This window comes from Aythya ferina (assembly GCF_964211825.1).
Source record: "Aythya ferina genome assembly, chromosome: 2".
Classification (NCBI taxonomy): Eukaryota; Metazoa; Chordata; class Aves; order Anseriformes; family Anatidae; genus Aythya; species Aythya ferina.
In genome coordinates this window covers 17,432,131-17,492,567 of record NC_140297.1, presented here as the reverse complement: position 1 = coordinate 17,492,567, position 60,437 = coordinate 17,432,131, and the positions used below count along the sequence as shown (strand labels likewise).

The 60,437-nt window shown below is 42.0% G+C and overlaps 2 protein-coding genes and 1 long non-coding RNA gene across 8 annotated transcripts; 2 read left to right on the top strand and 1 right to left on the bottom strand.

The window, feature by feature from the left end:
- The first annotated feature begins 2,228 nt into the window (after positions 1-2,228).
- On the top strand, positions 2,229-16,308 carry LOC311431184 (uncharacterized protein). 3 transcript variants are annotated; one of them, XM_084508480.1, is made up of 8 exons: positions 2,240-2,254; positions 3,102-3,130; positions 3,991-4,059; positions 6,296-6,449; positions 8,105-8,265; positions 9,338-9,541; positions 9,963-10,144; positions 10,407-16,308. In XM_084508480.1, exons 3-8 carry the CDS (start codon positions 3,999-4,001, stop codon positions 15,960-15,962), a joined length of 6,318 nt encoding a protein of 2,105 aa, XP_084364606.1. In that variant the 5' UTR covers positions 2,240-2,254; positions 3,102-3,130; positions 3,991-3,998; the 3' UTR covers positions 15,963-16,308. The 3 variants fall into 3 exon arrangements, with proteins under 3 accessions (XP_084364605.1, XP_084364606.1, XP_084364607.1); XM_084508479.1 differs by lacking the exon at positions 3,102-3,130 and having other exon boundaries at positions 2,229-2,254; XM_084508481.1 differs by lacking the exons at positions 2,240-2,254; positions 3,102-3,130 and adding an exon at positions 3,867-3,885.
- Positions 16,309-19,642: 3,334 nt separating this feature from the next.
- On the bottom strand, positions 19,643-26,401 carry LOC311431399. The gene is made up of 2 exons (XR_014689394.1): positions 24,865-26,401; positions 19,643-21,015 (listed from the first exon to the last, which is right to left on the bottom strand). It is a non-coding gene; the product is annotated as an uncharacterized lncRNA (long non-coding RNA).
- A 12,123-nt stretch (positions 26,402-38,524) lies between these two features.
- Positions 38,525-52,104, top strand: LOC311432901 (uncharacterized protein). 4 transcript variants are annotated; one of them, XM_084511492.1, is made up of 8 exons: positions 38,550-38,603; positions 39,451-39,479; positions 40,338-40,406; positions 42,043-42,196; positions 43,761-43,921; positions 44,994-45,197; positions 45,619-45,800; positions 46,063-52,104. In XM_084511492.1, exons 3-8 carry the CDS (start codon positions 40,346-40,348, stop codon positions 51,616-51,618), a joined length of 6,318 nt encoding a protein of 2,105 aa, XP_084367618.1. In that variant the 5' UTR covers positions 38,550-38,603; positions 39,451-39,479; positions 40,338-40,345; the 3' UTR covers positions 51,619-52,104. The 4 variants fall into 4 exon arrangements, with proteins under 4 accessions (XP_084367620.1, XP_084367618.1, XP_084367619.1 ...); XM_084511493.1 differs by having other exon boundaries at positions 38,579-38,603; positions 39,176-39,479; XM_084511494.1 differs by lacking the exon at positions 39,451-39,479 and having other exon boundaries at positions 38,525-38,603.
- The last annotated feature ends 8,333 nt before the right edge of the window (positions 52,105-60,437 follow it).

Sequence of the window (60,437 nt, the reverse complement as noted above, 5' to 3'; positions counted from 1 at the left end):
GGCACAACCACCTCCCTCCCCTGCTGGCCATCCCTCTGTTGATGCAGCCCAGGATGTAGTTGCCCTTCTGGGCTGCAAGCACGCACTGCTGACTCATGTCGTGCTTTTTGTTCACCAGAACCCCGAGTGCTTCTCTGCAGGGCTACTTTCCATGAGTTCTTCTCCCAATTTGTCCTCATGCATGGGATTTCCCTGGCACAGGTGCAGCGTATGTTCAAGAGAAATTTGTCAGAAGTATGACAATGCATTTCAGTGTGATGACAGCGTCACTCCTTCTTCAGAGAGCATGTTTGCCAGCCTCTTGAGCTTCTGTTCCTTGTCAATATACAGTCCTCCCTGCTAAAGAAGAAGAATGCAATGCTTTGTTGGTCTTCTGTTTGTTGATTTCTTATCTTTGCCAATTCACAGTAATGCAAGAGACATTAAAGGAATTCAACACAGTTCCTGGCAATTTGGTTCTTCCGGAAAGTTTGCTTCCGTAATCTTAGAAAAAGCCAGAAGAATTTGGACAGCCTAACATTTGCTTTAATCTCAGACCTATCCTTTGTAAGAAATTTTCTTTGTAAACAGACATTATGGAAACGGTAGACAGGCAGGTGGATTGTGACGATAGGAGTCAACAATAGATTTAAATACTAAATGTAGCACTCATAAAATTAAGCGTCTTTACCTAGAATTGCCCACCCCCTCTAGATGATGGTAGTGTAGGCATTTACTAGCATGGGAGATGAGCATCTAAGTGCCCTTTACGGTCAATGGACATTTGGTCAACAAAGTTAGCAGAGTGTTGCAGAGAGCTGGTGTTTTGACCAATGCAGGTAAGCGTCCATTCTTTGTCAGCTTACTCAGATAAAGATAAAAATTTAAGATAAAACTTAGACACAAAACGTAAAGACAAAACTTAAAGATAAAATGACACCTCAGTCATCTAAAGTTAGGTGACATTAACGTCACCAATCCCGTTCCAAGTGGAGTCATTGAGCACTTGAGGAATTGTCTGGAAAAAGGAGGAAAAGGGTTCTCAGTAAAAGGACAATTCTTATCCAAGACAAGGAAATGGCAAGTAGGAATGCCAGGATTAGGTTTTTGTTTTAAACTTAGGAATTTCAGAAGATTCCTAACCTAACAGGATTGATTTCCTTGAACAATATTTCAGTAGGTGGCCAGTGAGGAAAAACAAAAGAAAAACAGGCAAACTAGGAGACAAGAGAGCTCTCTTTTTACTACAAAAGCTCATTTACTCTTGCATTTCTGAGCATGCCCACCAGCATCCAGGTTCAATCCCCTGATATCTAACTCCCATCTAAATTCCTTTCAAGTACAGCAACGAGGCAAAGGATGTACTCAAAGCTACCAATGGCTAACAGACAAGGTGCTGGGCAACTGACTCTAGGTGTCCCTGCTTGAGCAGGGAGTTTGGACCAGATGGACCCATACGTCCCTTCTGACTTCAACCCTCATGTTCCTTTGTGATCACCATTCCCAGTGTTTTAAAATTTCTGTAGTTTTTCAAACTTTAATAAAAATGGGGAATTAGTGCTGATCCTTTTTTTTTTTTTTTTTTTTTTTTTTGTGTGTGTGTGTGTGTGTGTGTGTGTGAGAGAATCATCACAGGCTTGCTGATACAAATACTTTGCAGATAGTAGGTATAGGTAAAAACAGCCATTAGCTTTACTAATGGAGTCAACGGTCCTCAAATATTTTGTAACTATTTGTCTTTTGACAAGGTTTTTTATACTTGCATATTTAAACACTATTGCTCTGCAACAGTAGCATCATACATGACACACAACTTTTAATAGTTTATGCTTAGTTTTCACAGTTGGTGCCTCCAGGAAACAAACAGGGCTTCAAATAGTTGTTCAGATTTGTTGAAATAAATAACAAACCAACTTGACATGTTATGTTAAAGACAGAGTCTTTTAAAACATGTTCTTACAACCCCTTTGGGCAATCTCATGGCAAGGGTAGTATCTGCAATTATGTAAGTATCAGTAATTATGTAAGATAAGACAGACTTTCCTTTTATCCTAGTATAAAACCTGATTTCATCAAGAATGTACTACCCCAAAGGTAAGAGTTTTGAACTTTAGTCTGAGCTACTGATTAATGATAATGACTCTTTTTTTTTCCTTTAAAAGGCAGTCACATTTCCACATTTTAGCATGGATTTGAATATGAAACCTCCCAGAACCCTATATAAAGGACTTCCAAGGACTCACCCGGTTAGTACACCCTACTGGGATGATATAAGGTAAGAATTAAATATCTCACTGGATAATTCTATAGATGCCAAAGACATATTTTGTCTTAAAATCAGAATGCCCTTATTTTTCTATTATATTCTATTTAGGTGCTAACTTAAAAAATGCTTCAAAGCACCTTCGTGGTAAGAGTATCTATGCTGAGTTTTGCAGATTCAGGTTGGCAGTGAAATTAAAATATGAAATAGAAATAACGTAGAAGTCAATAGATCACAAGTAGAAATTAAACGGATTTTAATTACAAATTAAATAAACATTAAAGTATGAAATAGCAATGGAATAGAAATTGAAATACAAAATAGAAATTAAAGAAGAAATTGATAGAAATAGAAACTAAAATCTGAGTCTAGTGTGGGAAAAAAGATCCTAAGTCACAAATATGTTTACGTGTTTGTATGATCGTATTTCTTTCTGACTTCTTGGAATGGATCTCCATTCTTCTAGATGAAGATGAATTTGAAAGAGCCAGAAGAAAACAACTTTCATGGCATTCAGGAATTATTGTTGTTAAAATAGAACTTACACCTATAAAACCATATCCTAGTCTTTTTATTTTTACTAGGTGGCCCTCTAACTCTGTCTCGGCAATGTGAATTAAATTTTTCAAAGTATGATTCTGAACAGTGGTTTTTAATTTCACATTTCAAGACTAACCCTCTAGAAATCATAGCTATGGATGATCTCTAGGGCTGTAAATCAGCCTCATCCCTGCTTCACTGCAGTCAGTAACGCCGAAGGGCCCTTTAGGACCTACCGTGGTATCACTGAGATAAGATTCTTATAATTCCCAAACATTGCTAAAAATCCTTTTCAATGTTTCCCTTCTTCCCTTTGTAGGATGAATTAAGTCCAGCAAGAGCTTTAAGGTAGGCATCTTAGTGAGTTCTAATTAATTACATCGTTCTGATTTTTATCTCCCAACTTCATTTACCAGAATTAAACAAAAAAAAAAAACACCAACAGCTTTAAAGTCTATGCTGAAATATTTCTTTTGATGTGTAATGTCCTTTTCTTTGCCATTGAATTTGTTGAAAAATATCACGTTTTCATTTTGTATTTCTTCCCAACAATAAGCTTTCTCTTTGAAGCCAGAAATGAGATGAAAGGGAAGTTATTGTGTGGCAGTAGTGGTGCTACTTGGAGACTGCTCATTATTGTCAAAACAGCAATCTCATAGCTGTTGGTGGCTTTGAGCGTGGTCTGTGGGGGTTAACCTCTGAAAACAGAGAAGGGTGATTTAGACACCTGTTGCCTGTTTAGCTTGTCTGATTTTAACCAATAACTTGCAGAGTCTGCTTGGGGACTCTATTTTCTGAAAAGGATGGAGATGATAGAGCTGAAAGTGTGCCTTGGTCAATGCGTATTTCCCTACTGTTCCCAAAGTATGAAGCAGGGCTGATCAGAGAAAAGGCTCAAGAGCAGATTATCTGGTGATGGGAATAGCAGAGGTTAAACAGTAAAAAGGGAGTGTCTGTGAATAAGGAAGTCTGGGGAATTGGTCTGGGATTTTCCTCTAAATGTGACAGAAACATACCCTGCAGGTCTGGTCACCTTTGGAGAGTGTCCTTTCTCATCACAGCCAAAGGCAGATCACTCAAGATTAATCTACCTTTGAACAAGTGTATGTGCTTGTGGGAAATTCACCCTTTAAACTAATATTTATCTAATGAGAAATGTATAATGTGTAATGATTGATCTCATTGACGTTTATACCTGTATTGTGCAGCCCAGAGAATGGAGATGGAGACTGGAGGCGAAATTGCTATTGTGGGAATAGCATGCAACTTTCCTGGAGGTAAGTTTTGGGTAAATACAAAGCAGGATGCTGAATGAACATTGAAAAGCACCGTCACTTATTAAAGTTGAGGAATTCATGTAAAAGAACATGTGTATGTAAAAGAATATATGTCTCCCTTACTTTTGTAGAATTCATTGCTTTGCTACTTGTAGGATCTTTTTAAAAGGTCACGCTGTGGTGAGAATCAGTTGGTTTGAATTTGTCCACTGAGGGCGAGACCTGCAGTTCTGGCTGTGGGCAGGGCATTGAGCTACGTATGTGAAACTCATGCAGACAGACTGGGTGTGTCAAGGGTGATTTGAGGTTTCTGCATTCTGAGATTAGATGGTTGGAGATATTTAGATAGCTGTGAGAGCTCTCTAGGTTCTTCTGCTGCTCTGAAGCTGTCAGTACTCTAGTAAAGCTCTATAAAATCTGTAGCAGCAGTCTCCTACTGCAGCATTAAATGCTAATTTGGTTCAAGCCATTTTTGGTCCAGACATCCCAGTAAAGAGCCTCTCTTCAGATACACTGTTCTTAGTTACGTCTCCATGCAATAAATGCAACGTGTCCTGATCCTGCATTGCACATCTTCAGAGCTTTTTTAATGAACCTGCCTCAAAAGAAGTTGAGTGACGGGAACTCTTAAATTACTCCATGTGTAACTAATGCCCTTGGCTGTCTATGATGATGGACTAACCAGGGATGATTAACTTTAGGTGGGATTGCTGTCATGTAGGCATTGTTACTGTTATCCCAGTCTCCAGCCCGTGTTGGCCCACATCAGAGCTCCCTTGGTCAGCATGCCAGAGGTTAGCACCACCATGGCACAGGTCAGCCACAGGGAAGTGGAAGCTGGGAGGAGGGTAAATGTGGGACACAGTGTGGATGCTATGACAGCTGGTTTCAGGGCTAAGAGGAAAGCATAGACATAGCCTCAGTGCCCATAGTTGGAATTCTGGATTTCAACCACAGAATCATAGAATCATTTAGGTCAGAAAAGACCTTCATGATCATCAAATCCAACTATCAACATGACCTACCAAGTCCCATCACTTAACAGTGTCCCCTAGTGTCATGTCTACACGTCTCTTAAATGCTTCCAGGGATGGGAACTGCTTCCCTGGGCAGCCCATTCCAATGTTTGACCACCCTCTCTGTGAAGAAAGTCTTCCTAATATCCAAACTAAACTTCCCCTGGAACAATGTGAGATTGTTCCCTTGTGTTCTATCACTTGTCACCTGAGGAACGAGACTGACACCTTCCTCGCTGAAACCTCATTTCATTTGACCATCTGGAGTCACTGCTGGCTCACTGCCAACTGGATTAAACTCCATTCACTGATTCTTTGATGGCCAACTTGCTAGAGATATTTTACGTGTTTGGAAAAACGTCTTAAAACTTCTTGAGTTTTACAAAAGTTAAAAATTTTGTGGGGTAACTTTACATTTAAGCATGAAGTGAAAGGATCAGTCATTCCTTTCCATCCTTCTGTCACCAAAGAATACTCATTTCTTTATCTGTGGTGTTTCTTCTTCAGTAAATTAGATATATACATGGGAGTTCCATGTAACATTCTGTCGTGGTTTAACCCGGCTGGCAGCTAAACACCACGCAGCCGTTCGCTCACCCTCCCCCCTCCCTCTCTGGGACGGGGGAGAGAAATGGAAAGTGAAGCCCGTGAGTTGAGATAAAGACAGTTTAATAAGACAGGAAAATAATAATAACAAAATAATAATAACAATAATAACAATAATGTTACAATGGTGATAATAGGAAAGTAATAATAATATGTACAAACAAGTGATGCACAATGCAATTGCTCACCACCCGCTGACCGATGCCCAGCCTAACCCCGAGCAGTCCGGCCCCCTCCCCCCGGCTAGCCACCCCTATATATTGTTTAGCATGACGTCAGATGGTATGGAATACCCCTTTGGCTAGTTTGGGTCACCTGTCCTGGGTCTGTCCCCTCCCAGCTCTTACTGCACCCCCAGCCTGCCTGTTGGCAGGACAGAGCAAAAGGCTGAGATGTCCTTGGCTTGGTATAAGCACTGCTCTGCAACAATTAAAACATTGGGGTGTTATCAACACTCTTCTCATCCTAAGCCAAAACACAGCATTCCACCAGCTACTAGGAAGAAAATTAATTCTGTTCTAACTAAAACCAGGACACATTCCGTGTATGTTTCTACATATACATGGAGAAAGGGAGCACATAATTTAATCTTCTTTGAAATATTTGTCCAACAGGTGAAGGAATTGACAATTTCTGGAAAGTCCTGGAGGAAGGCATAAACTGCACAGTAGAAATACCCCCAGAGAGGTTTGACACCAAAGAGTGGTATGATCCAGACAGTAACAAGCCAGGAAAAGCATGCACAACACGCGCTGCTCTTCTCAATGAGTAAGTCTGCTACTGTGCTGTGGCACAGACTTTTTCTGTAACGAGGCTAATGCGTCCAGCCTTTCGGAGAGTACAAGCCACAGGGAGACCTTACAAATTGGACCTAGGAACAGGTTTTCTTTTATGACAGGTTTTCTCACATGACAAACTTGCAGTTATCAATTTGCAGGAGCTCCTGTTATATGACATTTATGAGCACATTTATTCACAGGCCACATAGGATCTTTGGTTGCATAATCCAGCTTGTAAATTCATCATGTCTTGAGATGCCACCTGTCACACAGCGAATGTGAGCTATATGAACTGGCTGGTGAATCTTGTCTGGCTCCAGATTGAAGGTTGGCCAGCTCTGCCGGACCTTAGGACCTAATCCTGTCCTGGCTTTAATTTAAATGAAGCTGTGAGATTTTAGAGACAAAAAAAGAAAGTCTGCTTGCTAGATGGTCAAGAAAGGGATTTTATGCTTGATTGGAGTGTTACACTTGCTTGTAAACCTGAACTATTCATAATTTAATAATAATCCTGCTTTTACTTAGTCTCATACTGTTACGTATTCAAAAATAAACTTTTTTTTTTTATTCACTCCTTTTATTTGAGTCAGTCCTTTATCATACTGGGGGTTTATGTATACATAAATACCAGGTAAAGATCCTAGTGTACAGAGAAGACATGGAGAAGGAACCTGCAGTATGTATCCCTTTAGTTGTGCCCTGATGTCTCATGTGAAATTATATCAGAGATATGAGCACAGCTGTATGAGGGATGTTGCTAGTGCTAAGAATATCAAGCTACAGTCAGATCAGCATAAGTGTCTTTAGTTTTAAATCCACATTTCCTGAAAATCCTCATGCCTTTTTTCCAATTAGAAGCTGACATGCACAGAAGTAATCTTATTGGCTCCTGAGAATAACATTTAACAGTTTTACACTTAGCAAAACATAACAGTTTTGTTTTGTAAGACCCAGAATTACTTAAGAAAATAGTCTCATATTAGATATTTAATTTTCCTCTGAAATCAAGAAAAGACAGAAGGCCATATGAATGTGATCGTAGGATACAACATTGAGTCTGGCTTTGGTTGTTTGAAAGTGTGGGCTTATGGCCCCCCCACATAAACACATAAAATATTTTACATTTATTTTACATTTCTTATTAGAGGGGTATGGGCATCTCTTGGAAGCATCTGAGCTGGTCCCATATCTATTGGTTTTAAACTAGAAAGCCATTGGTCAACATTGCCTTTATATAACTTAGAAGACAATAGCTATTTAAAATTTGTTGCCTATGATGACATTGCAGAAGAGTCTTACTCTGCAAATTTTCATTATTTTCATTATTTTCATTATTTTCATAATGAAGGAGCCCTATCAGTACAAGGGGGATAGTTCACCAGTGTGAATAAGAATTTTGAGGGGTGGCCTTAGAACTCTGAAATGTGGAATAGTTGATAAAAGTATGTATCTTGTGGCAGGAAATAAAGCATCCTTGGCCTATAATCTTTTCCTTCTGAATTTCACAAATAGGAACTGTGGTTTCAACATCACTTAGGTCTTTGCTTTTCATGACATTACAAAAAATGCGTACTTTGGATCTAGAAATAAATGCATGTTGTATACATATTGTACCATTTTCTAAGAGATTTCTATTTTTAACAGATTTAATACATTTGACAACCACCTGTTTGGAATTAATAACATGGAAGCTGAAGCGATGGATCCGCAACAGAAGTTACTGTTAGAATGCACATACAAAGCACTGGAGGATGCAGGAGTCCCTGTAGAAGCCATCAGTGGCACCAAAACAAGTGTTTTTATTGGTAAGAACATTTCACGGTGAATAATGTCCATTTTAACCTCATAAAGAATGGAATGCCCCTTTGTAAAATTTATATGTATCTCTGGCATTGGAGAACTTAAGGCTACAGTACTATGACACAACTGGTTATTTTTGGTGGAGAAAGTGTATTAGGCTAATCTAGAAGATCATCATATAATTAATGGATGTGCTCTTAGGTGTCTGTGTCTGTGTTAGTGTCTTGCAGCACTGAAGTTGATGCAGGAAAAAGTTAAACTGTCCACCTAGACCAACCCTTGCCAGGACTGATACTCTCAACTCAGACCGATGACACCTTCATGTTTTGCAGTATAACGGTGGTTAAGGTGTTGTAGAGGTTAAGATCCTGTGAAACCAGCAGAAATTCTCATGTAAATAGTAGCATGCTACCAAGGTGCACTTGTCCAACTGCCGATTGTGTCAAGAAGCTAGCCCATTTTTGCTGGTGTAAATGTGTGTCTGTTTTGAGATGAATTTTCTGGGATAATTAGGCTGATGAAACTATAGAGACAAACTCTTTAGATTGCCTCTTAGTCTCGGACATGCTCTCCTTACACAGTACACCTATTTTGAATAAACATACTGCATTTTCCACACATGCCTATAGACTTGAGATCCCCTGTACTCCAAGCATGTGTGTTCCAGAGAGAGGAAATGACTTCTTTCAGAGGCACAGGCCTTGTTCTTTTCTCTTACTGCTTTGCTTAGTGGATCACAGCAAGTGAAACCAATCTTGCTTAAACTGAGATACAAGGGTCTGAACAGGCTACACACACCTTAACTGTCTCATACAATGAGCTAAGGAAGCAGAACAGACCTGTCATTTTTCCAGGTAGAAAAAAATCAATTGTTAGGTATATTTGTGTAAGCTGTGTCCAGTGGAAATTGCTGGAAGTCTGGCCTTTGTTTTGAGTAGAAGCAAAATATCACCACAGCAGTCCTAATGCTGTGTAGGTTAATACGGAAACAGAAAAACAAAATCATTGTCAAGCTCAGAGCTGTACATCCCTTTTGTTTGCTCAGGTTAATGTGACGCATATTTGATATTTTTATAGGTCTTATGAATCGAGACTATGAAATCATAACAAGCAGATCATCAGATGAAATAAATCATTATGCTGGTACAGGAACAGCAATGAGCATAGCTGCTAACCGGGTGTCCTACACGTTTAATCTGACCGGACCATCACTGACAATTGACACTGCTTGCTCATCGTTTCTTTTTGCTCTACACTATGCCTTGCGAGCGATTAAATCAGGTAATGGGATTGAAGAGATGGTAGGCAAAGAAACTAGGATTGATACTTCATATTTTAAAATTGCTTCAGTGAATTAATAAAACTTTCTGCAGATTCATCTTCACTGATAGAGAACTAAAAGGTTCTAGTGCCTCAGAAATATCCACCGTACCTGTAGAAGAAAACCTATAAGGAATAGTGTTACTTTCTTAACCATATCCTGATGTAGTTTTAGAGATCTGTATTGGGTACTTTTTCAATGATGTACCTCAGTGAAAGATTCCAATCCTGAAAATTAAAATACCTCAAAGAATTGTTAATATTATTAATAGAGTCTGTCTATAATAACAGTCTTTTTAATCCATTAACTTAAAGATAATTAAAATGTTTCTGTCTATCATCTTGGAAGTCTCAACCTGACTATGTTTCTGCTTTATTCCAGGAGATTGTGAAGCAGCTATTTGTGGTGGTGTAAACTGCATAATAGAGCCCTGTACCTTTGTATCTCTCAGTAAAGCAAAAATGATCTCTCCAGAGGGAATAAGTAAACCCTTCTCTAAAAAGGCAGATGGCTATGGAAGGGGAGAAGGCTGCGGTGTTGTTTTCCTCAAACCACTGAAAAAGGTAAGATTGTGAAGCAGCCTAAAAGAAGACTGGTTGCTTACTTGAATTTTGTATTTCCCAGTCTAATAATTACTCTAGAAAAAGGCTTTTCCAAGTCAAGCTTAATATTAATATTAACAAAACATTTATGCACTTCCCCTAGCATGGGAAAGACATCACAAATTTAAAAGTTAGTATTCCTGTCTGTCTGTTCTTGATTCTTTTGTCCTATACAGAAAAAGCATGTGATTATTAAAGGTAATTTTCTCTTCCTGTGAAACAGGCAATGGAAGACTTCAGCAAAATCTGGGGTGTTATAAATATCAGTGCAGTAAATCAGAATGGTAGGTCTATAACTCCAATCACAAGGCCATCTCAAATAGAGCAAGAGAACTTACTGCGCAGCATTTATGAAACTCATGTCAACCCCTCCATTGTGCAGTATATTGAAGCACACGGTACAGGAACTGCTGCTGGAGACCCTACTGAAGCTGCAAGCCTAGGTAGTGTCATTTGTAAAAACAGATCTTCACAAGTTCCCACTCTGAAAATTGGTTCAGTGAAAGGAAATATTGGCCACACAGAATCAGCTGCTGGAGCAGCAGGGTTAATCAAAGTGCTTCTGATGATGCATCACGGAAAGATTGTTCCATCTTTGCATTACTCAGAGGAGATGAGCAGCATTGATACAGAGAAGTTAAACCTTGCAGTTCCCACAACTGTTGAGCCCTGGGAAGAGTCCGGTGAGTATGGAAGGGTAGCTGGCATCAACTGCTTTGGATTTGGAGGAACCAATGCCCACGTTGTAGTCAGGCAGGTTAAGCAGCCAGAGCCTCTTCCTGCCTTTAAGAGGCCACTGGAATTAGTTCTGCTGTCTGCAGCATCTACCAAGTCCCTTCAGATGACAATGGCCGATACAGCTGACCAGCTGAGCACGAGAAACTCCATAACTCTCCCAAGCCTGGCCTATACGTCTGCCTGCAGAAGAAGCCATGCCAACTACAGGTACCGAAAAGCATTTGTCACAAACTCTCTCCAACACTTGCAGCAAGAGGTTATGTCAGCAAGAAGCACTGAATTTGCCATGTCAAAGGTGGAGCCACAGCTGGTGTTTGTGTTCTGCGGCAATGGTGTAACACTGAAGGAGTTCAGTGAGGCAATGCTGAGCTCAGAGCCAGTGTTCAGAGACAAGTGTAAGGAAATAGAAGCGCTCTTTCAGAAACACGCCCCCATCAGCCTCCTGCCAGGAAAATGCCGCAGCTCGAAGGAGTTATTGAATCCAGAACTCTCCCAGCCCATGCTTTTTGCCCTGCAGGTTGCCTTAGCTTCCCTTCTGAAGTACTGGGGCATTAAGCCAGTTGCTGCTGTTGGCCACTCAGTGGGGGAAATTGCAGCAGCGCATTTTGCTGGGTACCTTTCCCTGGCAGATGCTGTGAAAGTGATTTATCACCGGAGCAGGCTGCAGGCAAAGACTCCCAGTGGCAGGATGTTGGTGGTTGGAAACATCCCTGTTCAAGAGATAGCTGAATGTCTGCATCCCTATTCAGGAAAGGTGTGCATTGCAGCTTTCAACAGCCCAGTTACGTGCACCTTGTCTGGAAATCCGGACGATGTGGATGCGGTCCAGAAAGTTTTAGCTCAAACATTCAGCCAAAGAAACATCTTTCTTCATGTTTTAAATGTCCCAGCTGCCTACCACAGCCCCAGCATGGATATGATACTTGGGGAGTTGGAAGAGACCATACAGCCTTTAGAAAAGCAGAAGGGGGAAATTGAAGTAATTTCAACGCTGACTGGGATGGCTGCTTCTGCAAATGACTTCATTCAGGGCAAATTCTGGGCCCGGCATACTCGCGAGCCTGTTGCTTTCACTCAAGCCATAGAAACTGCAGCTAGAGACAGGGAAAATGTGGTGTTTGTGGAAATAAGCCCTCACCGAGCATTGCAGCGAAGCATAAAAGAAACTCTAGGGAAAGCCACTCCTGTGTTCTCTTCTTTGCAGTCTGATGTGGAGTATCAGACACTCTTTAGCCTGGTAGGAAATCTGTTTGAACTGGGGTATAATCCCAACTGGCAGCACTTTTATAATGGCTATCAAAGTGTTCCAGTGGCCATTCCACGGTACCAATTTGATCGTAAAAAATTCACCTCTCCAGCTACCCGTCCACAAGCAAACCAAAGAAGTGTCAGCTCCAGTCATCCTTTGATTTATGACATGAACAGTGACAACACAGAATTTGGCTGCCTGCTCTCTCAGGACACGACATCCTACTTATACGAGCATAAGAACAACGGTGTGGCTTTAGTCCCTGGTGCTTTTTATGTAGAGCTTGGTCTGTCCTGTGTGATGAGCAGCTCAAGACCTAAAGTGCCTCTGAGTACTTGCCAGTTGAGTATCAGCTTTTCAGCACCGTGTGTTCTCACACAGAATTCCCAAGTCTTGAATATCAAGCTGAGTCCAGATAACGTAGTGACAGCCTTTGAGATCCTCTCGTCCTCCAATGCAGTTTATGCTTCAGGCCAAGTTACAAAAATGTCTGATGCTGTTGTGGAAGAAAGCAGCATCTCCTTCCAAGACGTCTATCAGAGATGCAGTTCAGTGATTAGCACAGAGGAGGTTTATGAAGCACTGTCTCAGGTTGGCTTTCAGTACGGCTCCATATTCAGGCAGCTCAGCGATGTGCATTATTGCCAAGAACTAAAGGAAGCTATAACAAGCATAAAGGTGAACAAGGAGACTGTCCAAGAGATGTACAGCTACTGTATTCATCCAGTGCTGCTAGACTGTTTTCTGCAGATGACTGCTGTCATGACCTCAAAGACGTTCCAGTCCAGAGCAGGCTTTCCATCAGGGATAGGCAGCCTGGTGGTGCTCCGACCGCTGGAGGAAGAAATGATGATTTATATGAGAACAAGTAAATCCATTGGGAACTGCTTAGAGGTCTGCGGATGCTTCATGGACAAACACGGTTCCGTTTTGGCCGAACTCAAACGTGTTGCCATCACTTTCATGAAGCAAGCATCTTCCAGGGACAACGAGTTCATGTTTGAAAACAAGTGGGTAGAAGTCTCTTCTTCACAGGTGATCGGACATCTAGGTGCAACGCCCAGAGTCCTAGTGTTTGCTGACAAACTGGGGATAGCTGAACAGCTCAAAAAATATTTGCATCCTAATTCCGGATATGTTATGTATGAGGACTGGGAAGCCCTCTTGGAAGTCCACAGAGAGAATAAAATGAAAGCAGAGGTCAAGGATTATGATGAAATTCTGTTCTTGTGGGGAATTCAAAAGTTAAATGAAGAGTTCCCAAGCAAAATGGTAGACCAACTGGCAAAGTGTTGTGAAGCCTATCGCCAAGTTATTGTGGCATTAAGAGAGAAAAGATCCCGCTGTTCAATCAGAGTTATCAGCTACAGAACGACAGAAAGAAATGTAGACCACATGAACTGTGCGTTTGCGCTCTATGGCATGACCAGAACTTGTATTGTTGAAGTTCCAGAAATTACATTTCAGCTAATTGACCTCAGCTCTTCCAGCTCCCTGGACATCTCAGCGTTATCAGACATTCTTATCAAATACAGAGGTGAGGAATACCCAGAAGTTTACATCAGCCAAGGGAGAATTTATGTGACTGAAGTCAGGCGCACATCGTTTGTAGATTCAGATTACAGCCAACCTGTAAGATCTCTCCATAATTCAGAAACGTTCACTTTGTACACTGCTGATCCGTACACAGCGAAAGACTTGTCTGCTGAGTTATCCACCAGCACTGCTACTCAGCTTGAAAAACAGAGCATTGAAATTCAAGTGGATAAAGTGTGTCTCCACTCAGAAGATTATTTTCCTATTAGCGTTTCTAGTCGGAACTTTGGTAATACACTGTACTGGAATTCCCAAGCAATAGACAAACACAGACTTTTAGCTCTTGATTTCAGTGGCACTGTAACAGCAATAGGTGTTGATGTGAAGAAAGTTAAAGTTGGAGATCACGTGGTTTCATGTTATCCAGCTGCTGCATCATCCAGAATTCAGATTCCAGGAACAGTTTGCTTCAATGTAAAGAAATTTCCTTGCTTTCAGAATGTTCCTTGTGTGTCATACTTTATAATTGCATGGGAAATCTTAAGTCAGAGGTTACCCAAGGGGAAACATGGCAGAATTTTGGGTATTATTTCGAAGGAGCCATCGTCAGTTTTGTGCCAAGTTCTTTCTGCAGCAGCAGAAGAGATGGGCTGGAAAGTAGTATTTGCAAGGCCATCTCCCAGTGAGTTCCAGTATATAAATTCATGTCATGCCCTTGTTGTTCTTCCTCCAGTACACAGACTGTCTCATCAGGATTTGGCCCACATGAACTTTCTTAAAGATGTGGTGGTAGTATGTGGCAATCAACAGTCTGAATGTATTCAGAATGTCAGTGGATTTGATCATGAAAATATCAGCTTTCATATCCTCACACTTAGCAGCATTTTCCAGAAAGCATCTCTAAAGGAATTGCGAAAGACTATGCATGCGTGGCTCAGTTCAATAGATATGAAACGGTTTAAATCTCTGCCAGCTTCTGTTTTTCAACAAAATGAGAACTTTGAGAGTGTGCACTCTCTGGCGTCATATTTTACATGCAAATCTGTCCCACTTGCTGTACTGAGAAGGCAGAGGAATATCAGCATGGTTTCAGATATACCGGTGTACGAACCCCAGAAGAAGATATTTAAGCAGAATGCTGTTTATGTAGTAGCAGGGGGTCTCACTGGACTTGGCTTTGAAACTGTGAAATTTATTGCCAAGAATGGAGGAGGGTGTATTGCAATACTTTCCAGGAAAAATCCAAGTAATGAGAAGCAAGAAGAGATGAAGGCTTTGCAGCAGCAGTATGAAGGGAGCAAAATAGTGTTTGTGCAGTGTGATATTACTTCAACCAATGAAGTTGAGAAAGCTTTCCAGTCCATTGTAAAACTATTTGTAGGCAGTCCAATCAAAGGTGTCTTTCAAAGTGCTGTGGTTTTACACGATGGCCGGCTTGAAGTTCTGAAGCTGGCTGACTTTCAGAAAGTTCTGAGCCCAAAAGTGGCAGGGACCGTAAATCTTCACTGGGCTACCAAAGGCCATGAGCTTGACTACTTTGTGTGCTACTCCTCTGTTACTTCCTTTCTGGGAAATTCCACGCAGGCAAACTATGCAGCTGCAAACTCTTTCCTAGATGTCTTCTGCCTCTACAGGAGGAACTGTGGGCTTTCAGGCCAATCCATTAACTGGGGTGCTTTGAACCTCGGCATATTGTTCAATCAAGACCAGATTCAGAACATTCTGGCATCCAAGGGCATAGACGTCCTCCAAGTGCATGAAATTCATGAGTATCTCAGGAAGAGCTTACTTACAAATAACCCACAGCAAGCTGTTGTCAAGTTCAATTTTCAAACTTTATTTAATCATGTTTTTTCTCGGATTTTGTCACTCAACAATCGCTTCAAGTCACTTAAGTCAGAAGAATTCAGGAACAAGCCGGAAATATCTGAGAAAACTCAAGACCAAGGTCCTGCTTTAGTCAAGTCTGAAGACTATATTACCTCACTGGTGGGTGAGCTCACTGGATTGACCCCAGATGAACTAACCATGAATACACTTCTTTCATCATTAGGCATAGACTCTATGTTAGCTTTGACAATTCAGAACCGCGTCTTTCAAGAAAGAAAGGTGGACATACCTCTCCTGAAACTGCTTGATCCTCACACCACTCTGTCAAGTTTAGTAGTAGTTTTAGGAGATGCAACCAACGCAGATGAGATTGTTGAGATAAAAGGGTCTGCAGATGATGGAGGAGAACATGGGAGCTGGCTATAGGAATCTTGTCATGCAGGAATGCCCACTGAAGAATTGTGTAGTTTTCAACATAACTGGACCCTTTGTAGTATCTCAGAATATGTTATTGCAAAGACAAGGTAGAACATCTGGTTATGCTGAATGTATTCCTCTGCGTTGACCTAGAAAACCCTACACTGGTTTCTTCTGCTGTTGCACTATAGATTTATTACTTCCAGTCAACAGCATGACTTGTTCTTTTCAATATCTTTTACCTTTGTTTTCAGTATTTTTAACTGGAAGTAGGTAAACTAATACGTACACAGTTATTTGGTAATTTTGTATATGAAAGGCACATTGCATATTTTTAACCATATTAAAATCTTGATGAAAATGATGAATTCACCATTCTAACTGATGAATGTGTGAGGAATGTTTTAACAATTCGCGTCCATAAAAAACAATTCTGTTTGAATCCTGTCTGCCTCTGGGTCCTGCACTGGCAATTTAATTCTTGAACCACAGATGCAGTGTGTCCCAGTCTCCCCCTCATTCTAGTCAATTTATCACGTCTTCAGAAAACACTCCTTAAATTTATGAACCTGTTTGCTTTTGTTATTCCGGACTTCTCTTTCTAACAGTTACAGCCTTTTTCTCCTGTCTTCTTCGAGATTAACTTAACACTGCTATAGATGTGTCTGTGAATGTCTGGGGAAGAATGTTTTAATTACTCGTGAAGCGTCAAATAAGAAAGCTGTTTGTGTTTGATGTCTGGGAGTTTCAGAACAACTGATAACAACTAGTGACTGTTATGGGATACTATGTGGATCTTTGGTATCTGGTTAGGGGGGGCAAGAGATTAAGAGGAAGGAAAAAGAAGCTGAAGGACAGCTGGGAGACAAGACCTGCAGAGAATGTTCTATAAACTTGGCATGGTGCCAAGTAAGTACAAAGGGGGAGAGGAAGACTATGAGCCTTCAGCATGAAAGACCCCTAGAGACCCCCAGAAGAGACCCCAGAGGAGACTGCGCATGCTCCAGTAGGAGGGACTGGACCCCTGAAGTTAATTATAATAATCTATTTTTTTAGAAGTAGTAATTAATATGTATTAGTCTAGGAGCATAAAAATCAGCTGATTGATGTAACTGGTGTGCGTCCTGGTGGAGCGGAGACTCCCGGTGCACCCAGTGCTGTTTGCTTACCTCTATTCCTTTATATTCTTTTAATAAATCCTATGTTTTTATTTAGTCCTAATTTGAATCCTGAGCCATTTATAACAAATGTCTATGTAAAGTAACATTGTATTATCACAATTCTTTGTCATCATTATAGTTTTAATGTATGATACTTTTTTTGATGATTATTAAATATGTATAAACTGAACATATTTAAAACACTCTTTTAGATGTGAATTTAAAAGGTTTCTTTCAAAAAAAAAATCCTTTATATTTTCCTTATATTGTGTCTGCAAAAATGTTAACAAAAATGTCAGTACAATAACCATTTTTGTTAAGCCTCTTTCATGAAAGACCAAAAAATAAACAAGAATAGTCCAAAAATTCATAAAGCAAAACTTCAAGTGTACCTCTGTCCTATTTTATTTTTTGTCCTTCCCCACTCTCCAAGTTTAGATGTTCCTAGTCATATAGCAGCTGCCCTTACTTTACACCAAAAAGAAAATATCAACTTTTCCCCAAAGATGCTGGAGCAAGCATTTTCTGTAATCTATTAAAATGAGGACAGGGTCCTTGTGTTGTTTCTCTATGTTATACCTAATTACCATTCCTCTCTCAGGTGTTCCTGGCAGTTCCAGCCATTTTCCCCAGTGCATGAAGCATTCAGTTGTACCCTAACACAGGGACAGCACAGCACCTGGCTGGAAAGGAAGGGGACCTCTGAAATAACAGAACCAAGGCATGGTTTGCTTGCTTCATTAAGGAGCGCTGACTTCACCTAGAGGGACAACACATCAGGATCAAATGGTTGGGGAGGAATAGCCTTTATTCATAGCATCATTAAAGAACGTGGCTGGAAAAGACCTCAGAAGGTCTCTATGTCCAGTCTCTTGCTCAGGGAGGATCAATACCAAATTCAGACAAGTTTGCTGATAGCTTTGTCTAGTCAAGTCAGGAAAATGTTCAAGGACGGAGATGCGACTGCTTCTTTGAGCAACATGTTCTAGTCCTTAATTATCCTCATAGCAACTTTTTTCCCCTTATAATCAGGTGAATGTTCATCCACCATGTACCTCCATAAAGCGCCTTCCTTTCTCTTTTTGGTAACATCTTACATATTAAGAGGCTGGTATTAGGTGCTCCTGAAGCTCTCTTTTCCAGGCTGAACAAGCCCTGTTCCTTCAGCCTCTATTCAGAGCTCTGGTGCTCCAGCCACCAATCCTCTTGAAGGCCCTCTGCTGAACTCACTCAAGATTATCAATATGTTTCTCATACTGGGTGGGTGGAGGTGGGGTGTCCGAAACTGGACCATTGTTCCAGATGTGTAAAGAGTGCTGAGTAAATCAAGAGAATAATTTCCCTGGATCTACAGGCTGTGCTCTTGCTGATGCAGTCCAGGATGCTGTTAGCCTTTGTCAGTGCCAGCATGCACCGAGGACCTATTTAAGTTCACTGCCTGCCAGGACTCCCAGGTCCTTTTCATCCCAGCTGCTCACCAGCCAGTCGGTCCTCAGCCTATACTACTGCCGGGCTTAGTCTGTTTCTTGTGCAGAACTTGGCATTTCTCCACTGAATTTCATGAATCACAGAATCACTGAACTGTAAGTGTTGGAAGGGACCTCAAGAGATCATCGGGTCCAACCCCCCTGCCAAAGTAGGTTCCCTAGAGTAGGCTACCCAGGTAGACATCCAGACAGGCCTTGAATATCTCCAGAGAAGGAGACTCCACAACCACCCTGGGCAGCCTGTCCCAGTGCTCCGTCACCCTCACCGTGAAGAAGTTCTTTCGACTGTTGGTGCGGAACTTGCTGTGCTCCATTTTGCAGCCATTGCCCCTGGTCCTGTCCCCACAATCCACTGAAAAGAGGTTGGCCAAATCCCTCTGTGTCCCACACTTAAGATATTTGTAAACATTGTTAAGATCCCCTCTCAGTCTTCTCTTCTCAAGGCTGAACAGACCCAGGTCTCTCAGCCTTTCCTCACAGGGAAGATGCTCCAGTTCCCGCATCATCCTTGTTGCCCTCCACTGGACTCTCTCCAGGAGATCCCTGTCTTTTTTTATAGCGGGGAGCCCAGTACTGGACACAGTACTCCATGTGAGGCCTGACCCGGGCAGAATAGAGGGGGAGGATCACCTCCCTTGACCTGCTGGCCACGCTCCTTTTTATGCATGCCAGATGAAGTTCCTTTCAGCTCATTCCTGTAGCCTGCCCAGGTCACTTGTGTTAGGTTATGTGACAGAAGCTCATCTGAACACCTACAAAGAAGGTAAATAACAATCTCTGCACTCCCCTCACTTTGTTGTACAAGGCACTTGTTGTGTTAAGGGTATATGGCTGAGGGAGACCCTCCCGTTGAGTCATGAGTTTCAGAAAGGACCCTTTCACTTTCAAACTCCTTCTCAGAGAGGAGTCAAGGTGTGGCTGGATCCAATCCTAGTCCCAGACTTGGTCAACACTTTATGTGTAAAGAATTATGAATATAGATACTCATGAGAGTCAATCTTTGCCTGTTTCAGAGCCCTACCAAGGACTTTCACTGTGACAGTTTCACGAAGTTGAAAATATATGTAATTTATTAAGGCAACAGATATAACAGATTCAGAATTGCTGTTGATTAATTCACTTATGGCAATAACTGAGCTTGAGTTAATAGTTCAGTGCTTTTGCTGGCTACCATCATGCCCCTGCTCCTGCCCTGGCTGGGAACCTTTGGCAGTAGCCAGGCAATTCACAAGGTGGAGAAACACAGAGATCCCTTCCAACCTCACCCATTTTGTGATTCCTTTAGAAAATAAAGCCTCCAAAGTGTAACTGGTTGTGTATTCCAGCACTTTCACATTATAAAAATCTCTCTTGGAAAGGGAGAGAGAGAAAGAGAGAGAGAGACAGAGAACTGGCTACCATCATGCCCCTGTTCCTGCCCTGGCTGGGTGTTTTATTTGTCCCCTGTGCAATGGGGTCACACTGACTCCAGAGCTTGTATCCCCAGCTCCTGGCAATTTGTTGAGCAACGCAGGCACTCAAGTTACATTAACTGTATGTGGGAATCTCCCATACATCTCCCCACTGTGTACTTGGAACTGAATTGATTGACTGAAGTCTTGAGCAAGCCAGCTCCGATTCTGTGAAGCAGAAGCACCAACTCTGTCTGGATGCAGCCATTGCTGCTCTCCGACTTTCTATTGCCTGAACTCTCAATGTTGGTCAGCTCTGCTCAGCCACGCACTTCAAAAACTGGGTTTCCATCACTAGTGATGGCACTTGCATTGAGGTGATGCTAAAGCAGCTCCTATCTTCTACGTGCTTTGCTTTTGACTGCTTCTCTGGATCTGCCATGAAGGTCCAAGGGGCCAGAATATTTGAATAAAACCAAGACCATTGCCAGTCCCCAGAAGTATAGTAAGAAACCTGATCTTGAAGAATGCTCTGGAGATGTGGGTTTTAGCTGCAGCTGGGGCAATGAGCATTTGACCATCCTGGCAGCGGCAGGTTGCAGCGCAGGGTAACCCAGCAATGGCAGAGCACTGACTACCCGACAGCTTGTGTCTGACAAGTATGTAGGGCATGGGAGCAGAAAGATAGCATGGAAAATGCATGCAGATGACACGCGAGATCAGATCTTTGACATCCTGAAACCTGGAAGCAGCTGGCAGTGAAGGAAAGGTTAACCAAGAAAAAGAAGGGATTGAGAAAACCACAAAAACAACTTGCACTGTTCTAGGAGCAGTGATAATGGCTTGTGTGCTGTTCTGTAGTACCAAATATCATAGCTGGAGCACATAATCAGGACGTTGCAGATCTTGCTCAGGCCTCTGAATTAGATTTTTCTTTTTTTTCCTTTTTTTTTTTTCTTCTTTTCTTCATCAGCTACTGTCAAACATATGATAGTTTGAAGAAAGCTGCAGCTGTCCTTTCCACCTGAAAAACAGTGTTCTGCTCAAAATCTGGATTGTAATTAGATAAATTATTTGTTAAAGAAGTCTGTGTTTAACAGAAGGCTTTTAGTGACAACGTTGTTTGGTCTTTGCAATTAATCTCAGATAATGTTAAGCACACGGGGTCTATTTCTAAACATTCTGTGCTCTCAGCCTCCAAACTCTCAATCCCATTATCAGAGGAAGGATCCCATTAGCGGGATGCATATCAATAATACAATAACCATGACTCTAGCACAGTACATGGAAAAACATTATTTTTTCCTATCAGATCCTGAGATGATGTATTTAGCCAAACTGCTAATATGCCTACCTCCTCTTCTCTGTGTACACCCAGAAATGCAATTAGTTAGATATGTTCTCAACAGCAGTGACATAAAAACACGATTAATGAGAAAGAGACCCAATATTTCCTTAGAAAACCTGCTCACAGATGTACAGTTTGCTTTCTGCCCCAGCCAATTCATCAAAACATCTACCTGTTGTATGGAAGGACTCCTCTGCCCGAACTAACAACCTCACTTTCATGCAAGTACACCAATGTCTTGTTTTGCCTGGATCATATAACACCTTACAACATGCAGGTCAGCCTGCAAATATAGTCTAGAACATCAAGGGCTGTGGCCAGGCCAAGCCCATGACACAGTGGTAGTTGTAGCTCTGGTGAGGCCCAGGTGGTGAAGCCTTGGCTTAAAAGCAGCACCACCAAGACTAGGGCTGGCAGTGGCCATGATTCCCCATGGCACCTCTAGGAGCCTCTTCCCACTGAGCAGCTGAGCTGCCTTGGCCCTGAGCCCAGGCAGCCAAACTAAATACAAATGGATTCCTCTAATCCATTGGGAGGTGGGTTTGATCACCTCCATTAGTTGAAATTTTGGGAAACCTTTGACATTTCCACCTTAAATAGAGTCTCATTAAAAAAAAATAATAAAAAAAGAACATAATCATTCAGAAGTCCCTGTCTCATCTCCCTCCTCCTCCTTACTTCCCTTCTGACCACCCTTCATGCTCCAGGGGAAGTCTTACCCCACATTTTTGAAAGCAGAGCCCAGAGAGGCAAATTTAAGGGAGGCATGTGTGGCACTCTTTGGGACGTCTGAAATTTTGTTTGTTTGTTTGTTTTTGTTTATTTCTCCATTGATGTTTATGTAGCAGTGAGTGAATTCTGGAAATCCCAGCATTCTTTTAGAAGTATTTTAGTTAAAAATCATAGCATTGTATTCAGTTTCAAAAAATAAAACATTTTCATACTTGTACGGAAGCATTGTCTACTGCAAACTTAAAAGCAAACACTATACGTCAAACACAGGGTACAACTTTTATGCAGGTATTCATTATCTGTGACTCTTTATAATGCCTGAAGTCCATTAACAGATATCAGTCTTATCTACTGCTTCAGATACAGATCCTCTTCAGTTCATTTCCTCAGCTCAGATCAAATCATTCCTGATTAGTTTATGGTGAGAACAGTACTTTGTATTACACAGGAGACATTTTAAATTCATTTGATTGAGTAAGAATCAATATTTTAGATGTATCTTTTCCTCTAAAAGGTCTTTAATCCTATGCTGTAAAAGAAACTGAGTGTTAAATGTTCTCAGAAAATTAGATATAAAAGATATATTCCAAATCTTCTCACCAAATTATGTACAAGTAACTTTGTTTCAGAAAATCACCATTAATATCATAGGATTATCCATACAAGAGGAATGAAACAGACTGAGTTGTAGGTGAAGTGCAAAATGTTTGCTCTTTATTGAAGAAGCTCCTTCTCTTCCTTTGGAAGTGTTTACTAATCGCAGTGTTAAAATAACAACAACAACAACAACAATAATAAATAACAACAACAATAATAAATAACAACAACAATAATAAATAACAACAACAACAACAATAATAACAATAAAAAATAACATCCCCTTCCTCCAAAGTGGGGGAAAATTTTTAAGGACTTTGAGGGAAAGTAAGTAGACATAAACCCCATGACTGCAGTTCTGAAATATATATTCTGTTCTCAGTGTCTGTGGACAGTCTTTACCAGTTCTGGGCTCAAACGACTGTCCTAAGACAGTTGGAAACGGCACATAAATGCACCTTACTCGCTAGAACTGTAGTCCCACTGGGATCTCTGTGTCTGGCACCCCCTGTAGGCCATGCATCCCCATGCATCCCCATTTTGTAGCCAGGATTTAAGCTGAAAACAATGACATGGATAAAATATTTCTAGGCTTGTGGCCTGCATTTGGCAAAAATCTATGCAACTGTGCATGGGGTATGCGCTGGGGGCTGTGCATGGGAAATATCAGACAAAATGTGTGATGGTGTTACTAATGTCAAGTCTACATGTGTCAGCCCTCAGCAGGGAAGTAACTTTATTTACTCATGACATGTCTGACAAAGGACCCACCTGAGCCATTGTGCTGGTTTAGAAAAACACCCCTACATTTCTCAGAGTAGAAACAGAGGAAGACTTCATCCAGGTGTTGGACTTCTTGCCAATAATAAAGATACAAAGAACAGGATCCTGTGCAGAACTGTAATTTCTCACCATCAGTTCAATTTATTGCTAAGCCATTAGGAAATCCAAATAATGCAGTGTTTCATATCGACACACTAGGCCTTTACTTCGCTATGTGAACTGAGGAGAAAATCTCTAGTTATTCTCCTTTTTCAGTAATTAAGCCAATAGGTAGTGGAACTGACAATTTCTGGAAGCAGACACAATTCATATTATGGAAATGTAATCTGAAAGATTTAACGTCAAAATATTATGATCCAGGTAAGAACTACACAGGGAAAAATGTGCCCAATGTGAGGTGTCTTCCTCATGATGAAATCTGTTACTGTGATCTCAAACTCTACATTAGATTTTCAGCATGGAGTGAAGCCTCCTGTTTTAAGCATCTCTACACAAATGAGAAGGAGGTAGAGAGTTTGGGAAAGTAAAATAGGACATGAGGAAACAGCCTCAAGTTGCACCGGGGGAGGTTTAGATTGGATATCAGGAAGAATTCCTTCATGGAAAGAGTGGTTGGGCATTGGAACAGGCTGCCCAGGGAAATGGTGGAGGTATTTAAGAAATGCATGTTTGTGGTGTTTAGGGACATGGTTTACTGGTAGACTAGGTAGTTAGGCAGGCAGTTGAAATTTACGATCTTAAGGGTCTTTTCCAACCTAAATGATTCTATGACTCTGTGAGTATGGCCATGAGCTGTGCTAGGTTTAGGAGAAACAATGTCTGAGAATGAAAACACAGGCTGCCCATCCCTCTAGAAAACCAATGGAATTATTTCTCCTTTCTGCACTGCCAGTAAATACCTCAAATTGAGCATGGAAAACACAGCTGAGCAGCTGAACACAAGAAATCAATCACTCGCTCTTGACTTGCCAAGTTGCTTGCCCATGGAAATGCCACATTTGCTAGCGCTTTTCAGAAATAATTGGCTTTAGCACTCAGCTGAAGAAATGCCTTTCTTCATTTTTACATGTCCCAGTTGTGTTCCACAACTTGAATCAAGTACTGGAAACTATGGAAAAAGAAAACTGAATTTAACGCAACAGAATTGGATTCGATGCTGCCTAGGATGGCTGCAACTGCTGAGGAGGTCAGCAAGCAATGCACAAAAAAACCTTGAGGTTCTCTTGTTTTCAGACCAGAAATAGCACACAAATATAGGAGACAAACAGAGAAAACATGTCCTCAAAGAGTGGATAAGTGATATGTAACAGAAACGTGATGAAAAAAGATTACTCCTCCATGAACACTAACTCTGAATATAAGAAGTCTGAGGTGGGAGGTAATCCTGATAGGCAGCATGTCCGTGCTCTTTACCTGAATCATTTCTGAGAGTGTCAGTGGCCATTCCAATGCACCGCTGTGATCATAAAGAAACTCATGGCCTGTCTGGACTTCTCTGCTGCTGAGGAGGACTGACTGCTGAACTGTCAAAGGTTCTTACATCACCGGTTCTGGACTTCAAAGACAGAGGCTGCAGCTGCAAAAATACAAAAGCTAAATACAAATTGGCATTTTGCTTAGCATAAATTCCATTACTGCTTTCATCAAATAAAGAGAAATAACAGGTGCAGAACATCTGAATGTCAAAATACAATTTGTTGAACAGCTAGGGTGCTTTTATGGAACAGAAATGAAACCTGAAAATTTTCACTACTGCCAGTACTTGTAGCATCACCTAGATCTGTCTCCTGAAAACCTGATTTCCTCCACAATTTTTGCAGCGTTCACAAAATGCTGCAGCTGCACCTGATGGACATAACAATGTGAATTAGTGCTGCCAAGACGCAAAGTAGCATGTGCGAGGCCAAGGTTTAGCTTGGTGTGCCAGGGTCTGCACCGTGAAATTCCATGGACAGCACTTTGCTGGGCAATGCGCAGGGGAAGCACGGAGATGTGGGAGGGTCGGGGAATGAGGGCTAAACTGAGGGGTAAACTGAGACTGAGTTCACATCACATCATATATCAAACCTGCTGAAACGGTGGACTCAAATCTGGTTCTCACCCATGAGCGAGCTTTGCCTGGGCTGATGGGTTCATTTGACTAAGAACATAGGTGTCCACTTCTGAACCACATTTCAGAGCTCCCTGCATGTCAATGGAGAGGAACTTCTATGGCAATGAACCACGAAGAAAGTTAATGTACAGAAACAGGCAGAGGGCTTGAAACTCTTGCTTCTTTCCACTCCACTGAGGAGCATAACGGGACCTGTTCGACCATGCACATCTTCCTTCCTCCTGTGCTGCTTTCCTCACTTCTCTGGGAGATGCCGTGCATTTTTGCTGTTCTCCTGGACTCCAGCTTCCCTGTGTTAGTGAAATAACCAGCAGTGAAGGTGGTATGGCAGCGCTGGTTTGGTGAACTGCTTTCTGCTGAGTTGTCCTCAGAGAAACTGCCCAGAAACCTCAAGGAAAATTACTTTGGTAGTCCTGGAATTCACATACTCCCCGTGGCACCATGAGATTTTAATTCCTGCATGATTCTGGACCGTCTTGCAAGGAAAAGTGAATTTTTAAAACCTGCTTTGCATCTGAAGCCTTAATATGTTGACTGTTTATCCGTTTAAAATATATTTGGCTAACTCACCTTCGAAAAAGAACAAAAACCACAGAATGAAATGTTCAATATGCAATAAAAGGATAGGGCTCAGAGAGGGGGGAGAGAGTGAGACAGATGAATAGACCAGCTTGTTTTGTGTGCCATGTTAAACAAAGTTAAAACCATCCCCGACTCCCAGCCCGCTTCCCTGGAAAGGTCTGCGGGCGGACGTCTCAGCTGTGTGGCCACGAGTCTGTCTTCTTCCAGCTCTCCATCTTATCTTTCACCCTTGCTTTTTGTTCCCAAGCTACCTTTCTGCCCCCCCCCCCTTTTTTTTTATTTTTAAATTTTTAAATTTTTGTTTTGTTTGTATTTTTCAATGATTTTAGTCCTCCTCGCAATTAAGAAAGTGTGGTGAGAGACTTTGAAGGCTGAATTTGGGGAGCAGCTGGGACATGCCATTGAGTGGGATGGAAGAGCTGAGAGGACACTTGAGCTGCATCACTTCCCAAGGGCAAACTTACAGTTTTGGAAGGAAAATGCTGCTTTACCTGTTTGGAGGAGTCCATTTAGGTCGGCAGCATGTGGAACCTGGGGCTGGGTGCAGGCTGACACCACCCTGTAGAGCTGCTGACGGAGCCTTACCCGGCGCTGAACTGTGGCAATGGGCCAGGCACACCATTCCCACCTCATTTTCCCCCTTAACTTTCCACTACAGTCCAACTCTTCTGCACTTCTTCCTCACACTAGCACTGGGCAGGCAGCCCATTAGCTGGGCGTAAGAATGATGAGATGCTGGCTCAAGGAAACAAAGTGCCTGAAAACATTTTAGCTGTCAGTAGCTTGATTTTCTTTTTTCTTTTTATTATTATTATTTATTTTCCATAACCTTATTTTTTTTTTCTTTCTTTTTAATTCACAATTTGATGTTTATTTGCCACTGAGGCCTTGGCAGCACTTTATCTGATGGCTGAAGCTTGGGGTAGCTGTCATGAGCAGACAAGCCAGATGAAAAGTAAATACTGAAAACGTTGGCTAGAACCAGACATGTCAAAACCGGGGAAACAAAAACAAGAAGGGAGGCTAGCAGGGTCTAGCAGGAGAAGCAACTATAAAACCTCTAACTAAAAGCAAACTCAGCCCTTGATGGTGTGTGAAAATGTAGAAGAGTTTTGTTCCAGGATTTTTCCTTCTCTTTAGCGTATAGAAGAAAATCAAAGACAAGATCCTACGAGAGAATCCAAAGCAGGGTGCTTTCTCCTGAAACGTTTCTTGACATATACTTGTGTAGTTGATCCTTGAAAAATTCCAGCAATGGCAACTCCACCGCACCCTTAAGTAACCTGTTTCAGCACTTACACTTAGTGTAAAAACCTTTTCCTAGTGCTTTGCACTCCTTCTCCATACCTCCCTGTTTGCTGTAATTCTGGCTGTTTTCATAGAATAGTTTAGTTCTTTATTTATGTGAAGCTTTGAAGCCCTATATTTGATTTCTTAAAACATTGAGCAACTTGTTTTGTTTCATATTTACCACTTGCTGATGACTCAATTCCAAAGGTCTTTTTTACTCACCAAAAATATTTTGCTAATGTATATTTATTATGAAACTGTATGGGTTGCATGTTTCCAAAGCTGTTCATCAATATGAATATCTTACTGTGGATCAGAAGTGTTTGTCTGTGAACCACATTCATAAAATAAATATGGTAAAAATTATCCTCGAAGAATTGACATTGGCTGTTACACAGCCCACAGTTGCTTGCATTTTCCTCTAGTGACTTTCCTGATATCAGTTCTAAATTCAGGGCTGGGTGAATGGCTTGGCAAAATATTCAAAGCTTTCTGACTTGGCGGGCTCAAGGGTTGAGATAAGGATGGGGATATCACTCAACAAATATCATAAAGGGCAAAACAGACTCAGAGTAGGGAGATAGTAAGATTTATTGCCTATTGCTAACAAGCTAGAGGAGTGAGAAACAAAGGAAAAACAAACAAAGGAAAAACAAACAAACAAACAAACAAAAACATCTTTTCCCATCCACCCTCTGCCACCTCCTCCCCCCCGTGCAGCACAGGGGAACGGGGAAATGGGGGCTGCGGTCAGACTATAGTGCTTCTCCTCCACCACTCCTTCTCGATCATTCTCTTCCCCATCTCCAATGTGAGGTCCCTCCCACGGGATGCAGTCCTTCCCGAACTCATCCTGAGTGGGTTTTCCATAGGCAGCAGCAATTCAAGAACTGCTCCAGATATGGGTCCGTACCATGGGGTCCATCCACCAGAAGCACACTGCTCCTACCTGGATCCCCCATGAGCGGCAGCTCCTGCCAGGTCACCTGCTCCTGCGTGGGCTCCTCTCCACGGGCTGCAGCTCCGGCCCAGGGCCTGCCCCTGCGGGGGTCCTCCAGGGGCCACAGCCTCCTCCAGTGTAGATCCATCTGCTCCACTGTGGTCTCCTCCATGGGCTGCAGCATGGAACCCTGCTCCACCATGGTACACCATGGGCTGCAGGGGGACAGCCTGCTCCACCAGGGGCCTCTCCACAAGCCGCAGGTGAACTTTGGCTCTGGTGCCTGGAGCACCTCCTGCCCTCCTTCTGCAGTGAGCTTGGTGTCTGCAAGGCTGTTTTCTCACTCCCCTCTTTCTCTCAGCTGCTGTTCCCAAGCAGTTTTTTTCCTGTTTCTTAAATACGCTCTCACAGAGGTGCAAACAACATCTCTTATTGGTTGAGTTCTTGCCAACAACAGTGCCCTTATCTAACATGGGGCAGCTTCTGGATTCTTCTCGCAGAAGTTACCCTTATGCCCCCTCCACTACCAAAAACTTGCCATGTAAACCCACAACATAAGCATATCTGAAGCTTATTTGCATATACAGCTCTATTTTCCTCTGGAGTTAGTCTCCATGTCAGAGAGGATCCTTTTGCCAATAATTTATCAAGCATCTGCATGACATCAGGTAACTTTTCTTTGGAAGTACTGGTAGGAGAGGAGACAGTTGCTTCCTTCAAAGAAGGAAAGGCAAGAAGAAGTGCCTGTTTGTGACATGCGAGTTATTTGGCTGTATGCTTATGCTGCAGTGTCACATCCATGCTTAATTTTCTCCTCGGCCAGGGGGCACTCAAATCAGCATCACTTAAGAGAGTGAAGAATAGCAGGCTGCAGGGCATTTCTTGCGCTTGGGAAGATGCTTTCCATCATTGTTACTGCATGAAGCTCCCGAGTACCATAACATTGAGATTTTTGTGGCTTGCCAGAATACTACTGCTGAAGGAACAAGGGCAGCAGACTGGGGGGAAAAAATGGCCAAGAGGAGGAGGTCTAAAGGATGAAGTGTAGGTTGCAGGATCGCTGATAGCGACTGGGGACTGCCTGCAGGCTCCTCTGTTGCCATGAGCAGAGCGGGCTTATCCTGCAGCCAAGGGGGTTGTGCAGCACAACACAGCCTGAAGGTCAGGCCGAGCATGCAGTGTAGCACAGCCCAGCACAGCATGGCACAACATAGCATTGCATGAAACAGCACAGCACAACACAGGGCCGTGCCTGCTCAGGTCATGGCTATGTGGATCATTAACTGCTTGATGTCCAGTGGTCTCCTGGTTGGCATCCCTACACCTCCTGTCCCACTCTAATTGTACAGCCTCCTTCTCAGAACCCAGAAGCTAGGTCTGGATTTAATCCAGTAACGTCAGCCTGTTGTATATTACAATCACTTCCATTATATACACTGTGGAAGTCTCTTCCCTGGCCTGTTTACTGTCCACACACCCAGGGCTCACATTAACCTGGCTTGCTGCAGGGAATTTGAGGCACAGGATCCCAAACACCAACCCCACAGTGACCTGTAGCCTCAGCTCTGCACTAGACGTAAGCTTTCCTGTGACAACTGTGCCAGCCCAACAACTGCTTGTTGCTGGCTGGCATGGTCTTGTTTTGTTCCTCCTGTGACCTTTCCTCCTAACTCTTCCCCTTGTGCATGCCAACACTCATCTGCTCCCTCAGTGACTTTGTTTGGCTCCTTAAACACAGGGGAAGCCACTCCCGTCTGTGGGCCAGATGACAGTGGTCTGGTGAAGGAGCACCCTGAGGTCTGGACCTGAGGCTGAGCAAGAGGAAAGTGAGCTGTGAAAACACCTACCTGCTGGCCTCCTCACCATCACCAGTGTGTGGCTCCAACCTAGCAGTCAGTGGGGTCTGCCTCCAGAATTCAGACAGTGCTTGGAATATCTGGAAATTTCTGCTGCACTGGGAAAAAGAATCAAAGAATCATAGAACCATAGAATATCCCGAATTGGAAGGGACCCACAAGGATCATTGAGTCCAACTCCTAGGTCCCCAAATATCCAGCCTGAATCACCCCTGTCGCAGCTTCAAGCCATTTCCTTGGGTCTTATTTCTGTCCCCACAGAGCAGAGCTCAGCACCTGGATAGGTTGGACTGATGGGCTGAGGTCAACTGCATGAAGTTCAACAAGGCCAAGTGCTGGGTCCTGCACCTAGGGCGCAATAACCCCAAGCAGAGCTACAGCCTGGGAGATGAGTGGTTAGAAAGCTGCCAGCAGTGTGCTCAGGTGGCCAAGACAGCGTGGCCAGCAGGGCCAGGGAAATGATTGTCCCCCCATACTCGGCTCTGGTGAGGCCGCACCCTGAGTACTGTGTTCAGTTTTGGGCCCCTTGCTACAAGAAGGACATTGAGGTGCTCGAGCGAGTCCAGAAAAGGGCAACGAAGCTGGTGAGGGGTCTGGAGAACAAGTCCTACGAGGAGAGGCTGCGGGAGCTGGGCTTGTTCAGTCTGGAAAAGAGGAGGCTCGGGGCGACCTTATCACACTGTACAGGTACCTTAAAGGAGGCTGTAGTAAGGTGAGGGTTGGTCTATTCTCCCACGTGCCTGGTAACAGGACGAGGGGAAATGGGCTAAAGTTGCACCAGGGGAGGTTTAGGTTGGATATTAGGAAGAACTTCTTTACTGAAAGGGTTGTGAGGCATTGGAATGGGCTGCCCAGGGAAGTGGGCAGTGAGTTCCCCACACTGGTGACCGGCCGCCGGCCTGATGCGGCCCCATTTACCATAACTCTTCGAGCTCTGGCAGCCAGTTATTCACCCATCATATGATGGTTTTTCCAGCTGTATGCTGGACATTTTATCCAGTAGGATCCTATGGGAGACTGTCAAAAGCTTTACTGAAATCCGAAAAGATTACATTATCTGGTTTCCCTTGATCAACTAGATGGGTGATCTTATCATAAAAGGAAATTAAATCTGTTAAACAGGACCTACCCCTCGTGAACCATGCTGGCAGGGAAAGTTAACTCCATCCCAGCCAGACCCAGCACACCCTCATAATGTGACAGTGTGGACTTCAATTCCTGCTCCAGGGGCAAAGCCAGAGGGACATTTTTCTTTGTATTTGGTTAAGACCCTTGGTAAAGTGTGATGGCTACATGTAATGAGCACAACACAGAGGTCTGCTACAGAGTGTAAATCTTTAGGACAGAAAAAAAGATGGGCAAGCAATTGCTCCATGCAGCCTTGGATGTAAGTACAGGGGAAGATCTAGCTTCCTCACTGTATGGGCTCAGCTCAGCAGTCACCCTGAAGTGGGTGGTCAAGGGGGTCTTGGGCAAAAGATGCAGCAGTTCTACAAGTTCTACTTTTGCTGTTGTTTGTCGCCTTGAATCTTCTTAATGTTCAGACCTCAGGTAATACCACAGTTTTCGGTTTAGTATACTGTATACGTGAAAAAAGCCTAGGGTTTCCTGCATTGTCCAAAATTCACTGGATTTTTTTTTCTCCAGTCCATGGTGGGGTTTTTACGCAACTAAGGTATGGCTGGGCTGAGGACAAAAACTCTTTCTGCTGCATTCAGGAAACAGTCAGAAATCACATTATGCTGCTTTGAACGCCTGTGCCTGCCCTAAGTAGAAAGTTTCTATTTGAAGGTAAAATAAAGTTATACCATAATTTGGTTGGCAAATTCTATGGGGGATTCCCTTTTAAACCATTTATAACATCCAATATCAATAAAACTAGTTTGAAAGTGAAAAACATAGTCGTAAAATTCATAATCAATAAAAATATAAATAAAAATCATAAACATAAAATTACCTGTGACCGTAACTGCAGAGTTGGTACTAAAGTCACATGAAATCAAACAGCTTCCTGAAAAGACCAAAGAATATCTTTACCTTATTATAGAGAAATATCAACCAAAGTACAAACAATTTATGTCTGTCGTAGTTTAACCCAGCCGGCAGCTAAACACCACACAGCCGTTGAGTCACCCTCCACCCTCCCTCTCTGGGATGGGGGAGAGGAATGGGAAAGTAAAGCCCGTGTGTTGAGATAAAGACAGTTTTTTAAGGTAGGAAAATAATAATAACAATAACAATAATAATAATAATAACAAAAATAATAATAACAACAATGATGATAATAGTACTACTTCTAATAATGTGTACAAACAAATGATGCACAATGCAATTGCTCACCACCCGCTGACCGATGCCCAGCCTAACCCTGAGCAGTGCGGTCCCCCTCCCCCAGCTAGCCACCCCTATATATTGTTTAGCATGATGTCAGATGGTATGGAATACCCATTTGGCTAGTTTGGGTCACCTGTCCTGGGTCTGTCCCCTCCCAGCTCTTGCTGCACCCCAGCCTGCCCGTTGGCAGGACAGAGCAAGAAGCTGAGACGTCCTTGGCTTGGTGTAAGCACTGTCCTGCAACCATTAAAACATCAGGGTGTTATCGGCACTCTTCTCATCCTAAGCCAAAACACAGCATTCTACCAGCTACTAGAAAGAAAATTAACTCTGTCCTAACTGAAACCAGGACAATGTCTTCTTCTGAAAGCTGTAAAAAAGGTTCAAAGTGTCAGATGATATGGCATTTATTGACATCTTACAGTGTTATAGTTAATAGAAAATTAACCTAGATTGAAACATATTCTAATATTCAGCACCCCCTCCCTACTAGGGTTATGCTATCTTGCATGACAAGAATTCTGTGAGACGGGCAATCAGAAAACTGAGAATGGAAGGCAGATAATAACACATCATAGAATCATAAAAAGGCTTGGGTTGGAAAGGACCTTAAAGATTATCCAGTTCCAACCCTTCTGCCATGGTAGGGAAAGTAGCCACTACATCAGATTGCCAAGTGCCTTGTTTAACCTGGCCTTGAACGCCTCCAGGGATGGGGCATCCACAGCTCCTCTGGGCATGCAGTTCCAGTGCCTTACCACCCTCTGAGTGAAGAATTTTCTCCTAACATCTAATCTAAATCTTCCCTCTTTTACTTTAAAATTATTCCCCCTTGTCCTGTCATTGTTTGCCTGAGCAAAAAGTTGCACTCCATCTTTTTTATAAGCCCCCTTTAAGTATTAAAAAATTGCAATAAGGTCTCTCCAGAGCCTACTGTTCTTCAGGCTGGCCATCCCCAGCTCTCTCAGCCTTTAGGAGAGGTGCTCCAGCCCTCTGATCATCTTCGTGGCCCTCCTTTGGACCCATTCTGACAACTCCACACCTGATTGCAGGACTCCAAGTGAGGCCTCACAAGGGAGGAGCAGAGGGGCACAACCACCTCCCTCCCCTGCTGGCCATCCCTCTGTTGATGCAGCCCAGGATGTAGTTGCCCTTCTGGGCTGCAAGCACGCACTGCTGACTCATGTCGTGCTTTTTGTTCACCAGAACCCCGAGTGCTTCTCTGCAGGGCTACTTTCCATGAGTTCTTCTCCCAATTTGTCCTCATGCATGGGATTTCCCTGGCACAGGTGCAGCGTATGTTCAAGAGAAATTTGTCAGAAGTATGACAATGCATTTCAGTGTGATGACAGCATCACTCCTTCTTCAGAGAGCATGTTTGCCAGCCTCTTGAGCTTCTGTTCCTTGTCAATATACAGTCCTCCCTGCTAAAGAAGAAGAATGCAATGCTTTGTTGGTCTTCTGTTTGTTGATTTCTTATCTTTGCCAATTCACAGTAATGCAAGAGACATTAAAGGAATTCAACACAGTTCCTGGCAATTTGGTTCTTCCGGAAAGTTTGCTTCCGTAATCTTAGAAAAAGCCAGAAGAATTTGGACAGCCTAACATTTGCTTTAATCTCAGACCTATCCTTTGTAAGAAATTTTCTTTGTAAACAGACATTATGGAAACGGTAGACAGGCAGGTGGATTGTGACGATAGGAGTCAACAATAGATTTAAATACTAAATGTAGCACTCATAAAATTAAGCGTCTTTACCTAGAATTGCCCACCCCCTCTAGATGATGGTAGTGTAGGCATTTACTAGCATGGGAGATGAGCATCTAAGTGCCCTTTACAGTCAATGGACATTTGGTCAACAAAGTTAGCAGAGTGTTGCAGAGAGCTGGTGTTTTGACCAATGCAGGTAAGCGTCCATTCTTTGTCAGCTTACTCAGATAAAGATAAAAATTTAAGATAAAACTTAGACACAAAACGTAAAGACAAAACTTAAAGATAAAATGACACCTCAGTCATCTAAAGTTAGGTGACATTAACGTCACCAATCCCGTTCCAAGTGGAGTCATTGAGCACTTGAGGAATTGTCTGGAAAAAGGAGGAAAAGGGTTCTCAGTAAAAGGACAATTCTTATCCAAGACAAGGAAATGGCAAGTAGGAATGCCAGGATTAGGTTTTTGTTTTAAACTTAGGAATTTCAGAAGATTCCTAACCTAACAGGATTGATTTCCTTGAACAATATTTCAGTAGGTGGCCAGTGAGGAAAAACAAAAGAAAAACAGGCAAACTAGGAGACAAGAGAGCTCTCTTTTTACTACAAAAGCTCATTTACTCTTGCATTTCTGAGCATGCCCACCAGCATCCAGGTTCAATCCCCTGATATCTAACTCCCATCAGATAGTAGATATAGGTAAAAACAGCCATTAGCTTTACTAATGGAGTCAACGGTCCTTCATTTCTTTTAGATTATACACACACATCTTTTGAAGGGCAAATGACAAATGTTTTAAGATTTTCCTTAACTGTTCTCATTACATACAGATATACTTTGTTTTTTTTTTTCATTATGTACAGATATATTCTGTTTTGTTCTCATTACATACAGATACATTCTGTTTACTAAATAACAGGCTAATGCCATTGATAGATCAATTAATGAATTTTAAAAGCCTCCTAGAATTTAAAATGAGCTAGCTATGCATTTTTTTCACTATGTTGATTTTCTTTGCCCTTCATAATTATTGGTTTGTAGTGCAGCCTATTTATATCCCTTTTTACATTTATCATTTAACAATTTTGTTTAGTTGTCTGATGTGAACAGAAAGGGTCCGGGCTCTTTGGCTTTTATGTTGTGTTTTATGGTACTATTTTCTTTCAGTGATAGATTTAGGAAAGATCATACATTATAACAGCTACTAAATTAAAGTGGAATTTGGCAGTAATGTGTCTTCTGGTTCAAATAATCTGAATGACAGAGTTATTAATGATATTTCTCTTGAATATATACTGTATCAGCTTTCCGCATCAAGGGCTATGAGCTTGTTTCCGGACAGTCACACAATATGACTCTTATTTGGCCTTTCTCATTCCAGTATCCTCCTTGCTTCTCTTGCCTCATAGATTGTGGGGCTAATTGAAATTCTGTTTGTGCCTTCGCAAACGTATTTTGTTTGTGGATCAAGAAACTGATGCATGATAGTAGCACAGCCTTGACATGTACAGGCTATCTACATTCTTCCCATACGATTAAAATAAGTGCTACTGGAATTACCCGGGAACATCTTTTCCATGTGGCTGTGTTTGTTCCTCTCTCTTTTCCTCTCCCTATTTGGTTACCATACTAACGTAAGAGCCAGTATCCATGCATAGTATTATGAGCTGAGATTTTCAGAAAATTGTGTTCCCCACATCTTTTTGTTGACATGCCTCTTCATCGTGCTTGCAGGTAAGTCAGAAATCAGGGAGGCAAGCCCACAGCTAAGCAGAAGAGTCATCAATAGTCTTCCTCCTATCTGTTATACACCTGCTGGTTCTTTGTATTGGAGCCAGTGCTGTTAAGAATTAAAAAGGCTGGAAGTATACCTTCAGCTGCAAAAGTCTGAGGTAGATCTTTAGCTTGCTCTGCTAAGAGCCAGTAATACATAATCCATTTTAGGAATTCCTTTATTAGCCGAAAACTCTGTCTCTCTCTTAGTCTTCCCACACCTTAGTCCCACAGGTATGTCTACAGTGAAGTGTTAATCTACATACCTAGTTATATCTTCAGTGTCTGATTTTTAATCTGTCAACATGAATGTGTAGTCATAGTGTACCTGAGATCCTGCAAGTGGACTATTTAAGTCCTTTGATTTTAGTTACCTCTTTACAGGCTAGCATTAGTTATCTGCACGTCACAAGCTGGTGTATGTTTGGGGTGTGTGCATGCATGCCTTGTGTGTGAATATATGTGAAGTTTCTTAAAGGAGAGAAATGTTACGTTGCTGTCTACAAGACTGGAAAAGCAACCTGTCCCTTTGGCCAGTTAGAAACTCACTTCAGTAATGCGTATGTGAGTTTAAACAGAGTTACACGGTGGTCTCACCACATGCCTAAGAGCCTTCTGACTTGCCAGGAGTCATAAGGGTCTTAGGCCCCTCAGGCCTCAACAGGTTAGGCTCCTTAGGCCTCAACAACTTCCAGTTGACAAGCTTGTTTGCCTTCTGTAATCCTACAGGAACTGGACAGTATGCAAAGGCTCTTAGGTACGCTTGAGCTGAGGGTTGTCAACAGGTCTTTCGAACCAGGAAGAAAACCAGTTTTTCCCGAAGAAACAATTTTGAGCTGTTTGAGCTGTTAATTGAGGACTCAGTCCTCAGTTTATTAACCTGGAACAACAGACTTCATTCAGGACAAGCCAGAGGCCAGAAGCAGCTATTCCTCTCCCTTTTATGTACTGTGACTAGATTCATAGTGCACAGCACTGGGAGCTAGGAAGAGGAAGAGCTAGGGGTGTCAGACCTTTGTGGTGAGGTCTTTTCCTTCCTGAGGGTTAGTATATCTCCTGGCATAGCAGAGCTCCATAATGTGCATGGGATCATTACTGTTACTATAACAATAACAACAACAGCGGTAATAATTCAAACTTAACTTTTTGTAAAACTGTGTAATAAACTTGATGAATTGCCAAAAGAAATTCTTGTAATTTCATGTTAAATAGGTTGCCTATGTCAATAATTGACTTGATCCTTTGTTGCTACGTGTTTCCATACTTATCTCATATTTCTGTTACTGGTATTGTTCAGAGGGATTGAGCAATTACTGCCTTACCTTCGGTTTATAAATATACACCAACTGTGATAAAACTCATGCAAGTCATCAACACTCATAAAACAGACTGATAACTGCATCAGTCTTATATTTTGAATCAGTGATATTAACAGCACTTTCTTTGTATTGCACTACTGTTCAGACTTGTTTAACTTTTATTGAAATTCACAGATGTGCAGGATTCATTTCCATACTTCTTCCAATTCCAGACCAATACTTTCAAATACTGCTTAGCATTTCTTGCTTTCAGAATTAATTATGAAAATGTAATGGAGATTCCAGAGTGCATTACTAATTCACCTGAAGTCCCACATTCTGCTCTGTCAGGGGATGTTAATGGTACCATCACGGACACGATTGCTGTTTAGACATGTGTAGAATACAAGGATACTCAATCATAAAATCATAGAATGGCCTGCGTTGGAATGGGCCTCGAAGATCATCTAGTTCCAACCCCCCTCCCATGAGCAGGGATGCCACCCACTGGACCAGGTTGCTCAGGGCCTCATCTAACCTGGTCTTGACCACCTCCAGGGATGGGGCATCCACAGCCTCTCTGGTCAACCTGTGCCAGTGCCTTACCACCCTCTGAGTGAAGAATTTTCTCTTAACATCTAGTCTAAATCCCCTCTGAGTCCCCTTCAAGTACTGAAAGTTTGCAATGAGGTCACCACAGAACCTTCTGTTCTGTAGGCTGAACAGCCCCAGCTCTCTCAGCCTTTCTTTGTAGGAGAAGTGCTTCGGCCCTCTGATCATCTTCGTCGCCTTCCTTTGGACCCATTCTAACAACTCCATACCTGATTGCAGGACTCCAAGTGAGGCCTCACAAGGGAGGAGCAGAGGGGCACAACCGCTTCCCTCCCTTGCTGCCCACCCCTCTGTTGATTTAGCCTAGGATGCAGTTGCCCTTCTGGGCTGCAAGCACGCACTGCTGGCTTGTGTCAAGCTTTTTGTCCACCAGAACCCCAAGTGCTTCTCTGCAGGACTGCTCTCCATGAGTTCTTCTCCCAGTCCGCCCTCATGTTTGGGACTGCCCCAGCCCAGGTGCTGGCAAGGGGTTTTGAACTTTAGTCTGAGCTAATGATTAATGTCAATGACTCATTTTTTTCCTTTTAAAGGCGTTCACAATTTCACAACGTTTTAACATGGATTTGAATATGAAACCTCCCAGAACCCTATATAAAGGACTTCCAAGGACTCATCCGGTTAGTACACCCTACTGGGATGATATAAGGTAAGAGTTAAATATCTCACTGGATAATTCTATAGATGCCAAAGACATATTTTATCTTAAAATCAGAATGCCCTTATTTTTTCTATTATGTGCTATTTAGGTGCTAACTTAAAAAAATGCTTCAAAGTACCTTCGTGGTAAGAGTATCTATGCTGAGTTTTGCAGATTCAGGTTGGCAGTGAAATTAAAATATGAAATAGAAATAACGTAGAAGTCAATAGATCACAAGTAGAAATTAACGGATTTTAATTACAAATTAAATACACATTAAAGTATGAAATAGCAATGGAATAGAAATTGAAATACAAAATAGAAATTAAAGAAGAAATTGATAGAAATAGAAACTAAAATCTGAGTCTAGTGTGGGAAAAAAGATCCTAAGTCACAAATACTTTTACATGTTTGTATGATCGTACTTCCTTCTGACTTCTTGGAACGGATCTCCATTCTTCTAGATGGAGATGATTTTGAAAGAACCAGAAGAAACAACTTTCACGGCATTTTAGAATTATTGTTGTTAAAATAGAACTTACACCTATAAAACCATATCCTAGTCTTTTTATTTTTACTAGGTGGCCCTCTAACTCTGTCTCGGCAATGTGAATTAAATTTTTCAAAATATGATTCTGAACAGCGGTTTTTAATTTCACATTTCAAGACTAACCCTCTAGAAATCATAGCTATGGATGATCTCTGGGGCTGTAAATCAGCCTCATCCCTGCTTCAGTGCAGTCAGTAACGCCGAAGGGCCCTTTAGGACCTACCGTGGTATCACTGAGATAAGATTCTTATAATTCCCAAACATTGCTAAAAATTCTTTTCAATGTTTCCCTTCTCCCCTTTGTAGGATGAATTAAGTCCAGCAAGAGCTCTAAGGTAGGCATCTTAGTGAGTTCTAATTAATTACATTGTACTGATTTTTATCTCCCAACTTCATTTACCAAAATTAAACAACAACAACAAAAAAACAGCTTTAAAGTGTATGCTGAGATATTTCTTTTGATGTGTAATATCCTATTCTTTGCCATTGTATTTGTTGAAAAATATCACGTTTTCATTTTGTATTTCTTCCCAACAATAAGCTTTCTCTTTGAAGCCAGAAATGAGATGAAAGGGAAGTTATTGTGTGGCAGTAGTGGTGCTACTTGGAGACTGCTCATTATTGTCAAAACAGCAATCTCATAGCTGTTGGTGGCTTTGAGCGTGGTCTGTGGGGGTTAACCTCTGAAAACAGAGAAGGGTGATTTAGACACCTGTTGCCTGTTTAGCTTGTCTGATTTTAACCAATAACTTGCAGAGTCTGCTTGGGGACTCTATTTTCTGAAAAGGATGGAGATGATAGAGCTGAAAGTGTGCCTTGGTCAATGCGTATTTCCCTACTGTTCCCAAAGTATGAAGCAGGGCTGATCAGAGAAAAGGCTCAAGAGCAGATTATCTAGTGATGGGAGTAGCAGAGGTTAAACAGTAAAAAGGGAGTGTCTGTGAATAAGGAAGTCTGGGGAACTGGTCTGGGATTTTCCTCTAAATGTGACAGAAACATACCCTGCAGGTCTGGTCACCTTTGGAGAGTGTCCTTTCTCATCACAGCCAAAGGCAGATCACTCAAGATTAATCTACCTTTGAACAAGTGTATGTGCTTGTGGGAAATTCACCCTTTAAACTAATATTTATCTAATGAGAAATGTATAATGTGTAATGATTGATCTCATTGACGTTTATACCTGTATTGTGCAGCCCAGAGAATGGAGATGGAGACTGGAGGCGAAATTGCTATTGTGGGAATAGCATGCAACTTTCCTGGAGGTAAGTTTTGGGTAAATACAAAGCAGGATGCTGAATGAACATTGAAAAGCACCGTCACTTATTAAAGTTGAGGAATTCATGTAAAAGAACATGTGTATGTAAAAGAATATATGTCTCCCTTACTTTTGTAGAATTCATTGCTTTGCTACTTGTAGGATCTTTTTAAAAGGTCACGCTGTGGTGAGAATCAGTTGGTTTGAATTTGTCCACTGAGGGCGAGACCTGCAGTTCTGGCTGTGGGCAGGGCATTGAGCTACGTATGTGAAACTCATGCAGACAGACTGGGTGTGTCAAGGGTGATTTGAGGTTTCTGCATTCTGAGATTAGATGGTTGGAGATATTTAGATATCTGTGAGAGTTCTCTGGGTTCTTCTGCTGCTCTGAAGCTGTCAGTACTCTAGTAAAGCTCTATAAAATCTGTAGCAGCAGTCTCCTACTGCAGCATTAAATGCTAATTTGGTTCAAGCCATTTTTGGTCCAGACATCCCAGTAAAGAGCCTCTCTTCAGATACACTGTTCTTAGTTACGTCTCCATGCAATAAATGCAACGTGTCCTGATCCTGCATTGCACATCTTCAGAGCTTTTTTAATGAACCTGCCTCAAAAGAAGTTGAGTGACGGGAACTCTTAAATTACTCCATGTGTAACTAATGCCCTTGGCTGTCTATGATGATGGACTAACCAGGGATGATTAACTTTAGGTGGGATTGCTGTCATGTAGGCATTGTTACTGTTATCCCAGTCTCCAGCCCCAGTGTTGGCCCACATCAGAGCTCCCTTGGTCAGCATGCCAGAGGTTAGCACCACCATGGCACAGGTCAGCCACAGGGAAGTGGAAGCTGGGAGGAGGGTAAATGTGGGACACAGTGTGGATGCTGTGACAGCTGGTTTCAGGGCTAAGAGGAAAGCATAGACATAGCCTCAGTGCCCATAGTTGGAATTCTGGATTTCAACCACAGAATCATAGAATCATTTAGGTCAGAAAAGACCTTCATGATCATCAAATCCAACTATCAACATGACCTACCAAGTCCCATCACTTAACAGTGTCCCCTAGTGTCATGTCTACACGTCTCTTAAATGCTTCCAGGGATGGGAACTGCTTCCCTGGGCAGCCCATTCCAATGTTTGACCACCCTCTCTGTGAAGAAAGTCTTCCTAATATCCAAACTAAACTTCCCCTGGAACAATGTGAGATTGTTCCCTTGTGTTCTATCACTTGTCACCTGAGGAACGAGACTGACACCTTCCTCGCTGAAACCTCATTTCATTTGACCATCTGGAGTCACTGCTGGCTCACTGCCAACTGGATTAAACTCCATTCACTGATTCTTTGATGGCCAACTTGCTAGAGATATTTTACGTGTTTGGAAAAACGTCTTAAAACTTCTTGAGTTTTACAAAAGTTAAAAATTTTGTGGGGTAACTTTACATTTAAGCATGAAGTGAAAGGATCAGTCATTCCTTTCCATCCTTCTGTCACCAAAGAATACTCATTTCTTTATCTGTGGTGTTTCTTCTTCAGTAAATTAGATATATACATGGGAGTTCCATGTAACATTCCGTGTGCGTTTCTCCATATACATGGAGAAAGGGAGCACATAATTTAATCTTCTTTGAAATATTTGTCCAACAGGTGAAGGAATTGACAATTTCTGGAAAGTCCTGGAGGAAGGCATAAACTGCACAGTAGAAATACCCCCAGAGAGGTTTGACACCAAAGAGTGGTATGATCCAGACAGTAACAAGCCAGGAAAAGCATGCACAACACGCGCTGCTCTTCTCAATGAGTAAGTCTGCTACTGTGCTGTGGCACAGACTTTTTCTGTAACGAGGCTAATGCGTCCAGCCTTTCGGAGAGTACAAGCCACAGGGAGACCTTACAAATTGGACCTAGGAACAGGTTTTCTTTTATGACAGGTTTTCTCACACGACAAACTTGCAGTTATCAATTTGCAGGAGCTCCTGTTATATGACATTTATGAGCACATTTATTCACAGGCCACATAGGATCTTTGGTTGCATAATCCAGCTTGTAAATTCATCATGTCTTGAGATGCCACCTGTCACACAGCGAATGTGAGCTATATGAACTGGCTGGTGAATCTTGTCCGGCTTCAGCTTGAAGGTTGGCCAGCTCTGCCGGACCTTAGGACCTAATCCTGTGCTGGCTTTAATTTAAATGAAGCTGTGAGAATTTAGAGACAAAAAAAAGAAAGTCTGCTTGCTAGATGGTCAAGAAAGGGATCTTATGCTTGATTGGAGTGTTACACTTGCTTGTAAACCTGAACTATTCATAATTTAATAATAATCCTGCTTTTACTTAGTCTCATACTGTTACATATTGAAAAATAAACTTTTTATTTCTTTCTTTCTTGTTATTCACTCCTTTTATTTGAGTCAGTCCTTTATCATACTGGGGGTTTATGTATACATAAATACCAGGTAAAGATCCTAGTGTACAGAGAAGACATGGAGAAGGAACCTGCAGTATGTATCCCTTTAGTTGTGCCCTGATGTCTCATGTGAAATTATATCAGAGATATGAGCACAGCTGTATGAGGGATGTTGCTAGTGCTAAGAATATCAAGCTACAGTCAGATCAGCATAAGTGTCTTTAGTTTTAAATCCACATTTCCTGAAAATCCTCATGCCTTTTTTCCAATTAGAAGCTGACATGCACAGAAGTAATCTTATTGGCTCCTGAGAATAACATTTAACAGTTTTACACTTAACAAAACTTAACAGTTTTGGATTGTAAGACCCAGAATTACTTAAGAAAATAGTGTCCTATTAGATATGTAATTTTCCTCTGAAATCAAGAAAAGACGGAAGGCCATATGAATGTGATCGTAGGATACAACATTGAGTCTGGCTTTGGTTGTTTGAAAGTGTGGGCTTATGGCTGGTCCCATGTCTATTGGTTTTAAACTAGAAAGCCATTGGTCAACATTGCCTTTATATAACTTAGAAGACAATAGCTATTTAAAATTTGTTGCCTATGATGACATTGCAGAAGAGTCTTACTCTGCAAATTTTCATTATTTTCATAATGAAGGAGTCCTATCGGTACCAGTGGGATAATTCACCGGTGTGAATAAGAATTTTGAGGGGTGGCCTTAGAACTCTGAAATGTGGAATAGTTGATAAAAGTATGTATCTTGTGGCAGGAAATAAAGCATCCTTGGCCTATAATCTTTTCCTTCTGAATTTCACAAATAGGAACTGTGGTTTCAACATCACTTAGGTCTTTGCTTTTCATGACATTACAAAAAATGCGTACTTTGGATCTAGAAATAAATGCATGTTGTATACATATTGTACCATTTTCTAAGAGATTTCTATTTTTAACAGATTTAATACATTTGACAACCACCTGTTTGGAATTAATAACATGGAAGCCGAATTCATGGATCCACAACAGAAGCTACTGTTAGAATGCACATACAAAGCACTGGAGGATGCAGGAGTCCCTGTAGAAGCCATCAGTGGCACCAAAACAGGTGTTTTTATTGGTAAGAACATTTCACGGTGAATAATGTCCATTTTAACCTCATAAAGAATGGAATGCCCCTTTGTAAAATTTATATGTATCTCTGGCATTGGAGAACTTAAGGCTACAGTACTATGACACAACTGGTCATTTTTGGTGGAGAAAGAGTATTAGGCTAATCTAGAAGATCATCATATAATTAATGGATGTGCTCTTAGGTGTCTGTGTCTGTGTTAGTGTCTTGCAGCACTGAAGTTGATGCAGGAAAAAGTTAAACTGTCCACCTAGACCAACCCTTGCCAGGACTGATACTCTCAACTCAGACCGATGACACCTTCATGTTTTGCAGTATAACGGTGGTTAAGGTGTTGTAGAGGTTAAGATCCTATGAAACCAGCAGAAACTCTCATGTAAATAGTAGCATGCTACCAAGGTGCACTTGTCCAACTGCCGATTGTGTCAAGAAGCTAGCCCATTTTTGCTGGTGTAAATGTGTGTCTGTTTTAAGATGAATTTTCTGGGATAATTAGGCTGATGAAACTATAGAGACAAACTCTTTAGATTGCCTCTTAGTCTCGGACATGCTCTCCTTACACAGTACACCTATTTTGAATAAACATACTGCATTTTCCACACATGCCTATAGACTTGAGATCCCCTGTACTCCAAGCATGTGTGTTCCAGAGAGAGGAAATGACTTCTTTCAGAGGCACAGGCCTTGTTCTTTTCTCTTACTGCTTTGCTTAGTGGATCACAGCAAGTGAAACCAACCTTGCTTAAACTGAGATACAAGGGTCTGAACAGGCTACACACACCTTAACTGTCTCATACAATGAGCTAAGGAAGCAGAACAGACCTGTCATTTTTCCAGGTAGAAAAAAATCAATTGTTAGGTATATTTGTGTAAGCTGTGTCCAGTGGAAATTGCTGGAAGTCTGGCCTTTGTTTTGAGTAGAAGCAAAATATCACCACAGCAGTCCTAATGCTATGTAGATTAATACTGAAACAGAAAAACAAAATCATTGTCAAGCTCAGAGCTGTACATCCCTTTTGTTTGCTCAGGTTAATGTGACACATATTTGATATTTTTATAGGTCTTATGAATCGAGACTATGAAATCATAGGAAGCAAATCATCAGATGAAATAAATCATTATGCTGGTACAGGAACAGCAATGAGCATAGCTGCTAACCGGGTGTCCTACACGTTTAATCTGACCGGACCATCACTGACAATTGACACTGCCTGTTCATCGTTTCTTTTTGCTCTACACTATGCCTTGCGAGCGATTAAATCAGGTAATGGGACTGAAGAGATGGTAGGCAAAGAAATTAGGATTGATGCTTCATATTTTAAAATTGCTTCAGTGAATTAATAAAACTTTCTGCAGATTCATCTTCACTGATAGAGAACTAAAAGGTTCTAGTGCCTCAGAAATATCCACCGTACCTGTAGAAGAAAACCTATAAGGAATAGTGTTACTTTCTTAACCATATCCTGATGTAGTTTTAGAGATCTGTATTGGGTACTTTTTCAATGATGTACCTCAGTGAAAGATTCCAATCCTGAAAATTAAAATACCTCAAAGAATTGTTAATATTATTAATAGAGTCTGTCTATAATAACAGTCTTTTCAATCCATTAACTTAAAGATAATTAAAATGTTTCTGTCTATCATCTTGGAAGTCTCAACCTGACTATGTTTCTGCTTTATTCCAGGAGATTGTGAAGCAGCTATTTGTGGTGGTGTAAACTGCATAATAGAGCCCAGCACCTTTGTATCTCTCAGTAAAGCAAAAATGATCTCTCCAGAGGGAATAAGTAAACCCTTCTCTAAAAAGGCAGATGGCTATGGAAGGGGAGAAGGCTGCGGTGTTGTTTTCCTCAAACCACTGAAAAAGGTAAGATTGTGAAGCAGCCTAAAAGAAGACTGGTTGCTTACTTGAATTTTGTATTTCCCAGTCTAATAATTACTCTAGAAAAAGGCTTTTCCAAGTCAAGCTTAATATTAATATTAACAAAACATTTATGCACTTCCCCTAGCATGGGAAAGACATCACAAATTTAAAAGTTAGTATTCCTGTCTGTCTGTTCTTGATTCTTTTGTCCTATACAGAAAAAGCATGTGATTATTAAAGGTAATTTTCTCTTCCTGTGAAACAGGCAATGGAAGACTTCAGCAAAATCTGGGGTGTTATAAATATCAGTGCAGTAAATCAGAATGGTAGGTCTATAACTCCAATCACAAGGCCATCTCAAATAGAGCAAGAGAACTTACTGCGCAGCATTTATGAAACTCATGTCAACCCCTCCATTGTGCAGTATATTGAAGCACACGGTACAGGAACTGCTGCTGGAGACCCTACTGAAGCTGCAAGCCTAGGTAGTGTCATTTGTAAAAACAGATCTTCACAAGTTCCCACTCTGAAAATTGGTTCAGTGAAAGGAAATATTGGCCACACAGAATCAGCTGCTGGAGCAGCAGGGTTAATCAAAGTGCTTCTGATGATGCATCACGGAAAGATTGTTCCATCTTTGCATTACTCAGAGGAGATGAGCAGCATTGATACAGAGAAGTTAAACCTTGCAGTTCCCACAACTGTTGAGCCCTGGGAAGAGTCCGGTGAGTATGGAAGGGTAGCTGGCATCAACTGCTTTGGATTTGGAGGAACCAATGCCCACGTTGTAGTCAGGCAGGTTAAGCAGCCAGAGCCTCTTCCTGCCTTTAAGAGGCCACTGGAATTAGTTCTGCTGTCTGCAGCATCTACCAAGTCCCTTCAGATGACAATGGCCGATACAGCTGACCAGCTGAGCACGAGAAACTCCATAACTCTCCCAAGCCTGGCCTATACGTCTGCCTGCAGAAGAAGCCATGCCAACTACAGGTACCGAAAAGCATTTGTCACAAACTCTCTCCAACACTTGCAGCAAGAGGTTATGTCAGCAAGAAGCACTGAATTTGCCATGTCAAAGGTGGAGCCACAGCTGGTGTTTGTGTTCTGCGGCAATGGTGTAACACTGAAGGAGTTCAGTGAGGCAATGCTGAGCTCAGAGCCAGTGTTCAGAGACAAGTGTAAGGAAATAGAAGCGCTCTTTCAGAAACACGCCCCCATCAGCCTCCTGCCAGGAAAATGCCGCAGCTCGAAGGAGTTATTGAATCCAGAACTCTCCCAGCCCATGCTTTTTGCCCTGCAGGTTGCCTTAGCTTCCCTTCTGAAGTACTGGGGCATTAAGCCAGTTGCTGCTGTTGGCCACTCAGTGGGGGAAATTGCAGCAGCGCATTTTGCTGGGTACCTTTCCCTGGCAGATGCTGTGAAAGTGATTTATCACCGGAGCAGGCTGCAGGCAAAGACTCCCAGTGGCAGGATGTTGGTGGTTGGAAACATCCCTGTTCAAGAGATAGCTGAATGTCTGCATCCCTATTCAGGAAAGGTGTGCATTGCAGCTTTCAACAGCCCAGTTACGTGCACCTTGTCTGGAAATCCGGACGATGTGGATGCGGTCCAGAAAGTTTTAGCTCAAACATTCAGCCAAAGAAACATCTTTCTTCATGTTTTAAATGTCCCAGCTGCCTACCACAGCCCCAGCATGGATATGATACTTGGGGAGTTGGAAGAGACCATACAGCCTTTAGAAAAGCAGAAGGGGGAAATTGAAGTAATTTCAACGCTGACTGGGATGGCTGCTTCTGCAAATGACTTCATTCAGGGCAAATTCTGGGCCCGGCATACTCGCGAGCCTGTTGCTTTCACTCAAGCCATAGAAACTGCAGCTAGAGACAGGGAAAATGTGGTGTTTGTGGAAATAAGCCCTCACCGAGCATTGCAGCGAAGCATAAAAGAAACTCTAGGGAAAGCCACTCCTGTGTTCTCTTCTTTGCAGTCTGATGTGGAGTATCAGACACTCTTTAGCCTGGTAGGAAATCTGTTTGAACTGGGGTATAATCCCAACTGGCAGCACTTTTATAATGGCTATCAAAGTGTTCCAGTGGCCATTCCACGGTACCAATTTGATCGTAAAAAATTCACCTCTCCAGCTACCCGTCCACAAGCAAACCAAAGAAGTGTCAGCTCCAGTCATCCTTTGATTTATGACATGAACAGTGACAACACAGAATTTGGCTGCCTGCTCTCTCAGGACACGACATCCTACTTATACGAGCATAAGAACAACGGTGTGGCTTTAGTCCCTGGTGCTTTTTATGTAGAGCTTGGTCTGTCCTGTGTGATGAGCAGCTCAAGACCTAAAGTGCCTCTGAGTACTTGCCAGTTGAGTATCAGCTTTTCAGCACCGTGTGTTCTCACACAGAATTCCCAAGTCTTGAATATCAAGCTGAGTCCAGATAACGTAGTGACAGCCTTTGAGATCCTCTCGTCCTCCAATGCAGTTTATGCTTCAGGCCAAGTTACAAAAATGTCTGATGCTGTTGTGGAAGAAAGCAGCATCTCCTTCCAAGACGTCTATCAGAGATGCAGTTCAGTGATTAGCACAGAGGAGGTTTATGAAGCACTGTCTCAGGTTGGCTTTCAGTACGGCTCCATATTCAGGCAGCTCAGCGATGTGCATTATTGCCAAGAACTAAAGGAAGCTATAACAAGCATAAAGGTGAACAAGGAGACTGTCCAAGAGATGTACAGCTACTGTATTCATCCAGTGCTGCTAGACTGTTTTCTGCAGATGACTGCTGTCATGACCTCAAAGACGTTCCAGTCCAGAGCAGGCTTTCCATCAGGGATAGGCAGCCTGGTGGTGCTCCGACCGCTGGAGGAAGAAATGATGATTTATATGAGAACAAGTAAATCCATTGGGAACTGCTTAGAGGTCTGCGGATGCTTCATGGACAAACACGGTTCCGTTTTGGCCGAACTCAAACGTGTTGCCATCACTTTCATGAAGCAAGCATCTTCCAGGGACAACGAGTTCATGTTTGAAAACAAGTGGGTAGAAGTCTCTTCTTCACAGGTGATCGGACATCTAGGTGCAACGCCCAGAGTCCTAGTGTTTGCTGACAAACTGGGGATAGCTGAACAGCTCAAAAAATATTTGCATCCTAATTCCGGATATGTTATGTATGAGGACTGGGAAGCCCTCTTGGAAGTCCACAGAGAGAATAAAATGAAAGCAGAGGTCAAGGATTATGATGAAATTCTGTTCTTGTGGGGAATTCAAAAGTTAAATGAAGAGTTCCCAAGCAAAATGGTAGACCAACTGGCAAAGTGTTGTGAAGCCTATCGCCAAGTTATTGTGGCATTAAGAGAGAAAAGATCCCGCTGTTCAATCAGAGTTATCAGCTACAGAACGACAGAAAGAAATGTAGACCACATGAACTGTGCGTTTGCGCTCTATGGCATGACCAGAACTTGTATTGTTGAAGTTCCAGAAATTACATTTCAGCTAATTGACCTCAGCTCTTCCAGCTCCCTGGACATCTCAGCGTTATCAGACATTCTTATCAAATACAGAGGTGAGGAATACCCAGAAGTTTACATCAGCCAAGGGAGAATTTATGTGACTGAAGTCAGGCGCACATCGTTTGTAGATTCAGATTACAGCCAACCTGTAAGATCTCTCCATAATTCAGAAACGTTCACTTTGTACACTGCTGATCCGTACACAGCGAAAGACTTGTCTGCTGAGTTATCCACCAGCACTGCTACTCAGCTTGAAAAACAGAGCATTGAAATTCAAGTGGATAAAGTGTGTCTCCACTCAGAAGATTATTTTCCTATTAGCGTTTCTAGTCGGAACTTTGGTAATACACTGTACTGGAATTCCCAAGCAATAGACAAACACAGACTTTTAGCTCTTGATTTCAGTGGCACTGTAACAGCAATAGGTGTTGATGTGAAGAAAGTTAAAGTTGGAGATCACGTGGTTTCATGTTATCCAGCTGCTGCATCATCCAGAATTCAGATTCCAGGAACAGTTTGCTTCAATGTAAAGAAATTTCCTTGCTTTCAGAATGTTCCTTGTGTGTCATACTTTATAATTGCATGGGAAATCTTAAGTCAGAGGTTACCCAAGGGGAAACATGGCAGAATTTTGGGTATTATTTCGAAGGAGCCATCGTCAGTTTTGTGCCAAGTTCTTTCTGCAGCAGCAGAAGAGATGGGCTGGAAAGTAGTATTTGCAAGGCCATCTCCCAGTGAGTTCCAGTATATAAATTCATGTCATGCCCTTGTTGTTCTTCCTCCAGTACACAGACTGTCTCATCAGGATTTGGCCCACATGAACTTTCTTAAAGATGTGGTGGTAGTATGTGGCAATCAACAGTCTGAATGTATTCAGAATGTCAGTGGATTTGATCATGAAAATATCAGCTTTCATATCCTCACACTTAGCAGCATTTTCCAGAAAGCATCTCTAAAGGAATTGCGAAAGACTATGCATGCGTGGCTCAGTTCAATAGATATGAAACGGTTTAAATCTCTGCCAGCTTCTGTTTTTCAACAAAATGAGAACTTTGAGAGTGTGCACTCTCTGGCGTCATATTTTACATGCAAATCTGTCCCACTTGCTGTACTGAGAAGGCAGAAGAATATCAGCATGGTTTCAGATATACCGGTGTATGAACCCCAGAAGAAGATATTTAAGCAGAATGCTGTTTATGTAGTAGCAGGGGGTCTCACTGGACTTGGCTTTGAAACTGTGAAATTTATTGCCAAGAATGGAGGAGGGTGTATTGCAATACTTTCCAGGAAAAATCCAAGTAATGAGAAGCAAGAAGAGATGAAGGCTTTGCAGCAGCAGTATGAAGGGAGCAAAATAGTGTTTGTGCAGTGTGATATTACTTCAACCAATGAAGTTGAGAAAGCTTTCCAGTCCATTGTAAAACTATTTGTAGGCAGTCCAATCAAAGGTGTCTTTCAAAGTGCTGTGGTTTTACACGATGGCCGGCTTGAAGTTCTGAAGCTGGCTGACTTTCAGAAAGTTCTGAGCCCAAAAGTGGCAGGGACCGTAAATCTTCACTGGGCTACCAAAGGCCATGAGCTTGACTACTTTGTGTGCTACTCCTCTGTTAGTTCCTTTCTGGGAAATTCCACACAGGCAAACTATGCAGCTGCAAACTCTTTCCTAGATGTCTTCTGCCTCTACAGGAGGAACTGTGGGCTTTCAGGCCAATCCATTAACTGGGGTGCTTTGAACCTCGGCATATTGTTCAATCAAGACCAGATTCAGAACATTCTGGCATCCAAGGGCATAGACGTCCTCCAAGTGCATGAAATTCATGAGTATCTCAGGAAGAGCTTACTTACAAATAACCCACAGCAAGCTGTTGTCAAGTTCAATTTTCAAACTTTAGTTAATCATGTTTTTTCTCGGATTTTGTCACTCAAAAGTCGCTTCAGGTCACTTATGTCAGAAGAATTCAGGAACAAGCCGGAAATATCTGAGAAAACTCAAGACCAAGGTCCTGCTTTAGTCAAGTCTGAAGACTATATTACCTCACTGGTGGGTGAGCTCACTGGATTGACCCCAGACGAACTAACCATGAATACACATCTTTCATCTTTAGGCATAGACTCTATGTTAGCTTTGACAATTCAGAACCGCGTCTTTCAAGAAAGAAAGGTGGACATACCTCTCCTGAAACTGCTTGATCCTCACACCACTCTGTCAAGTTTAGTAGTAGTTTTAGAAGATGCAACCAATGCAGATGAAATTGTTGAGATAAAAGAGTCTGCAGATGATGGAGCAGAACACGGGAGCTGGCTATAGGAATCTTCTTATCCAGGAATGCCCACTGAAGAATTGTGTAGTTTTCAGCGTAACTGGACCCTTTGTAGTATCTCAGAATATGTTATTGCAAAGACAAGGTAGAACATCTGGTTATGCTAAATGTATTCTTCTGTGTTGACCTAGAAAACCCTACACTGGTTTCTTCTGCTGTTGCACTATAGATTTATTACTTCCAGTCAACAGCATGACTTGTTCTTTTCAATATCTTTTACCTTTGTTTTCAGTATTTTTAACTGGAAGTAGGTAAACTAATACGTACACAGTTATTTGGTAATTTTGTATATGAAAGGCACATTGCATATTTTTAACCATATTAAAATCTTAATGAAAATGATGAATTCACCATTCTAACTGATGAATGTCTATGTAAAGTAACATTGTGTTATCACAATTCTTTGTCATTATTATAGTTTTAATGTATGATACTTTTTTTTTTGGATGATTATTAAATATGTATAAACTGAACATATTTAAAACACTCTTTTAGTTGTGAATTTTAAAGGTTTCTTTAAAAACAAACAACAACAACAACAACAACAAAAACTTTATATTTTCCTTATATTGTGTCTGCAAAAATGTTAACAAAAATGTCAGTACAGTAACCATTTTTATTAGTCTTCTTTCATGAAAGACCAAAAAAACAACTAAGAATAGTCCAAAAATTCAGACAGCAAAACCTCAAGTGTACCTCTGTCCTATTTTATATTTTGCCCTTCCCCACTCTCCAAGTTTAAATGTTCCTAGTCATATAGCAGCTGCCCTTACTTTACATCAAAAAGAAAATATCAACTTTTCCCCAAAGATGCTGGAGCAAGCATTTTCTAGAATCTATTAAAATGAGGACAGGGTCCTTGTGTTGTTTCTCTATGTTATACCTGAGGGTTGAGGGTGGCCCTCCCATTGAGTCATGAGTTTCAGAAAGGACTCCTTCACTTTCAAACTCCTTCTCAGAGAGGAGTCAAGGTGTGGTTGGATCCAATCCTAGTCCCAGACTTGGTCAACACTTTATGTGTAAAGAATTATGGATATAGATACTCACGAGAGTCAATGTCTGCCTGTTTCAGAGCCCTACCAAAGACTTTCACTGAGACAGTTTCACAAAGTTGAAAAGATATGTAATTTATTAAGGCAACAGATATAACAGATTCAGAATTGCTGTTGATAAATTCACTTATGGCAATAACTGAGCTTGAGTTAATAGTTCAGTGCCTTAGTTACCACTGTTTTCCTGGGTAACATCCAACATTGTTGGAGGCGAGAGGCTTACCAAAGAAGTGTCCCTACTTTGTGAGGAGAAAGGTTGAGGCCCATAGACCTGTCTGATAACTGGATCTCTCATCCTCAAAGTGGAGTTTTCCAAATGCCAGGTTTATACTTTTGGTGAGGGGGACAAAGTCATTAATCATGTACCAATTGGCTCTCAACAAGGCTTGTTGTGTTGTTGGTTACAAAGAAAAGAGGGATAGGAGGTGAGGCCAACGTTCAGTACAGAGATAGGTTGTTTTCCCAACTCACTTGAAACAACATTGGCCTGTGAGGCTTCCACCTCACCCCAGGCTTTGCTTAATTACTTTAATTTCTGGACATCATACACACTGAATGTTCAACTGCAAACCTCTGGCAGTAGCCAGGCAATTCACAAGGTGGAGAAACAGAGATCCCTTCCAACCTCACCCATTTTGTGATTCCTTTAAAAAATAAAGCCTCCAAATGTGTAATTGGTTGTGTATTCCAGCACTTTCACATTATAAAAATCTCTCTTGGAAAGGGAGAGAGAGAAAGAGAGAGAGAGACAGAGAACTGGCTACCATCATGCCCCTGTTCCTGCCCTGGCTGGGTGTTTTATTTGTCCCCTGTGCAATGGGGTCACACTGACTCCAGAGCTTGTATCCCCAGCTCCTGGCAATTTGTTGAGCAATGCAGGCACTCAAGTTACATTAACTGTATGTAGGAATCTCCCATACATCTCCCCACTGTGTACTTGGAACTGAATTGATTGACTGAAGTCTTGAGCAAGCCAGCTCCGATTCTGTGAAGCAGAAGCACCAACTCTGTCTGGATGCAGCCATTGCTGCTCTCTGACTTTCTATTGCCTGAACTCTCAATGTTGGTCAGCTCTGCTCAGCCACGCACTTCAAAAACTGGGTTTCCATCACTAGTGATGGCACTTGCATTGAGGTGATGCTAAAGCAGCTCCTATCTTCTACGTGCTTTGCTTTTGACTGCTTCTCTGGATCTGCCATGAAGGTCCAAGGGGCCAGAATATTTGAATAAAACCAAGACCATTGCCAGTCCCCAGAAGTATAGTAAGAAACCTGATCTTGAAGAATGCTCTGGAGATGTGGGTTTTAGCTGCAGCTGGGGCAATGAGCATTTGACCATCCTGGCAGCGGCAGGTTGCAGCGCAGGGTAACCCAGCAATGGCAGAGCACTGACTACCCGACAGCTTGTGTCTGACAAGTATGTAGGGCATGGGAGCAGAAAGATAGCATGGAAAATGCATGCAGATGACACGTGAGATCAGATCTTTGACATCCTGAAACCTGGAAGCAGCTGGCAGTGAAGGAAAGGTTAACCAAGAAAAAGAAGGGATTGAGAAAACCACAAAAACAACTTGCACTGTTCTAGGAGCAGTGATAATGGCTTGTGTGCTGTTCTGTAGTACCAAATATCATAGCTGGAGCACATAATCAGGATGTTGCAGATCTTGCTCAGGCCTCTGAATTAGATTTTTCTTTTTTTTTCTTTTTTTTTTTTTTTTTCTTCTTTTCTTCATCAGCTACTGTCAAACATATGATAGTTTGAAGAAAGCTGCAGCTGTCCTTTCCACCTGAAAAACAGTGTTCTGCTCAAAATCTGGATTGTAATTAGATAAATTATTTGTTAAAGAAGTCTGTGTTTAACAGAAGGCTTTTAGTGACAACGTTGTTTGGTCTTTGCAATTAATCTCAGATAATGTTAAGCACATGGGGTCTATTTCTAAACATTCTGTGCTCTCAGCCTCCAAACTCTCAATCCCATTATCAGAGGAAGGATCCCATTAGCGGGATGCATATCAATAATAAGATAATCATGACTCTAGCACAGTACATGGAAAAACATTATTTTTTCCTATCAGATCCTGAGATGATGTATTTAGCCAAACTGCTAATATGCCTACCTCCTCTTCTCTGTGTACACCCAGAAATGCAATTAGTTAGATATGTTCTCAACAGCAGTGACATAAAAACACGATTAATGAGAAAGAGACCCAATATTTCCTTAGAAAACCTGCTCACAGATGTACAGTTTGCTTTCTGCCCCAGCCAATTCATCAAAACATCTACTTGTTGTATGGAAGGACTCCTCTGCCCGAACTAACAACCTCACTTTCATGCAAGTACACCAATGTCTTGTTTTGCCTGGATCATATAACACCTTACAACATGCAGGTCAGCCTGCAAATATAGTCTAGAAGAACATCAGGGGCTGTGGCCAGGCCAAGCCCATGACACAGTGGTAGTTGTAGCTCTGGTGAGGCCCAGGTGGTGAAGCCTTGGTTTAAAAGCAGCACCACCAAGACTAGGGCTGGCAGTGGCCATGATTCCCCATGGCACCTCTAGGAGCCTCTTCCCACTGAGCAGCTGAGCTGCCTTGGCCCTGAGCCCAGGCAGCCAAACCTGAGGATCCTCTGAAGACAACCTGCTTTTTATTCTTCTAAACTGATCCAGATAAATGCTTCAATAAATATAGTTAATAATAAATGCAGTATCTTTAACATCCCCTTCCTCCAAAGTGGGGGAAAATTTTTAAGGACTTCAAGGGAAAATAACTAGACATAAACCCCATGACTGCAGTTCTGAAATATATATTCTGTTCTCAGTGTCTGTGGACAGTCTTTACCAGTTCTGGGCTCAAACGACTGTCCTAAAACAGTTGGAAACGGCACATAAATGCACCTTACTCGCTAGAACTGTAGTCCCACTGGGATCTCTGTGTCTGGCACCCCCCGTAGGCCATGCATCCCCATGCATCCCCATTTTGTAGCCAGGATTTAAGCTGAAAACAATGACATGGATAAAATATTTCTAGGCTTATGGCCTGCATTTGGCAAAAATCTATGCAACTGTGCATGGGGTATGCGCTGGGGGCTGTGCATGGGAAATATCAGACAAAATGCATGATGGTGTTACTAATGTCAAGTCTACATGTGTCAGCCCTCAGCAGGGAAGTAACTTTATTTACTCATGACATGTCTGACAAAGGACCCACCTGAGCCATTGTGCTGGTTTAGAAAAACACCCCTACATTTCTCAGAGTAGAAACAGAGGAAGACTTCATCCAGGTGTTGGACTTCTTGCCGATAATAAAGATACAAAGAACAGGATCCTGTGCAGAACTGTAATTTCTCACCATCAGTTCAATTTATTGCTAAGCCATTAGGAAATCCAAATAATGCAGTGTTTCATATCGACACACTAGGCCTTTACTTCGCTATGTGAACTGAGGAGAAAGTCTCTAGTTATTCTCCTTTTTTCAGTAATTAAGCCAATAGGTAGTGGAACTGACAATTTCTGGAAGCAGACACAATTCATATTATGGAAATGTAATTTGAAAGATTTAACGTCAAAATATTATGATCCAGGTAAGAACTACACAGGGAAAAATGTGCCCAATGTGAGGTGTCTTCCTCATGATGAAATCTGTTACTGTGATCTCAAACTCTACATTAGATTTTCAGCATGGAGTGAAGCCTCCTGTTTTAAGCATCTCTACACAAATGAGAAGGAGGTAGAGAGTTTGGGAAAGTAAAATAGGACATGAGGAAACAGCCTCAAGTTGCACCGGGGGAGGTTTAGATTGGATATCAGGAAGAATTCCTTCATGGAAAGAGTGGTTGGGCATTGGAACAGGCTGCCCAGGGAAATGGTGGAGGTATTTAAGAAATGCATGTTTGTGGTGTTTAGGGACATGGTTTACTGGTAGACTAGGTAGTTAGGCAGGCAGTTGAAATTTACGATCTTAAGGGTCTTTTCCAACCTAAATGATTCTATGACTCTGTGAGTATGGCCATGAGCTGTGCTAGGTTTAGGAGAAACAATGTCTGAGAATGAAAACACAGGCTGCCCATCCCTCTAGAAAACCAATGGAATTATTTCTCCTTTCTGCACTGCCAGTAAATACCTCAAATTGAGCATAGAAAACACAGCTGAGCAGCTGAACACAAGAAATCAATCATTCGCTCTCGACTTGCCAAGTTGCTTGCCCATGGAAATGCCACATTTGCTAGCGCTTTTCAGAAATAATTGGCTTTAGCACTCAGCTGAAGAAATGCCTTTCTTCATTTTTACATGTCCCAGTTGTGTTCCACAACTTGAATCAAGTACTGGAAACTATGGAAAAAGAAAACTGAATTTAACGCAACAGAATTGGATTCGATGCTGCCTAGGATGGCTGCAACTGCTGAGGAGGTCAGCAAGCAATGCACAAAAAAACCTTGAGGTTCTCTTGTTTTCAGACCAGAAATAGCACACAAATATAGGAGACAAACAGAGAAAACATGTCCTCAAAGAGTGGATAAGTGATATGTAACAGAAACGTGATGAAAAAAGATTACTCCTCCATGAACACTAACTCTGAATATAAGAAGTCTGAGGTGGGAGGTAATCCTGATAGGCAGCATGTCCGTGCTCTTTACCTGAATCATTTCTGAGAGTGTCAGTGGCCATTCCAATGCACCGCTGTGATCATAAAGAAACTCATGGCCTGTCTGGACTTCTCTGCTGCTGAGGAGGACTGACTGCTGAACTGTCAAAGGTTCTTACATCACCGGTTCTGGACTTCAAAGACAGAGGCTGCAGCTGCAAAAATACAAAAGCTAAATACAAATTGGCATTTTGCTTAGCATAAATTCCATTACTGCTTTCATCAAATAAAGAGAAATAACAGGTGCAGAACATCTGAATGTCAAAATACAATTTGTTGAACAGCTAGGGTGCTTTTATGGAACAGAAATGAAACCTGAAAATTTTCACTACTGCCAGTACTTGTAGCATCACCTAGATCTGTCTCCTGAAAACCTGATTTCCTCCACAATTTTTGCAGCGTTCACAAAATGCTGCAGCTGCACCTGATGGACATAACAATGTGAATTAGTGCTGCCAAGACGCAAAGTAGCATGTGCGAGGCCAAGGTTTAGCTTGGTGTGCCAGGGTCTGCACCGTGAAATTCCATGGACAGCACTTTGCTGGGCAATGCGCAGGGGAAGCACGGAGATGTGGGAGGGTCGGGGAATGAGGGCTAAACTGAGGGGTAAACTGAGACTGAGTTCACATCACATCATATATCAAACCTGCTGAAACGGTGGACTCAAATCTGGTTCTCACCCATGAGCGAGCTTTGCCTGGGCTGATGGGTTCATTTGACTAAGAACATAGGTGTCCACTTCTGAACCACATTTCAGAGCTCCCTGCATGTCAATGGAGAGGAACTTCTATGGCAATGAACCACGAAGAAAGTTAATGTACAGAAACAGGCAGAGGGCTTGAAACTCTTGCTTCTTTCCACTCCACTGAGGAGCATAACGGGACCTGTTCGACCATGCACATCTTCCTTCCTCCTGTGCTGCTTTCCTCACTTCTCTGGGAGATGCCGTGCATTTTTGCTGTTCTCCTGGACTCCAGCTTCCCTGTGTTAGTGAAATAACCAGCAGTGAAGGTGGTATGGCAGCGCTGGTTTGGTGAACTGCTTTCTGCTGAGTTGTCCTCAGAGAAACTGCCCAGAAACCTCAAGGAAAATTACTTTGGTAGTCCTGGAATTCACATACTCCCCGTGGCACCATGAGATTTTAATTCCTGCATGATTCTGGACCGTCTTGCAAGGAAAAGTGAATTTTTAAAACCTGCTTTGCATCTGAAGCCTTAATATGTTGACTGTTTATCCGTTTAAAATATATTTGGCTAACTCACCTTCGAAAAAGAACAAAAACCACAGAATGAAATGTTCAATATGCAATAAAAGGATAGGGCTCAGAGAGGGGGGAGAGAGTGAGACAGATGAATAGACCAGCTTGTTTTGTGTGCCATGTTAAACAAAGTTAAAACCATCCCCGACTCCCAGCCCGCTTCCCTGGAAAGGTCTGCGGGCGGACGTCTCAGCTGTGTGGCCACGAGTCTGTCTTCTTCCAGCTCTCCATCTTATCTTTCACCCTTGCTTTTTGTTCCCAAGCTACCTTTCTGCCCCCCCCCCCCTTTTTTTTTATTTTTAAATTTTTTAATTTTTGTTTTGTTTGTATTTTTCAATGATTTTAGTCCTCCTCGCAATTAAGAAAGTGTGGTGAGAGACTTTGAAGGCTGAATTTGGGGAGCAGCTGGGACATGCCATTGAGTGGGATGGAAGAGCTGAGAGGACACTTGAGCTGCATCACTTCCCAAGGGCAAACTTACAGTTTTGGAAGGAAAATGCTGCTTTACCTGTTTGGAGGAGTCCATTTAGGTCGGCAGCATGTGGAACCTGGGGCTGGGTGCAGGCTGACACCACCCTGTAGAGCTGCTGACGGAGCCTTACCCGGCGCTGAACTGTGGCAATGGGCCAGGCACACCATTCCCACCTCATTTTCCCCCTTAACTTTCCACTACAGTCCAACTCTTCTGCACTTCTTCCTCACACTAGCACTGGGCAGGCAGCCCATTAGCTGGGCGTAAGAATGATGAGATGCTGGCTCGAGGAAACAAAGTGCCTGAAAACATTTTAGCTGTCAGTAGCTTGATTTTCTTTTTTCTTTTTATTATTATTATTTATTTTCCATAACCTTATTATTATTTTTTTTTTCTTTCTTTTTAATTCACAATTTGATGTTTATTTGCCACTGAGGCCTTGGCAGCACTTTATCTGATGGCTGAAGCTTGGGGTAGCTGTCATGAGCAGACAAGCCAGATGAAAAGTAAATACTGAAAACGTTGGCTAGAACCAGACATGTCAAAACCGGGGAAACAAAAACAAGAAGGGAGGCTAGCAGGGTCTAGCAGGAGAAGCAACTATAAAACCTCTAACTAAAAGCAAACTCAGCCCTTGATGGTGTGTGAAAATGTAGAAGAGTTTTGTTCCAGGATTTTTCCTTCTCTTTAGCGTATAGAAGAAAATCAAAGACAAGATCCTACGAGAGAATCCAAAGCAGGGTGCTTTCTCCTGAAACGTTTCTTGACATATACTTGTGTAGTTGATCCTTGAAAAATTCCAGCAATGGCAACTCCACCGCACCCTTAAGTAACCTGTTTCAGCACTTACACTTAGTGTAAAAACCTTTTCCTAGTGCTTTGCACTCCTTCTCCATACCTCCCTGTTTGCTGTAATTCTGGCTGTTTTCATGGAATAGTTTAGTTCTTTATTTATGTGAAGCTTTGAAGCCCTATATTTGATTTCTTAAAACATTGAGCAACTTGTTTTGTTTCATATTTACCACTTGCTGATGACTCAATTCCAAAGGTCTTTTTTACTCACCAAAAATATTTTGCTAATGTATATTTATTATGAAACTGTATGGGTTGCATGTTTCCAAAGCTGCTCATCAATATGAATATCTTACTGTGGATCAGAAGTGTTTGTCTGTGAACCACATTCATAAAATTAATATGGTAAAAATTATCCTCGAAGAATTGACATTGGCTGTTACACAGCCCACAGTTGCTTGCATTTTCCTCCAGTGACTTTCCTGATATCAGTTCTAAATTCAGGGCTGGGTGAATGGCTTGGCAAAATATTCAAAGCTTTCTGACTTGGCGGACTGGTGAGCACCAAACCCAGATGTCCATCCTGCTGTT

Bases quoted from the DNA above. Each gene is read 5' to 3' on its own strand.
- LOC311432901 (XM_084511494.1), top strand. From the start codon at position 40,346: ATGGAGATGGAGACTGGAGGCGAAATTGCTATTGTGGGAATAGCATGC. The intron at 40,407-42,042 runs GTAAGTTTTGGG...TTTGTCCAACAG, and splicing joins AGCATGCAACTTTCCTGGAG to GTGAAGGAATTGACAATTTC. The intron at 45,198-45,618 runs GTAATGGGACTG...GCTTTATTCCAG, and splicing joins CTTGCGAGCGATTAAATCAG to GAGATTGTGAAGCAGCTATT.
- LOC311431184 (XM_084508479.1), top strand. From the start codon at position 3,999: ATGGAGATGGAGACTGGAGGCGAAATTGCTATTGTGGGAATAGCATGC. The intron at 8,266-9,337 runs GTAAGAACATTT...ATATTTTTATAG, and splicing joins CAAAACAAGTGTTTTTATTG to GTCTTATGAATCGAGACTAT. The intron at 10,145-10,406 runs GTAAGATTGTGA...CCTGTGAAACAG, and splicing joins TCCTCAAACCACTGAAAAAG to GCAATGGAAGACTTCAGCAA.